Here is a 72,089-nt window from a genome sequence, read left to right as displayed (position 1 = left end):
TATAAAATTGCTGATTCTGGGGCATAAGGATCACATGGGAAATGTACAGAATCCGGCAAAACACACATTACTTCACAGTCGTTCGGGGGCAATGACTTTACTAACGTCAGTAGGAGGACACTAGATGCGCTGATGCCTACTTGCATGAGTCTAACAATCCATAAATTGTTATTTGCACACCCATCGTATCATATTTCATCCTTTTGTCTATTATATTTTTTGGAATGTGTTTAGGACAATCATCATTGGAGTAGTTCAGGAGCTACCTCATAAACAGTAAGCAATTATGTATCTTTAAATGGTTGTATTTCACAAATGTCAAACATCAAATGCGACGTTCCAAGAGGAAGTTTGTTAGGTCCGCTCTTGTTTATTGTTTATGTAATTTTTTTTTTAGATGATCAGATATACTTTCTTTTACTCTCTTTGCGGATGACTCAAATTTATTATTTTTTCGCATGATAATCCTCTTACTCTTGTTAATACAATGAACTCAGAATTAGAAAATGTCGCCCAAAGGATAAAAGCAAATTAATTATCTCTTAATCTTCAGATAAACAAAATACGTGTTTTTTTTTTATATAGAAAACCTACTGAGGCACTACCTGCTGATATTGTTTTTGATGGTAATCCACTGGAAAGTGTTTCCCATGTTAAATTTCTTGGAATAACAGTCAATTATAGGCTTTCATGGAAATTTCACATTGACAGTATATGTAAAACTATTTCACGAAACATTGATGTAATTGATAAGCTTAAATTTTGTCTTCCTTTACCGTCTCTGCTTACATTATATTCACCCCTAATATTGCCGTATTGAAATTATAGTATTCTCGCGTGTAGAAATACACATCAAACATTCTTAGATAAATACTTCTAAGCATATTACAAAAGAAATCACTCTCTATCATGATGTCATACTGCATTCTTGTCTCATACTGACCCGTCATTCTTTGAACACAACATATTGAAAAATCAAAGATTTGTATTTGTTGAATCGGGTACAACTTATGTATAATTATAATAAAAACAATTTTCAAAATATATTTGAAACAATGTTTCGAAGAAATCAATCCATTCACAGTTATCCAACAAGGCGATCGAATGACTTCAGTTTGGCGTTTTTGAGAACTTTGCTAATGGCTCAGAACACACTCATTTACGATCGGTTAAGTGTTGGAACTCACTCCATAATAATATAACAACAGCCATGACAGCTAATTCTTTCACGAACAAATTAAAATTGTTTTTAATGATATCTTATAACGTACAACCGAAATACGTTCGTTTTATCATCTCAGTAAATTCATATATTTCTTTAAACATTAAACAATAATATATTGAGTATTAACTTTTCTTTTTAGAGAAAAATAATGTGTTAAACATAAGTTCTCCTCAGATGTTTCTGTTATTGTACCGTATATACCATTGTGTCTATTCTCTCCTACGTTTATGTCAGTTTTCTGCATTCTTACTGGTAAGTGACATACACAAATCTTTGCAATATATTCAATCTAGGTTGTATTTTATCATCACGCTTATGATCATGAAATCCATTTTGCTTGCGTACACGATGGCACGAGATGTCGGGTTTTTTTTTTCTTCTTTTCCTTCTCTTTTTTTTTCTCCTTCCCAATTAGATTTCATTTCATTTGACATCGGTTCGTTTAATTTTGTTTTGTTTGTGGTTTGTAGCTTCGTTAATTCTTTATTCGCTGTTCTATGTATTTTCTGAGGGTCCCACATCATACAAGCTCTGCTTTTTAGTGGCACCCTCCATTTCCATTCCAATCCTTAATTTGCTTGTACTATATGCATATGTATATATTTGAAGACAAAAAGAAACACAATTGTTTTTTTCCATTGTTACCCATTTTCACATGTATTTTGTCAATTTACGTTTTTGCAATTATTACAAATATGTTCTCCTTGTACATTGCATATAATTTCTCTGATTATTCTATGGAAATGAAAACAAATTTAAATCTTGAATCTTGAATCATGATCTTGGACATCATGAGTCCAAACAAAATCGAACCAGTAAAAGGAGAGTGCCTGTTTTGACACTGTGTGCAAGGATCACAACAAACATTGAGTTCTCAACTAGAAAACACTCAACCTCAGATTGGTCCTCAATATCAAATGGACAAAAGTTTCGTCTAATAGTTCTTCCAACATTTGCTATTTTTTGGTCTTTTTTGTGTGAAATAGTCAATGTATAATCATTCTACGAGGATAAGTGTGTTAAGATTAAGTATAACATATGTTCTTTTAATCGTGTATTTTAAGAATGGTAAAACGAGTTTTCGAGAAAACAGAGTTTACCATGGAGACAGAAAACTTTATCCTGTAATTGCTTCATCAATTCCTTGCCATGAGGGCCAAGGGTAGAAAAATACTACTACTAATACAACAACAACAACAATAACAATAATAATAATAATAACAACAACAACAACAACAACAACAACAGCAACGAACCATGCTTGACATAATTGTCTACCGTGAGAAGACTTCTACACCAGCATTTCTTGCATAAGAAGTCTGAACGTGTCTACAATGACACAGATGCCATATCCGATCATGGTGATTGTGATTTAAAAAAAAAAATCATCTCCGCAAAGAATGGCAAAGCCGTCATTCGGTCTCCGTTGATGTTATTACACTTCTATCCGACAGGAATTACTAGTTCATGCGGCCACTAAGCAAATTACATCGCAAAAGGAACATAACACATTATTCAAGCTGCTTTACATAATGGCATGCGGACACAAATCTTGAGCTCAGGAAAGGGAAATGACTTTTTGATCAAGTGTTATCTTCACAGAGAGAGAAAGAAAGAATAAACGTATAAAAAGGCGTCTGAAGACAACAGGAGAACCCTGCAGACTTTGCGACGTGCTTATCGGTGACTGGCTATTTTTAAACGCTGGACTCTTTGTATCAAAGCACAAATGCACGAAGACAAACATCTCTAATACTGAGGCCGCATATTTGTATATACTCGCAAGGATTATAATTAGGATAACGAACAAAAAGAAAACACATTTATAGTGTTGTATCCCGGTATATCTAGAGAAGGTATAAATAACCACAATGCATAATTCATTGAATTGTAGGAAGGCGTGCTCATAATGCAAGACTTGGAGCAATAATCTTTGTTATAATTTATTTCTGCATTGTTACATAGTAAATACAACGTAACAAACAATATTCCAAAATTAATCATACACTGGACAACATGTGAATTTATGTTTATAACCATGCATTATACCAGTCATGACATATAATATACGTTAATTGTTGTCATACACAAACATGAACAAATGGAAAATCGTTGGTTATTCAATCAAATTATTAAGAACAAAATGCAGAAGACCGCTACAAAATGCAGGAGGTCTTAAAAGCCTTATTAGGGCAATTCATTTTTTTTTTCTGACATCATTTTTGATAATGATTTGCTGTATGAAGCTTGGTTATGCAATATTTCGGTGTACAAATTCAGCGTGTCCAGGATTGATTCTTGGAAGCGTTTTCTTTTCCGGTGGAAAAAAGGATGTTACACAATAAGATATATTCTTTTTTTCTATATTTTACAAAACAATCACAAATTAGATGCATGGACTTTACCACGGTTGGAGTGCCCATTTACAACATGGTTTTTAAAAACGTTGCACACACACACACACACATACACACACACACACACATACACACACATACACACACACACACACAAGCATTTACGCATGCTGTAATTCCAATGTGTAATTTAGTTTGATATAACCAACTAGGAAAGATATGCTGGACCATGATATGCTGGACCGTGACTCACCTTTAATCTTCTTAAACGTCAGCAATAACGTCAAAATAATGATGAAAGTGAATAATAAACTCAAACATGCTCAAAATGCATGGAAACTAACAACGAACAATATTGAAGGTGCACGTTGAAGTTAAATCTTAATGTGTATGTATGCGTGTGAGTGTAACACCGGTTGGTTGACATGTAGTGGATGGGCGGAAGTCTGTGTATATCAGCCGTACTACGTTGCCAGGTGATAATATCTGACCCCCGCTTTTCAAAGTGACGGACCTTGGTCGCAGGATAACAGTGCACCTTCGGCGGAAATGAAAAACTGCGAGCTAAAAACCCGATGGACGGAGTAGAATATCGCACAAAGGGCAATATTTTTTTCCCTGTGACATATCGCTATCCGATGCGAAAGTTCCTGAAAAGACAACAAAAAACCAACAGAGAACGGAAAAAAATATATAACCTTTTGCCTGACTGCTTTTAGCAGCACATGACTATCATTCCCCGCGTATAAGTTATCGACTTAAGTCATGTATTACAGGGCACATGTTTATCTACAATTCACGTCAGTTGCTAAATATATAATAAGAATCTATCTTCGGAAGGCAATATCATATACCGGTAGTTACTCGGAAATATGCCAAAGTTGAGTCCGATATCAGTTTGATGAAACTGCATCTCATCAGCGTCTCCAGACGCGATCGGCTTTTAGCAGCAACTTTCTATCACTTCTTACAGTAGGAGGAATATTGTCCAAACTTGCTTCATGGCGTGTATGTACGAGTGAAGACGTTTCAATGCTTCAATTTGTATCACGTAATCATAATGTATGACAATCTATGAGTGTATATCGGAAGTTTTGTGGTTGTGTTTTGAAATCTCCAGTTTGGCGCGCGGGAATTCTGATCGTTCGGTTTCTCTACTGCAAGCTACTCAATATCCCCTATCTTGTAGGGCACCCTTTCCTCATTAAATACCAATATCAGCAAATTGCAGCGTCCGGCAAGACATGAAAATGTGGAGGTGAACAAAGTGGGTCTTTTATCATTCTATTTTCTCCCGCCAGACTTTCATCAACTCTGCCCTAGTCCAGGAGGGGTGTTTCATAAGGCTGTTTGTAAAGTTACGAACGACTTACGAGCTACTGGTGATCAGTTCTTGTGCTGAACTAGGGAAATTCTGATAAGTTATAGCACATCAGGACTGATCACCAGTCGCTCGTAAGTTGTTCGTAACTTTACGAACAGTTTTATGAAACAGGGCCCTGGGGTGTAATCCCCCACCAATATCACCCATACTGATTCTACTCCGCGTGAGTTCCTGATTACCTTCTCAACAACGCGTTTCTATCATAGAATCGCACTCCTCTCCTCATAGGCCTTGTTGCAAACACTCAAACACAGCGGTGATGGTTGAGAGTGTGCTCCGCTTCTTTTGACGTTGGCAGAAGGTAATGCACTGCCATTCATACTCCCCGATCCATTCACATTTCCAGAATCCTCTTTATTGATCCTGCATTTTAACTGAGAGTGCTGTCATGATTGATATCCTACATTTTCTATCTTATTTTGCTTTGAGGAAGGGAAAGGAGAAGGGGAAGGGAAGGTACCGTTTCCTGAGCGGTCCAAAGACCACTCGTATACCAAACTACAATCTTTTATAAAGCTTCAGTGGAAAATCGTTTGCGGCATGATGTACACAGTTGCATTTCTAAATGTCAACACTAGCCTACCCTAGGTCCCCGTAAGCTCCGGAACGTTTTGAAATTTACAACTTTCTCTAGTCTATTCTGTTTCATTGTCTTGCATTTGTTTTATTTTTCATCGTGATCTTTTCCGCGATATCTTCTGTAGACCCTTCTGTTAAGGACCCTTCTTTTAAGGTCCCTCCCGCAAGAATCAAGTCAATTAGCCTGTGAAATTTCCGCACCGCCAGTCGGCGCATGTCGCTGCGTGGCAGTCACCGTGTTTTCACACCGGTCAAATTTGAACGGCAAGCTGTTATTCCTGCAGGAATACACATGCCTACCTAGCCCAAGGGGGTCACTTTCTTCCTCCGTTTTTTTTTTTATTTTTTATTTGACTGCGTGTGATAAAAGATAATACAACAGAAGTTAGATGACGAAATGCAAATATTTTGCAGGCTAGAGGACGCGAAGATTGGATGACTGTTGGATACGTGACCTTTGCATTTGACAGGTTCTGATACGCTGCTGCAGGTTAAGTATGTGTTAAATATACAGACGGTTAAGCGACAGGTAGAACGAGGTTGGGCGTTAAAGCGCCATACAATCATATATATCTCTAAAGAGAGAAGTTGGGATTTTGCGTAGACTTTTTTGCTTTTGCTCAGTTCTTTTGTCAAAACATTTTTGTACAGTTGACAAAGATGAATCCTCTAACTCAACCTACTTGGCGAAAGAGGACGGACTCTTGACTTTCTTCCTTACTTTCCTTTACTGACTTGTCTTAAGTGTGTTATCATTCTTACTTTGAAAAGTTTCTGTACAAATTATTGCATGTTTATACGTATAATAGATACTGCATATTTGGCAATATTTGACATTTATGAAGAAGTTGAACGGCCCCCCGTTCACTGGCATTTTATGTTCTTGTAATTTCAATATTTTTTTTGTGGGTTGTTGTGGGGTTTCCATGGACAACATAGATAAAACTACATATAAAACTACACATGTACAAAGATAAATAAAAGGAAAAAAGAAAGACAAGTCGATGATTGTAATATGACAATGTCTAAAATCGCAAGAGATGCATATTAACTCCCATCAACCATGCACTGATTTCACTCGAAAAATTAAGAAGTTAAAACACTCAACATGGGAATCATCAATATTTTACAGTTGTGTAGTACATGAGTAGGTACGATCATTTCCCCTCAAACTAGACAGACTATGTATGATAGATTCATATAGATTGAAAGAATCAGCATTTTATGGCACGAAGATTTACCAGATGAACCAAATTTTGATTAGAAAAATAAATAATTCCGATGAAAATACAACTTGATGTGTCAACTGATGTGTGTACAATCGAACAACAAACACGCCCATATTTGTACGCGCCGTCATTCATTTACCCCCATCACGCAGTGTTCATCGCGTTGTAGTTCAGCCGTGATACATTATGTCGTCGAATGGAGGCAAGGAGGGAATTCATTTTCTACCGTGTTCGTGTCTCGTCTATTGTATGGCGCAACCCAGACAGGTGTTTTACATGCCTTTGTCTCTCCCGGCGCCTTCGTAAACATGCCAGGCATCAGGAGTAATACCGTAGGGAGTAATCAAAAGGTAAACACAGCGGCCATCACGGAATGAAGGGTTTAAAAATCAACGCAAACGAAGGTTGACTATCATACTGAAATTCTAGAAGCAAGCTTTCTTGCTCATATTTCCCTCTCCCTGAGTAACGTTAGTAGCTAGTTGTTTGCTTGTTTATTTATTTGCTTGTTTGTTTGTTTGTTTCGTCTTCTCTGAAGCTGGTATATGTTCCTCATTGCTTCTAGACTTGGTAAATTGAGCTAATATTATTTTCCGAACTAGAAAAGGTCATCTTAAATCTTTTCTTTTATTCCTGCCAGTCAATCGAAACGGTTTGTCGAACTACCCTTAATTACATTTTTCCCCTCTGAATACAGAAAACACAAATGAGATACTCCATTCGCTTTCATAGCGCATTCCACAGAATGTGAATACAATTTTATAGTATTCCAAGACTGTCGTCAATTATAGCTAATACTGCATTCTATAAGCTTTCAACAAAATATCTGTGTCACAGTGAAAATTAGGATTAAATGGCCTAGCATCGGCACACGTTTCATGAGAATATAAATGCAGCTTTCAATAATTATCCTTTCCAAGCTAAAGTTCATCCATACGCACCATCACTATCGATCATCAAAATATCTCTAGACGACTAATATGCATTTAAAATGTCATTATTTGCCGTTTCACGCTGTTATCAAATATTAATCTTACTGTTTAAAGTCAAATTCATTATAATTACTGCAGATACTGCAATAGACATGCACATATAATGAAATAGTCTAGATTCAATATATGATACGTAATAGCAAACGGAGGCAGGAGCGTGCGTATAAAGTACACGGAGTCGATGAGCACCAAATAATGGCATTTCAGTATGTCTTTTTACTGTTCATTATATCGCAATGTGATGCAATTTTGTTCTGCATTAATAGGCGAAGATGAAGAGAAACCAGAATGTGATACATGAGAAAGCAACAAACAGAGAAAGAGAAAGAAAGAAGTTGAAGGAGAAGGATAGATAAACTGATAAATAGATAGAGAATAACAGAGTATAAAAGCGATTGAAAGAGAGAGAGGGAGAGAGAGGAAGAGAGCATGTGAGAGAGAGAGATGGAGAGAGAGAGAGAGCGGGTTAGTCTTTTTGGTAGGAATCATGAGTTTTCCCATGTTGAACAAAACAATGCTCTCTCCATGTGCGAATAGATAGTAAATATCTAAAATCACAGAGTATACGTATGAGCTTGTTTAGAATCAGATACAAACGTATTGTACTGAGTGGTGTTCGGAGCAGTAACTACATTAAGGAATATATTATGGATAGCCTTAGTATATGGTATATTGAAATATATGGTATATATCGAAGTAATATGGTATATCTAAATTCACTGTATTTCCGCACACGTCGTGATTCAGTTTACTTGAACATCAAGACAGGGATGAAGGAAAGAAGGTTATGTTTATTAGTTTATTCGTTTATTTTCATTCTTCTTCTTCTTTTTTTCAGCAAAATATATCACAGAATAAATCAGGAATTATAACAAAGGCATGTATTCAACTTTACATAATAGATAATGGTTAACAAATAAAACTATACATGCATATTGGCAAAATACAAAGTTATGTTTAGAGAAAAAAAGAACTGAGAAGTCCACTGAAAAGCATGCTCGTATACTGTGAACCACTCAAAGGATTCTTGTGAAACTGTTTGTTTACAAAAACAGGACGGAACAAGACAGGACAGAACAAGACAGGAGAAACACAACGAAATGACATGACTTGACAGAAGGGTATACAATTGAAAGGAATAAGGCACAACAGAATGATGGAAAGAAGGGAAAGAAAGAAAGGAAAAGCCCACTGCACGCTGAACATCGGAATCAGAAGAGGGAATTGAGGTGCTTCGGACGTAAGAGATGTAAGAGATGTTCGGATGTAAGAGATGATAAGGGAGAGAGGGGCGAGAGGGAGTGAAAACTCATACAGAGGAAATATTGAGCATCAACATTATCAATTTGTAGGATGAGGGAAGGTAGTGAAAGTGAAGGATGAGTATCGTGAGCCTGGAACGATCCGGAGAGTTTGCTCCTGGCCCGTATCGAGTTTAGTCGCCCTGTCGTTATCTTGTTATAGGCCTACTTGCATTCCGTGCGGGGAGCAACTCATCAATCCATCACCAGTTGCACCAGTGCACGTTATGTCTGTATAAGAGACAATACCATTGCAAATTTTGATTTATCTAAAGTTGCACAAAATTTGTCCATGCCGCATGAGAATGGGAAATCGCAAACCGACTAAATCTTCTATGCATAGGTGTATATAATGAGCTCATGGAACATGCATACTGTATGATGAGCTCATGGAACAAAGCATATACTGAACCTTCAAAGAAAGGAATTTCATAATGTACTTTAGTGTATCATGAAGATAATCGCATAATGCGAATATGAAAGCTATGTTTTTCCCATTCCAAATTATTGTAGTGACATGAGGAATGTGCATCAAGCTTCATAGCCAAAACTAAATCCCAGAGATCTTTTCCTGAATCGCGTTCCGGGATAATGTTCGACGGTCTCTTTGTGTGTCATTGCCTTCGGGTGACGCGTTGCTTGGCAACCACTTGTCCTGCTATGGTCAGATTTGGCGAATTTCTGGCGGGGGATCATCGTAAGCTCCCATTTTTCTCTTTGGATTGCTCTATCGGAGTGGGTCACTTTTCCCGGTCCACAGAGGTGCTTGCTCTCCCTCGCGTAGTCAATTGGTCTTTTGTCGACACAATGTCTGCGAGTCGAGAATCGTTTATGGCTGGAATAATGGCAAAATGCGAAACAAATGTATACAGCAAAGCCATAAGAACCAAGGATGTTTGTAAAGAAATCAAAAAAGAACAGCGAGACATTACAACATGTGTACGGAACTCATACTGAAGCTGACGCAAAGTAAGATGAATTAGCTTTTGTTTCTGTTTAAACCAAAGACAGCTCATTTCCCTTTACATAAAAGTCCGAGGATTACTGCAGTCATTTCTCTATCACAGTTTATGTAATGTTGTTACCTTTCCGACAAAAGATAGTTTGACAATGTTCTTCTTTCAAAGAAAAACAACCGAGAAAACATGGACGAAAATGCAATAAAATTTGATCTAAACAGAAACCACTTTATCAAATTGATTCAGTTCAAATTCAAGGTCAAACATTAATGCCGAACAAGACCGTAATACTAACTAATGCTAACACTAACTGTGGCATTCAGTCAAGTGAGCATTGGACCTATATGGGTACATGCGCGTGATCACGATTTCTTCGTTGAACCCTCTCACTACCACGGGCGCTTAAATTTCAACTGTTGACATCAGCGACCTCAGACACGCATCCCATTATCCTCTACTCACATCAACGACAAAACCCTCGACGACGAGCGATGCCCTCGACTCGCGCTGTGATTACCGCTTAATGGTCCGCTTCGTTCAGCGTCGGAACCGATTAGCATCGCCCTCGATCTCTGCGTCATCGGACTCGGCTCGGATTAGAGCATCAAGAGCAGAATGCTGTAACTGTGCCACTTTCTCATTGTGGCGATCTAAGAGGCGGAGGATCAAACGGCGAGTCAGTCATTAGTCTCTCATCCAGTCTCATGACAGAACGAAAAAACAAACAATTACCGAACTTCGTCCAAAGCATTTTTGTTATCAATATTGTGTTATTTGCTACTTCCCGAATAATTCATCAACGTTTATAATGATGCCTAATACGTGAAATAGCAAATCCAAAGCACTTCTTTTATCAATATTATGTTATTTGCCATTTCCCGAATAATTCATCAACGTTAATAATGATGTCTAATACGTGAAATAGCAAGTTTTTAACAGTTCATTTGCATCCGTCTGGGCTGTCAGGCTACAGAATTAAGCAGCTAACTTGATGGTAACGCTGGTCGTAAGACATCCCTCGCCACTCTATGACCATCATGTGAATTAATGTAATGGTTGAAGTACAGTGTTTCGAAGCACAACATAAAATCCCCCAACATGTATACTTAAGAAAAGAGGCAGATGATGAGACGAAATGCTACTCATGACTTATTTACCTCACGCACTCATTCATGGGAGTTAAACACGATGAGAACAAAGAGTAGAAAAGGAAAGATGAGAAGGAAAGGAGGATTTGCTAACCTGTAAACGGGAAATGAGGGACAAGAACCGTTTCTTCTGTGACATGCGCATTGCCAACAAAACTTCACTGCCACAAAGCAACTTATTTTGCAAATGTTTGACATCGACCAATTCAATATACTTTTGAAATCAGCCTAGAGTGTATAGCTCGATGTATTCCTGCCAATATGAAAAAAAAATGACAACGGACTTTACGTGCCCTATTCTCTTGGATAAAGGATAAATTCAACCAAAGAATGCTAGGAGCAGCACTGGAAAAGGGATCACATCTGCTAGCGTAACTTAATTAGTCGAGCAATTATTAGATAATTCAAACACTTTACAGAGGAACTAAATGAAAACAGAGGAATACGTGTACCACTTTGCTGGTGAGAAACCGATATCTGCACTTCCCAGCTTTAAGAAACAAAACAAAACGAAAACAAACCAAACCAAATAAACACCTTATTGAACACTGTAACATACACTGATGGGTGAAACAAATATTATTCATTTCAAGAGTTTAACTCTCATTCACCTATGAATCCTTGATATCGACATTCATAATGCTAATCCACGCCACTTTTAAAAGTAAGTCTACTTTATGTCAATGCATATCAGAATCATATTTGCTTGATTTCGCTTAACAACCATGATATCTACTGATACTCATTCATGTTGTTCATAGCATGTGCTTTTGTGGGTAAACGGTAGATAGATATGCATACTATTAAGTTATCAAAATGTTACCAAACTTCGTGATATGCATATGTTGGCTGGGTCTTGATGTCACTGGGTATCGTTAAAAGACCCCCCCCCCCCCGCCAACAGTATTATATAATAGTAAATATATTTCAATAAAAAAACATTGTTATGAGAGCTCAAGACAGATGCAGTATAAGTTTTTTTTAATGAAATACTATTATGATATAATTATTCATATTTCATTTGATTGAAAAAAACATTTCCAACCTTCTTTTTTTTTTTTTTTTTTGCTTCCGAGACCGCGAAGGAAAGAATGCTTTGAAGCAAGCAATGATGAGACTGACTACTTAAAGTCCTCTCTAAAGAACTATAAGCAATGCAGATAATAAGCCTCGTGTAGGGGCACAATCAATGCAGTCAGGAAATTCGAACCATGGACCTCGTGACTGAGAGTCTGAGGTTTTAACCACTGAACCCCAAGAGCTCCATGTTACCTTCAAACAAGTTAACACTATAGTGTTTTTCTGTTTGAGTAGAATACATATACAAATCATAATCCTGCAAGTTTTCATTCTTGTTTTCTATATTCTTGCAAACAATATTGATGATCATCACAATATTGGTTCGCCCACTTTTGTGTGGAACATTATAATGTATAATATCGTCTGTGCTCGGGCAATAATGCACTAACCATACTTTTTTTTTGAAGTGCCTCCTAATTGCCTAATGCCAATTATTTGCTACTCGGTAGCGTTATGATCATTATTTTTCTCTCGTCTGCTTTCGCACGCTACAAGGTGAGTAGAAATCATGAAAATGTTGTCGCAGACATACTAGGGTAAGGTACGATAGTGACCGCTGAGCGGTTTTCAGTGTAGGAAACTCCGGAGGAGGAGGAGGAGTGGGGGAGGGGGGGGGGGGGGCAATGTTCGTGGGTGGTTTGGGGTCAAGAATCAATGCTCGATCTCTTTCCCCTCCTTTTTGTATGGAAATGATCTCGACACGGACCCCACGAAAAAAACGATTTCTTATGTGTTCGTTCTTTTTTTTTTCATTTTTTCATCGTTTCTTTCTTTTTTTCCTAAAGAGCCCCTAAAGTGTGTGTGTGTGTGGGGGGGGGGGGGGGGGAGGCTGCAGATCCCTCCCCATTGCTTCCACAGCACTTGTATGATATTACTTTATTTGTGTGTTGGTGAACGACAAGTTAGAAAGAGTGTGTGTATGTGTGTGCGATGGGGGGTAGGGGAGGAGACAGATGTATGTATATATATATATATATATATATATATATATATATATATATATATATATGTATATACATATATAAATATATATATACATATATGTATATATATATACATATATACATATATATATATATATCTATATATATATACATATACATATATATACATAGAGAGAGAGAGGGGGGAGGGAGAGAGAGAAAAGGAGAGGGAGGGAGGGGGAGAGATGTGGCAATGAAATTCTCATTGCTAATCTAAACACTTATCTGTTAATCTAAATGTCATTTTCTCCGCTGAGTGCTTCATGAAAATGTCATTGCTGGACGTTACACCGCAGTCGATCGACCAAAAAGAAAAAAGAAAAAAAAAACACGAAATGGCATTACTATAGTCACCATCATTCAAACTCGATCAGTTATTTTCAAAACAACAACAACAACAACGTAAACGACGACAACAACAACAATTAAAGCAATCTAAAGCAATCAAAAATAATTTTCAGCGCTGAGTGCTTCATGACACGGTGGGCAGCCGTTGAATCCTGGACCTTTCGCACACCAGTCGACGAGAAGAAGAAGAAAAAATCGTATTGTTGTAGTCAGCATCATCCACATCCCGTCAGTCATTTTCAAAACAACGACAACAACATCAACAAAAAAAACAGCAGCAACAACAACGATAACAACAATATAACAACACCAACAACAGCATAATCTATGACAATAACAGCAACAATCAAAGCACAGATGAGAGTCGTTGTCGAATCCCTGAAGGGGAAACACAATACACAAGTTCGATATTATTATTTTCAGAACGACCTTCTCCTCACTGGGAGATTGTGGGCATATATGGAGGGTTTAGAAGGAGGAGAGCAATTTGCACGACGGTTTATATTGATCACTTTTCTTACGTGCTCGAGACACTTCATTCGATGGAGTGCAGCTAGGGGAGATCTGTCTTTCCATCTGCCCCCTCTCTCTCTCCTCTTCTTCTTTCTCTCCATCGCTTTACCCCATTTTCCCCTACCCCTCCCCCCCCCCAGCTCTCTAAGAAGGGATGTTTAACGGAGCCCCAGCTATTTATAATCAACCTGGCCCATACCCACGGGTGGGGACTGCGGGGGTAAGTTAATCCACACGTTTCGTGACAATGCATGAAACGAAGGGATTGTAAGCGGGAATAGATACGAAATGATACCCAGCCCCATTCTTTGGGGAAATATTGATCAAGAAGGAGAGAGAGAGGAGGAAAGACTGAGAGGTAGGGAGGAAGATAAAGAGGTAAGGACAGATAAAGAGAAAAAAAGAATCACATTGCATCATTTTGTTCATTCCAATTATAAGTTCTAAATGATATTCAATAGATAAAGGTATACCGATTAGGCCTGCATGGCCCATGAGTTCAACATCTAGCAAAAAAGACCAACGAGTTCCACACTATGTAAAAACGACCCACGAGTTCGGCATCCAAGAGGATTGATGTGTCCGTCTCGTGGGACTTGCTTGCTTAGTGTCGAACTCGTGGGCCTTGTTTGCTTAGTGTCGAACTCACGGGCTGTATGACTCATGGGCTGTATAGTTCGTGGGCCAGGTGGAACTCGTGACGCACCTCTCATAGCAATCTCAAAGCTTCCCGTAGGTTTGCCCGAGACCTGTCTGTCCTCTCAACTGCCGAAGACATAAATTATTATATCAAGCTGTAAGAATAGAATAGACCTAATTACAGTGCTTCCAAATCGCTTGATCTATGGCTCAAAAATAGAATAAATGCAAGCAGTAAATGGGACTAATTTTCTCCTCCTCAAATCAGTCTACGACAAGTGGCCCTCAAACAGGTGCAAGCCATTGGTAGGAACAACTTTACCCACAACGGAATGTACAAAAAGGGGATGTATTCGTGTCTGCGATATCATTTTTTTATCAACTCCTTGTGGAGTGGATTATAGGACCATGCAGAGACAAGTAAATATTAAATGAATGAATTAGATCATAACAGTTTCTCCGGAGTCTGCGAGCTAAGCTCGTCGGACTTCGAAAATACAGGTCATGAATATCGACGCACGAGAAAACCATCGATCATATCAACGGGTTGAGTGTCGCGGCAAAGGTCGGAGGAGGATAGTTTAGAGACCTTTTTCTCTTCTGTCTCTCTCTACCTCCTCTTTTCTTCCTCCCCTTACCCACCCACCCCCCCTCTTTTTCCCTGTACAAGTGGACACATACTACATCTGGTTTTCAAAAAACAAGACGAAGAAGAATGTATCTCACAGACAACGCAACTTTTTGGCGGTGGCTTCTCAGTTTGCAAACACTTCGACATCCATCACGAACGAGCTGCGCAGGCTCGTAGGGAGGAGTGAAATTTAGGAAAACTATTAGGCTTTCGATCTCGTAACACTCACAGGAAAAAGAAAGACACGAGGCCATCCATAGCAATTCTCACTATCGCCAATACGCAAAAAAAGTACCCAGATGTTAATTTAAGCGTCATTTACGGTGCATTATGGGATAGTTGGGGAGCCAAGTCACTTCCGTTCGTACGCGCGCGTGATACGCGAACGCTCTTTACATACAGCTCACAGCTACACAGCCGGCCGACTGTATTCTGGCGTGTACTTACTGTTCCCTCGACTTGAATTTTAGCGTTTTTATGATTTGAAATTTCTCCATTCTAGAGAAATTGCTGTAAATACGACTATGAGTCGCTACTGCGAAGCTGCCATGTGTTGGTCGCTGGACGATAAGCGAAAAAATCTACAGAAATATCCCTGGATGCGAGACGTGACGTGGGTGAAGTTTCCGGGTGACTCCACTGAGTATATACAGCGCGTGCGATTCGAGGTCAGGCTTGCGTTTTCCATGACAAGGAATGCCTCTTTCCGTCAAAAATGCTTTCAGCTGGGGAACGGTCATTCTCTCGAAGTTTTGAGAAGGACCTTCCATGACGATATCCAGGTGGGTGAATATTTTCATGTATTATTTTCAGCGTTGTCGTAGGGTATGCAAAGATGACTGATGTGCAAGTTGATCGCTATGAGCAAGCAGTATGTCTAGCTTGTATGAAAGGCCCAGGGCTACGGCGCTAGGCACGTATAACACGTACACGTACACGCACGCGCGCTAGCGCTGTGCAAAATATGCCCTGCACCGGAAGTGCCCGAGTCCCGGAAGTGCACTAAATCTTGACGAAAAAGCCACATCCGGGTACTTTTTTTGCGTATTGGCGATAGTGACAATTAAAACTATAAAACAATTAAAACTGCCTTTGTTAGCAAAGTGAAATCAAGGAGACAGTATCATAGTAGTTTCTTACAATGCACGTGACACTTTATAGATAGTATGGGTAAAGAGTTAGTGTTTAATGCTCTTACGAGGGAGTGTCATTATTAGTCACTATCTATTATCCACCTGTTATAATGACGATTGACGAGTGATGATGTCATCGGAGCACGAGTTCCACTATAACCTATTTACTGGTCATGCCGTAATCTTCTGTAGATCATATTATTTTTAAGAGAAAAAAAGACAATAGTTATAAATGATAAATTGTATCATTCGCATCAAGATACTGCAGTCATGGAATATATTGTAATAATGACCTTTAATGGGGAGGGGTTATAGATGTCGCATTAGATGATCATTTTACAGTTTTATTATACAAAGCCATGGGAATATAATTGTGACGCCTCATCAAGTTTATATCTCCCTGTGTTATTTTGCTCTTTCAGTTAGAGTTAACAGGAAAATGGAAAAAGAAGTATTTTTCGCCAGAGAACTGTTGAGATATTATTCTTTTTCTCTTCAGTTTACTTGTTTAACTTCCTATACATTCCACATATCTTTTCCAAAAAAACAAACAAACAAACAAACAAAAACCAAATCTTTGTTGAGAGGCTTCTCTGGTGCACTCATGAACATCAGAGATCATAAATGCTAACGAAATGGACAGTTATTCTGAAATTCACGATATCAATTGAAATCAGGTTCATGAGTTCTTCGACTAGTTGAACTCTGCGCTGTGGTAAGGAAACAGAAAAGCTATACACTCTAAGAATTGGAACGAAAATTCAACCTTTTAAATGTTACCTCTCCTCAAACCTTTTGCAAATATTGGATTTATCACTCAAAATGTTAGATTTAACACTAAACAAAAATGTTGGATTTACCAGCTAAAAATAATGAAATAGTAAATCCAACATTTGGAGTGTTAAAACTAACAGTTACAAGAGGTTGAAAGAGTGACATCGTTTCAGTTCTTCAGAGTGTACCACCCCCCCCCCCCCCCATGCTGTAATGTTCCTCAACTCTTAGGGAAAGTTATCTACTTAATTGCATCTTTTTGAGTTTAGCGATGTCTCCATCTTACATCATCAAGTTACTAAGAAACGTCATTTGTACAAATGCCAGACGCCGGCAAAAGAGAGATGAAAATGGCTTAGAACTGAGTAAAGATGTTCGATAACATAACAAGTGAGAAGGGAACATGTCAGTCGTCGTGGCGAGACGGGCAATTTAGTCTTGTGATCAAAAGCTACCCGACACATATCGATTTCAATCTAATACACTAAAACGAATAATCCTCTTTCGAGTCATTGGTGAACTATTATAGGCGTAGGATTAACAAAAGGCGACGAAAGACGCTGAGGTGCAGGGAAAAAAATGGTCGCAGTCATTTTGATATCATATAGAAACAATCAAGCCGACGCGTCTCTTTCTGTTTTTATCATTTCCCCTTCCAGCACAATTCAGCTATTTAGTTGCACGTGAAGATGAAATTAGGTGTATACCTGGTTAAGTATGGAAAGCATTGTCATGTTATGATTGATGCTGAGTGCGATGGAATGGGAAAATGACGAGTGTTTCATGAACAATCATCTGGTTTTTGGATTATTTTGCTCCATCGATGAAATGCCAAACATATTTTTCGTCTTATTTCACATACGCGACGAGCAATTTAGCACTTTGTCATTTCAACTTTATAGATTTCGGAATCTCGATCAAGAGCGAGCGTACCTGTTCCGTAAATATCATTTGTATTTGCTTTTACACTTGAATATGAAGACATCTAGTAAAACAGAGGTGTGATCTGATCATATCTCGGAATTCATATCAGATGAGATTTTAAGGACAGTTCCTTGGTTTACTTTCAATAACTTTTAAGGTGTGTTTGATGTCTGCGAATGTTTTTTTTAAGATTCTCTGCACACTTTTGTGCTCCCCTATTCTTGCATAAAGTAAGCCTTCCGTTATACTCACCATTCTTATAAATTTGTTACAACGCAGTTCACGCATATCACAGTGCACTTTAGAAGTTATGATCAGTTTTATGAGCTTTGAAACAGTATGGGGTGGTCAACCAAAGTTTGTTGGCGTTTTTATTTTTGTTATATAGTTTGTTTGCTTACTTCGCCCATTTCTTTTAGAAATTCAAACAGACATGATCTTATTCGTAAGTTTAAAATCGTATTCTAGTGCGGCATGCGTCTTCAATGTCAGCTTTTTACGTATGGCCGCTTGATAATGCGATCGATTGAGCAATGCATTCGTAAATTTTGAACACGTCGTTTCGCCCGTACTTTGTTTTTAAGCCTGCGCGGCGTAAATGTAAAACAAATTGTACCGGGCTCTATGTGCATATCCTGTGTGAGCTCGAAGAGTAGACTCGGCACTTGTCCTTGATTACCGTTGCGCCCCACATCATCAAAATGGACATCAACTTGTGTCGACAATTGGATAACCGCGGATTCAATTTCACTATATCTTCAAGCTTTCATTATTTTTTTTCAGTTCCTGCTTTGCATTTGTTTTCCTGTCTGTTTCATTTGATCAAGCCGGCAGGGTGTTCGATATATGAAGTGAATAAAATTTGTGTACTAGTTGCTGTGTTTACTTGTGCCTGCGGGACAAAGTGATGTTGGAAGAAATCGGATGAGGAGCGTAGTGGAGCCAAGTGGAACGACAGAAAGACAGAAAAATATATGTAATACAAACAGAGGGGAGAGAAGGAAGAGACATCTTAGGAGACACACACAGACAAACACACGCACATAAAACTATTTATCGTGTTGAATAAACCGAGTTTAAGGCTTTAATAGTGTGAGGGATGATATCATTAATCTTCCGCATAAACCTCAGTGTTATAGGTCTCGTTCGCTGCCATGGGGTGACACACTTTTAAAGAGGCATTCCAGGCGATTTTCATAATTTCACATCGTGTAGTACATAAATCGACAGCTCCATGTGTAGATTTGTGGAATTTATTGTGATCTTTGAGCAGAGAAACCAATACTCTGAAAAGTCTTACACAAATTACACTGAACAGTCTTGATGAAATAGGAGCCTCACGTATTTCAGAAATGTAGCAGTGTAATTCCATTACAATACCGCTTGATTGACAAGTTCACCTGTGTAGAACGTATGCATACCTTCTTCTTTTGTTCTGTTTCCTTGAGCCCCAACTCATGAATTCTTATGGTGAGGCTGCCATGTCATCACCCTTGTTCATTACAGTTTATTATGAATTTTGAAAACATTCTTATTTCTCATCCCAATCACAATACATTCTGAAACTATTATACTCAGTATAAGTAATTTATCGTTGTTCGAAATTGTAAAAATCAGAAAATCATCCGGAGGTCTCCTTTAAAATAAAAATTCTCTTTGCCTGGCTCATTCCAAAATGAATCCCTGATCGTTCAAGAATCGTTTAAGATATTTCTTTTCACAAGACAGAAAGTGTTTATTTCGATCATGGAGCTATTAAACCGCGCAGTTCCACGTTTCAATCGTGAATCCAAGTATGGAGCTACTGATTAGAGTGACGGTGTGTGATATTTGTGCGAGAGTGTGTGCGTGCGCACGCGTAAAGTGTACGTGTGTCTGTGTTGGTTACGGTGTACTTGGGAGGCGGGCGTGTGCGTGTGTGTGTGTGTAAGAATGTTTGTGTTAAGGTAATAGTTTTTGTGATGTGTCTGTGTGTATGTACGTATACGTACAGTATGTGGGATCTATGTAACTACTAGTATGATTGTGCCGTGTGCCTGATGTGTGTGTGAACGGTGTGTGTATTATACGTGTGTGTGTGTGATGGTAAATTGTATTGTGTGCAGGGAGTATTAAAGATGACTTTCTACGTTAGAGGATATCCAAATTAAAACAAAAACAAAAACAAAAACACCGGTCAGTCACAAGGCTCGAGTTTCCACACCTTCTGCAATCACGAGGTTTGTCAAGGTGTAGGAGTGCGGATCGAACGAAACCTGAGCCCGAAAAGCTCCCGACACCCTTGCTGAGACTCCGCGCCCTCCCCGTCCACCCCGTGGTCACGCTGACTTGGCGATTCGAAAATCCGATAGGGAACGGTCGATACGCAAAGGCAACGACCGCCCAGTGCGTCAGATTACCTCTGGTGGCACCTACAAGAGTTAGCGGGGATTAATAACATCATCTTCTGCAAATGGTTAAACCATGCACAATAATGACATCCCTTCAGTTTAGGTTCCTTTTATTTCATTCATCATCAAAAAAAAAAAAAAACAACGACAACAAATGCAGAGAAACTACATGCATACGGAAAATTTCATTTCATGTGAATGGGGCTTAAAAAACAACCCCCCCCCAAAAAAAAACAACAACAACAAGGACAAGCAACTAGAAAGTCTTTATGTGACATGCACGTTAACCTTGGAAGTACAAAATTATCATATTGAGAAGGAATTTTACAGCAGAATAATACACACAGCAAAAAAGAAATAATGAAAATGATAATAATAATAACAATAATAATAATAATAATAATAATAATAATAATAATAATAATGATAATAATAATAAAATATAAAGATAAACACATCTTCATGTTCAAAATTCTTATAAAATGAAAACGTGTTTATGTTCTCTTTATGATGAGCGTACGTTTACACTGATCCGTATTTTGAATAATGGAAGAGTTTCAATCTCGCAAACAATGAATATAGAAATGGTTATTAATAGACCAGTTCGCATTTAGCAATGGTTCAAATGACCCCAGTTACAGTTACAGTTGTAAAGCTAGATATCATTAACTAATGTAACAAATTGTTTTATGTTAACAAGCTTCATTCGATGTTTAGCAATGTTTTCTATGTTGTTCATGTATATTGCTAGAATTTATGCACACTTTATGTGCAGAAATATATAGAATAAAATAGAATGAAATACACTGTACTAAGTAAAATAAAAATGTTCGTTCATTGCAACGTAAAGAAACCATTCAGCCGCTGTATGACATCTCTCACTACAACTCCTTCTGTCTATGACATCACTCATTTGTATTAGTAGGCGCAGTCACACTGGCAAAACTTCGAGATCTCAAAGATCGCGATCTTAAACTTCTCGATCTTTTGCCAGTCTGACCAAGCCTATTATTATGTGGTTTTTCTCGCTAACAGACGACCCTTATCCGCTCACGTGTAGAATGTAAAAAGCTGCCCTGACACTTGCATGCATACCGGCTTGCGCGTGGCTTACCCATCGGCACGCGCCATTTCTTGCCAGTGTGGGAAACATTCGTGATGCCCAACATGCGGGAGGATGCATACCAATAAGGTCAATGCGTGAAATGCGTGACAAAATTGTCGACACGTTCAAAATCTCGGCACGACTAAACTTTTCATATTTTTCAAAAGCAAATTTCGTGAACTATGCACAACGTAAGCTCAAAAAAGAATATCCAGCGCGTGCCATATATCTATGCGGGGGAGTGCAGAATTACATAAACCAGTTGAAACAAGTCACGTGACCTCCCCCCCCCCCCCCCCGAAAAAAACAATGATAATTGCAAGCATGTTAAATGTTATGACACGGAAGAATACACGTGAATGAAGAATGCATACTTTATGCACCTTTAGGCAGTATACTAAGCAAAAGTTACTTACCCTAGAATTCTATTTTAGATGGAATGTGAAACTACAACGTATAGCTCTATAAGGCGAAACAAGAGTTCATTTTGTTTATATAGTTTTACCTGTTAACACAAATCGATTCATGCGTTGTTGTTTTTTTTTTCTCTAGAAGTGCAATTCCATTCCCCCAATGAAGATAACCAGATCTCTAAACCTAGGTCAAATATATGGCACCGGAAAAGTTTGATTTTAACGTTTCTCTCACTCTCTTTATTGTAGGGGAAATGCACTTCTCGAATGCTAAAAGCATTGACTTGACAAATAGTGCATGATTTTGTTGGCAGCATAGTCGCTTTGACTCGTCTCGGCATCAGTACAATCTCTTGGCGTCGGTTTCTCACCCGATGGAAACCCAAACATCAAAGAGGTTGTTTGGATTTAAGAAAGAAATATGATTGATACAGGCAACTCCCGTTATATAAGAAGTCCGCAGGACCGGCACTTTTGTTTTTCGTCATATTGAAATTTTGTTAAAGTCATTCAAAAAAAAGTCTGCAAAGATAATGATATAGATAATAATTTGAGGACCAAAATCTTTACTTCGTTATAGCAATTTACTTGTGCACCCGATTGATGTTTAACATGTACCGACTGCTCTTTTATTTGGCCTGTTTACGTTTTGTTATTATGCACATTATAAAGCAGAAATTGGAAAAAAAAAAACCAAAACAGGCAAAGCATAATTAGTAGGCAGTCGAAAAAGTGCCTGGTTCATCTCCTTCTTTTTGTCCTTTTTTTTTCGTATTCCTCTTCTATCTCATTTTCATTTCTCTTCTTCTTCTTCTTCTTCGTCATCTTCTAATTCTTCCTCAAGTTTCATTCATTTCTATCCTTTTGCTCCTGTTTTGCTTCTCTTTATTTTTCTAGACGGCTCTATTCTCTTTCTGAATTCTTTAACTATCATTTCTTTCCAACAATATAGGGTTGGGTCGGCATCTTCGTTGAAGACCACTTAAAAGTTTTGTTTGGTTATCTTTTTTTTTCTAGAGTAGAACGTAACGGGAAATGATTGAAAATCGATGTTAGTGGTCTTCAGAACTGAAACAGAAGGCGCCATCAGTCGCGATTGATATTCACCATTGGCTCCAGAGAGGCGCAACAAGATTGGTAAAGTAAGCTGTGCATCGTCCCCAACTCAAATACACTTTAGATGCTTGGGTAAATTTGCAGGAAGCCCCCTATTAACGACGTGTGGCGTAATAATTGCTTGATTCAACACATTGGCCGTGTCCTCTCCAGAGAGGGGACTACAAGAGACACTCTTTATCTCAGCGAAAGAAATATTCACCCTCTTTTTTTTTCTTTCTGTTCTCCCTTCAGACAAACAGGAGGAGGAAACTCCCGCTCTCTCGTTTCCTTTCCTCGTGGCACGCAATGCGCACATCAGCTGCGGAGATTGTTCTGCGCAAGTCATACATTCTCCCCAAGACGGTAGAAAACCAGAGATGGGGAGAGCGTGATATTACGAATGCACTGAAACCTCGTCATTCGAGCGTCCGCCATCACCGACGCCACAAGGTTCCCCGCTCGAGCCCGCCGAAGACTTGCTCTTCCACCGGTACACCTCTCAAGTGCAGAGTCAGTATCGTTCTATTTTTAACTCTACCAAGTTGATATTACTCACATTTTTTTTCCAAGGAATGTATTTACCAGGATAATAACTTTGAGTCCGAGAGGAATACTAATCTGCGGAGACATTTAATAAGGAATATGACGCCCTCATTTTCTTCTTCTGATGAGTGGTTTCTTCCGTATAACGTATTTTTTGTTGGGATGTATTCTTCAAATTTGGATTTATTATAAGGATATTTCTGGTACAAGCAAGCCGTGATTAATTGCTATAATCGCTAACATCATTCTGCGAACAGACTTAAATGTTTCAAGTTCGTGGACGTCTGTTTATTTGTTTGTTTGTTTAATTTTCAAGACAGCAAATTTGAATTGTTTTAGAAAAGTCTTGAGGGGGAGACAGCCTATGTCGAGGAGGCGCAAGGAATCTCCTAAAGACTATATCAATCGGAGGTGACCACATTGTGATGGGCATCATCGTTGAGCCAGTGAAAGTGCAGCTCTTTGTGGAGAACCACCTGCTGGCTTGGTGCAAGTTGGCCATCACGGATTACCGCGTCAAGATCGACTCCCAGGCCGTGATCACTCGGCGCGGATACCCGAAACTTTCCCTCCGCTTTGCCCTCTCACTCACGGCGGTGAAAATAAAGCGAAGGCGGTGAAAGGGTGCATACACACCACTGGGAAAAGTTTCTGAGTATACCTGGGTAGGAGAGAAAAGAACTAACTTCTTGTGCGCCGGTGTTGGCGTACAAATGTTTCATTTTCGTTAATTTGCATCAGAACCACAATGGCCTCTCCCGTCTCCTACCAGGCCGACGAAGACCCAATCTCCGTAATGGAGGCGAACCCATTTCTACAGCAGCATGGTAGCGTCCTCAACCCGTACTCCTACTATGACTATGACACCAACGGCACTGAGTATGAGATGATGCAAGCCTACACTGTGAGCATAGGGCAAAGGTCATTCTCATTATCAGCTATACCCTCATGATAGTCATCTGCGGCACCGGCAACTTCCTGCTCTGTTGCGTCATCTACCGCTTCAAGCGGATGCGCACGGTGACGAACCTGCTCATTGGCAACCTGGCGTTGTCGGATTTCCTGGTGGCGGCGGTGGTGGCGCCATTCAACTTTTACTACTATATTCACCAGACGTGGCCTTTCGGCAAGGCCATGTGCGCCATAGTGGCATTCCTGAAGGCCGTGTCGCTGTACGTCTCCGTCAACTCATTGCTAACGATCGCCATTGACAGGTAAATCGAATCAAATACTAATTAACTTAGTAGTTGTTGCGGCGGGAAGCATGTAAATGAATTCGACTTATTGAAATGAGGATTTTAAAAAAAAAAACTAAAATAGTATGTTTTTTATGAACTATCCACTTTGTAAATATACTTTGAGAGGAACATTTCCTGCGCTGTCTAAAAAAGACAAACAAAAGAACAAAAGACACCCCACAATAAAAAATGACAATGAACAAATGAAAACATGGACAGTTTTCATTACAATAAAATGATGAATGGCACATCTTCAGTAATATGTCGTGTCTTGCAAACTACAAACTATAACTATATTACATACCACATTACATACTACATTACATACTACATTACATACTATAATATATATATATATAAGTGTGTATAAAAAGCTGCATCGCTTCGGTGATCCCTCGCATTTATTCCAAAGTTGATTTACGTCCTTAGGGTCTATGTCAGGTTAATGGGCCGAATGCATAAACGCTAGCAATTGCTTGTGCTAGCCTTTTACTCGAATCCGTATGCATAAAAACAAGCAATTGCTTACGAGCAGAAGCTTTTGCTAGCAAGCACAAGCAATTGCTTGCTGACCGCAAGCAATTGCTTTGAGACCAAACATTTGCTTAAAAACGTATGCATAAAACATAGCTTTTGCTTATTCTTGCTAGCAATTGCTTACGATTTTGCAAGCTCTGCAAAATGAGCTTAAGCTTTTGCTTAACTGGGAAGTTCCCTTTTAAGTATCATATTCATATTAATAAAAGAAAGACCACACTTGTGCAAGAGTGGTATAAATCTACGAGAAATTACTCCTAAGTAGTGTAAGAAACTTTTCCGTTTTAGCAACGGGAATGTCCAGTGGTTAGCACGCAAAATGTGATGAAAAACAGGTAGGATGTCTGACTTCGGTGGAGAGCAAGGAGACCTCTCTCCATGTGCGATCTGGCACATCCGGGCTACTATAAGCAGTGATGGGAATCAGCCAGTACGTGTGTGTGTATAATATATAGATGTGTGTGCGTGTGCATTTATGAGTGTCATTTCATAGCTCTTCTGCTATGTCAGGAAATGTTTCCGCACACACACGCCCTTTCAAATATATGCTGTCACACTCGCCTTTGTTCTTGTGTGCGCACAGGCGTGACGTCCCTTTTGTTGAAAACGCAAGCAATGGCTTGTGCGGGACAAGCAAAAGGTATAAGCACAAGCAAAAGGTTATGCATATGGATTTAAGCAATTGCTTGAGCTAGAAATTTTGCTAGACGAGCTTGTGCTTTTGCTTGAAGCAATTGCTTACAAGCAATTGCTTCTTTTATGCATTCGGCCCAGTGTGTGTGTGTGTGTGTGGCACACATACACACACTATAGCTTCTGACCACACGACCAAAGAGAGTTAAGGGTTTGGGACGAACACCGATCTAGGGCTTTCAATAGCTCAGTCGGTAGAGCACCGGTCTAGTAATCCGGAGGTCTCGGGTTCGAATCCCGATGAAAACCCATTTTCTTTGCTCAAAGTTTTCGCCATTTATTATTTGTTTCTGGTCAGTTTTCCCTTTCTTGTTTCCATTTATATTACAAAAAATAAAAAGCTGCATCGCTTCGGTGATCCCATTATTCCCTAGCATTTATTCCAAAGTTGATTTACGTCCTTTGGGTCCTATGTCAGGTTAATGTGTGTGTGTGTGTGTGTGTGTGTGTGTGTGTGCGTGTGTGTGTGTGTGTGTGTGTGTGTGTGTGTGTGTGTGTGTGTGTGTGTGTGTGTGTGTGGCACACATACACACACTATAGCTTCTGACCACACGAGCAAAGAGAGTTAAGGGTTTGGGACAAACACCGATCTAGGGCTTTCAATAGCTCAGTCGGTAGAGCACCGGTCTAGTAATCCGGAGGTCTCGAGTTCGAATCCCGAAGAAAACCCATTTTCTTTGCTCAAAGTTTTCGCCATTTATTATTTGTTTCTGGTCAGTTTTCCCTTTCTTGTTTCAATTCATATTACAAAAAATAAAAAGCTGCATCGCTTCGGTGATCCCTCGCATTTATTCCAAAGTTGATTTACGTCCTTTGGGTCTATGTCAGGTTAATGTGTGTGTGTGTGTGGCACACATACACACACTATAGCTTCTGACCACACGAGCAAAGAGAGTTAAGGGTTTGGGACGAACACCGATCTAGGGCTTTCAATAGCTCAGTCGGTAGAACACCGGTCTAGTAATCCGAAGGTCTCGGGTTCGAATCCCGATGAAAACCCATTGTTTTTTGCTCAAAGTTTTCGCCATTTACTATTTGTTTCTGGTCAGTTTTCCCTTTCTTGTTTCAATTTATATGTGTGTGAATATATATATATATATATATATATATATATATATATATATATATATATTACATACTGTATTACGTACTATATTTCTTACATACTCGCAGAAATGTAAATTTACAACAAAATATTATAATTGATAATCTCCAAAGTAGATCAATAAATCATAGATTTATTACAAAAGTGAGCAGATAGGATTTGCGCAAAACCGTCACGTCTCTATTTTACAATTTTCAAGCCACATCGTTATACTATACAAATAGCTGTTAAATATCATTACAAAATGTTTTACTTAAGTATTTTCTAAATTCTTGTCATACAATAGCAACTTGCATTAATATCTAACACGTACGTATTTGCGGCTATAACCCTAGGATTTTATTGGCACTTAAATCCCTAAGACACCACGAACCTGACACATAGAATTTACTACTGAATTCCTTGAAACAAACATGCATCCTTACTCCTTTTAAAGAATTACTAAAGAAATGTTATTGAATCAATATACAACGGATGGAATATGCATTTTAACCTTTTTATTGTTTATTGATAAGTTGTGACTGCTTTTTTGTACATTCTACGCCTTTATCTAGTGAAATGATTATAAAACACATTTTAAGGGCCAAGCACCCTTCCCCCTGACCCCCATGCACCTGCACCTTTTGTATTAAGAAAAGTAATGGATGATATATTACTTCCGGGGTTGTCATACTTTAAAACTTTTTGTGACAACCCAAGCAATCCTATCAAACATTCCGACACTGTCCGTTAGACACAATTTCTAGTCGCAATTCCAATCAGTGTCGGATAAGTGACGATTAAGTCCGATATGTGTCGAGTCAATCCGATATGTGTTAGACTTGTGTTGTGCGACTATTGGGCGTGTCCATCCGACGTCCTTTGAGAATCTGTTGAGTTTCCGACGATTAAACAGTCATCGGACAGGTTGAGTCTTGGTTCTGGTGTTCGTTTGGAATTGGTTACCACCTTCGGTGAGCCTTGGTGCCAGTCTGTAGAGTTTGTCAGGTCAGATTTTCATCGGAATTCATCGGATCGCCGAAATTGTTGCCTTTGGGGGGTCAGATGAACCTCCGATGGTCAGTGGAATGCCTGTGGGGTATTTACAGACAACGCAATTTTCATTGCTCAATAATTATAATCCCTTAAGTTTTATTCTAATTTGCATAACAAAGTTAAAATATTTACCCTTAGTTTTATCATACGTTGTATATGCACTTTCCCCGTAAAATGTTGTTCATGAAAAAGTTTCAGAAAGAAATGAATGAAATGAAATAAAAATTACATGTAGTGAAATTCATGTGATTGGAATAAAAGAAGTATGTACCTCGTTGCAGGACCTTAGGGGGAAGACAACCTTAAATTGGAAAATCAATTACTATTCAAATGGTTTCTTGCCGGTTAAGTGACAATTCTTGATACTAATCGTATGATGATGAACAACGTCATCACCAGATTGCAAAGGGTGTCTGTTGGAGCTCTGACGGTTACTCAACATAGAAACATATCTGACAACGCATATAGGTAAACCGGGCGTAAGATCTCGATTGTTCGAATTTCTTCATTCTTGTGAATGACATGTGAATACTCAGGAGGCGAGAATCCATTTATTTCAATAGATTAATGCACCAGTTCGAAAATTCAATGTCGGCGCAGATGCCTAAAGATTTTCCAGCATATCCCATACATAGGATAATTCGTACGTAGGCTACTGGTCGCAGGTTGGAAGGCACGCGGAATATTTGAAGTCAGGCATCGCAAATAGTGTCCATTTAACGCTGCCTCTGATTTCACGCCCGAGGCGCTGAAGTACGTCAGCAAAGGTTTAGCGTGTCTGTCACTTTTAAAAAAAAAAAATTATACTGACTAACATAAAGGAAAAGTCAAATGTTGTCTGTTATGTGTTTTGATGTCTTCCTGTCGATGTTGCCTTTCTCCTGCCTTCTTCTTGCATTATCATTCCTTGCGCCACGTTTCAAAACGCCTCCCCTGCACTTCAACCTTAAAGGTACAGTTTACCTTTGGGAGCAGTGATTAAAAAAAGTGTTCGAGATATCACATTTGATGCATATGTGTAGGTCAGTTGTATCACAAAACATCCTACCACGTAAAAATTTTGCAATAAGGCCTAAAATATAAGGAGATATCACTATTTTTCTCAATAGACCATAACTGTAGATGGTTTATTCTAGAAACAATTTTATTATAACTATTGTTCACATTTTATATTTAACATTAATCATAATGATTCAAATTTTTACATTGGTTGTTTCTATTCCTAACTCACATTTTAAAAATATTTTGAAGCACTAAAGCTGGGTTTTTGTTTCATCTGCAAATGGGAGATTACGCCTTTAATATTAAAATAGAAGGTATACGTTCATTGTCAAGGTTTATTGCTGGACTTAAACAAGACCCAATATTAGATTGTATCACGGCTAGTGCTATAGGTTCAGTTTATTTTGAAAGTGTCAAAAAGGGTGTGTATCAAAAACTTTGAGACTTGAGACGAAATAAAAACCTTCTTTAAAAATCTAAAGATTGACCGAGTAGCTTCATACATAATCCCTGGGGCAACTCTGCCAAGAAACTCTCCGCCTGTGATCCGACGTAGTTTGCCACTCTGCCCTCGTTTTGCATCCACACGCTGCCTTTATAGATTTCTCGTTTCTATATACGTTACATCCACATCCCTATTTCACACGTGACCGATTTCTTTTTTTCCCCCTCCGACTGAGAACGAAATGGGCCGGTAAAAGCACGAATCTTCAGCACCCCATGTTAAGTGAGATTCTCATCGAATAGTATCCCTCCAAGTATAGTGTCTTTAGTCAAGGCAGAGGATGGTATCTACGTTTTGATTACAAACAAAAAGAAATGTGACCAGAATGGCGGAAGTGAACGCTACACTACACGTAGTGAACATGTGTCTACCTGACCCACTACTCGCCCGAATTGATCTAAAGTCGATATGAACTAAGGGCACGAACTGGTTAACCCGTGTTTTGACAGCGGTAGCGGCGTTTGTCATTACACAGCTTCGCGTTTGGGTTGTATTCCCGAGGGGGATCCGAACACACAAACCACGCGAGCCGTGGTTAAAACCAGAGCTGAGCGTTCAACAGCAAAGCACAAGATTACGTTGCTGTCATAATTATATAAAGCTTCCTATCCATCCTGGTAAAGCAAGAGCGGAGCGGAAAGTTATTGCCACAAACAAGGGTGAGTTTGGGAGTGTCTTGTATTACTCAAGCGTGTCTACAAGTAAAAATCCATCAAATAGTCTCTTTAAGAATAGGAAACCGGAACATTATGTGCTCCTTACTGAGTCTATGGGACATTTCAATCGCGAGCTTTAGATTTACGACGCGAACGCTACACATTGCGGAGGCGATGGATTAAGATAATGGGAAAGAAAAGAAGGGAGAAAAGGAGGGGAGGAAAATGATGTTTAAAGCTAAAAAGTCTGAACGTGATATAACCCCCTTTTATTTAGTTGACTTCGTTGATTCAACAGTTTGAAAGGTAAATAATATGCATTTATTTCATTCCACGTATAAAATCAGCGAGGGGAATCACATGTGTGTAGCGCTAATACCTTTTCAGAAGAAGCCAATGACGAAGACAATATCTTCGTAGGGCCGGAATATGTTTTTTTGTTTTTTTGTTTTGTTTTGTTTTGTTTTGTTTTTTTTTTTTGGGGGGGGGGCTTACTTTGTTGTTGATCTATATTTTAGTCTTTGTTTTGTTTTGTTTTGTTTTGTTTTGATCAGTGTCAAATGTTCCTAACTCTGACCTACAAAGCTTTGATCTGATTTTGTTTGTTTTGTTATGGTTTTTTTTTCTTCCGAGGCCTGGATATGTGTGAAAGAATAATGCTGTGTCCTCACGGGGAAAACAAATGGGTCAGCAGATGACCTCACCAATACGCTCGATGGTTTGAATCATATATAGCCCTTGTAAATGTCTGTGTCGAAAGCGCGCTATGTGTATCAAGCCGGGGCATCGATTTCGTCTGACCCGTCATTCTCCGGACTCTGGAGTATCCATGAGCGATGACCAGTACCACTCCGGCTCCTTTGGCGAGCGGTCTGTCCAGGCGTATCGATACGTCACTGTCAGCGGCCACGTAACCCATAAAAAAAAATCCGTGCTATCTCCATCATTTTCCAGTTAATAAAAGTATGCCCGCGGGCGCTAAGTTTGGGATAAAAAAGAAAATAATTGTATAGGTGCTCACGAGCGCAACAAATGCGTTGTTCGCGAGGTGTGCAGTTTGGTTCTCGTTATAGGCCTCACGCCTGTAGAGAAAGTGGACTATAGCCGGAGACCCTCACTTTTTTTGTACTACAGATGCTGAAATAAATATGGATTACAAAAAAATATATAAAAAGCAAGCCACACCGCACTGACCTAAATTGATTAGGTGTAGTTGATAAGGGTAAATACCTCTTCGAGATGTGGATAACGGACAGACTTTCCTTTAGAGTTAGGGGGACTACCTTGATTTATTAAAATATGATTTTTTTTTTAAAACTGCAGTCTTACTTGAGGGACCTCTGAACGGAGTTTCATCAGAATCCCCCCTTACAAATTTCAGGACTAGAATGAAATAAGTTTAAAGATTAAACATGAAGGACACTGGATCTTTCCTGAAATTTTTCATATGTTTTTAACATTTCTTATAAAATTCTCAACACGTATCTCTATGGATCCTTATTTTCGAGTGTGAGACCTGTAAAAGTCGCTCAACTTTTTAACTGTTTCAACGCGAACCAGCGACAGCGTGATCTCCATAATTCATCACATCTCCTTTTACGATTAACCACTTCATCATCACAAGGGATGAGTACAAGATGACTTACCTCCCACGGTAGTTGTTTTCAATTCATGATTTTTTTTTCAATTCAGTTATTTCAATTTCTATCAATAAAAAGAAATACGTCTACGTAATGCTAGGTGATGCATTTATCAATTCAACTGTTGAATGATTTGGACGGAAAATCATTGAATTTAGTATATACTCATGTATATACATATATACATATGTATATATATATATACATATATACATATTTATATGTATATATATATATACATGTATATATATGCATATATATATATATATATAGAGAGAGAGAGAGATAGATGTAGATATATATATGTATATATATATATATATATAGATACATCGTATACATCGTACATATTATGTACGATGATATTGTACCGAAAAAAAGAGAACAATACACACTTTGCCATTGTTCGCAGTTTTCACCCCTTCGGTACACTGCTTCTATATCGTCTTTAGATATGAAGTGAGTCTTGAGTAAAACCATGTAGGACGACACAGTGGACTATTTCAAGAAATTTTAACTGAGACCTGCTGCGCTGAATGTGACCAATGAGAAAATCATGGATGTCTTTCTGAGCTCATGAAGGAATGAATAACTTATGTCAAATGGTTAAGAAGAGAAGAGGATATAATTTGTTTTGTTTTGTTTTATGGCATTTGTTTTTTGTTTTTTGATGCTACACTCAGAGTACGCTGCGATGCTACTTTATGTCAGCTGTACTCTTGAAAAAGGAAGGGATCAAATTAAAATATTTGAGTGCCCTAATAGTCATGCACACACACATACAAACATGATTATATACACACGCACTCAAGTGTATAGGGGCCTATATAATATATCGTATACATTTTTTAAAAATCTTACTGCACATTGATGTTTAGGTTTCTTTCAAGTGATTGTATAAATCTATGAACCACCTGTCCTTTTCGACCTATCTTGCGATGAACTATCCTGGCGACGACTTGCAAATTCATCATCCGACCATTAAAGACGGCGTGTTATTCAAATCCCTCCGCCAATCTTTTTAAAAGCGAATTTCCTTTCTTCCCGTAGGACAAGATTTAGCCAGGGGCGGGAAATGAAGACGCTCTACGACAAACAAATGAAAATGTTATACAATCAACCTTGACTAAGCGGCCACCTGCCTGTAGCGGCTACATATCCTGTCTCCTATGGGCAATACATCATTGTGTGTATAAATAGCGACAACAGATCGTAGGTTTTGCTTATAATTATTTCTTCCGCAAGATTCTCTGTGTCTTACATATCGGCCTTTCTCTAAGGCTGACCAATTCCTCATCCGGAGGTTCTCCAAATGAAATGCGAAATACCCTTTCATTGTTTGCTTGTTTAGCTCCCATTTATTTTCGAGAGAAGTAGTAACATCTTTACCAGGAGGTCTTTATCCCGCGTCCTTAAAGTTTAAGGATCAACTGCATTTTCAATGTTTTCCCTTGGTGAATATTGTATTCCATGTTTTGCGAAAAATCAAACTAGCCACTCTTTACACCATTGGGTTTTTATTTTCATTTCCAAATGATACGCATAGATATTGATAACGACAAAAAAGTAGTGTATTCCAGTTAACATAATTTTATAGAAATACATCTTGTTTCATAAAAGACCTCGACAAGGCAAGAAGCAGCTACATCGGTATCCATTACTACAATACATTTTACATATTTGCTGTACACAAAGTTTATTTGGTAGATCAATGCGGGCAGAAACAGTCCAACACATGAGCAAAATAATGGTTCTGGATGACAATAGTGGATGAACTTCTTTTTCCAAACATTTGTTGTGTCTAACAAAAAAGAGAAGGGGAGATTAATGTCCATAATGTTAGAATTTGGGATTACAGAAAGACTAGCACGGAGTAAAAAGAAGAAAGGTTATTTCAAAATACGAATGTATAGCGTCTTCATGATATTAGAAGTAAATCACGAAGAATTGCGCCTACCGACATCGTTGTTTGAGTTATTCGTCGGCTTCTTTTTATTCAAAACCTGTATTCGTGTGCAAATCCTATTTTTTTACTTTTTGATCACATTCTTATCTAATCACTTCATCATCTATGATTACATAGATAGATTGACGTTTGGAACCCTCCGCTCATATATTGCCAAATTTTCCATGAGATTTCAACGCAATTATTGAAGAACAACATTTATCATACCGGTTTAACATACCACTGTTGAACATTGCTTTCCAAGTCTTTCCAGTCACGACTGACAAGTAACATGATACAGAATAAACCTGGAAATCTAGCCAGGTAATATTCAGTGGAAAGAGTTCTACTTTTATTTGCTAAAGAACTATTCGTATTCGGTTATTTTAAAACTTCTATGAGCGAACTTGTGATTCAGTATTGCAGATAAAAATCTTATAAGTTGATCATCTGACAACGCAATTGCATACTGGCAAGAAATTGGAAACTTGAAAATCTCTGTGCACTTTAAAAGAAAAAAAAAATCAAAAGTCACTATAGCTTTGTCCGCACTGTAACGTTTGCACTAAGTATCTGGCATGAACGAATGTTTGAATTAATTTTCATTCCCCCAGAAGAATCGTACCTCAGAGATCTTCTTCACGGCACGTATCTCCACTGTGTCGTCTCTTCGTGAATTTCTTTTCGCTGTTTGAACAACAGCTTTGATTCCTGCCCACCCCTCCCCCCCCCCCCCCGTCCCTCTCTGTCGGCTGTCAATTCAGCTCGTCACGTGCTCTTGCCAGCCAAAGAACCCGTCTCTGGGGGCTCGTGTTTTAAGCACCTGCAGCGCCAGCGGTCTTCAAAATGCCGGCATGACTACGAGAGTCGAAAAATAGGCGCGCCTTTCCCGTATTCGCGTCGCAGTCTTATTCCTCAATGTGACACTAGCACCTTTTCTTCCCCCTTTCCTTTAGCTTTGATGCAGTAGGAAAAAAAAACATAACAAGGAAAAAAAAATCAACCAAGATATCGCAGAACAGCAAGTATGTAGTGTGCCCGACAACTCTTAAACTAATAAAAGGTGGTGTGTTTTTTTTAAACCCTCCATGCAGATGTTCTTGATAGTGACGTCAGTGCTTGAATATGTGTTGTGAAAAAAAAATATGACACAAAAGAAAATCTTGTTATTGCTCGTTTACTGGTTGGTACACTGATGAAGAGCTCAGACTATGAATTGTCGTATGTACCTGAAGGAGTTTGCTGCAGAATGTGACTGCAACCGATATCACACATTTGGTGAAAAACGGTGGTGGTGGTGGTGATGGTGTCTCTGTGTGTGTGTATGCGCGCGCGTGTAAATTTAATGAATCGCTTCGTCGCTCTGTTAGTCTGGACGTATATTCATTTTACCGAAATTAACTTGAACAGTCCGGCAAAGTTTCCTGTCAAAAAAAAACCCAGTAACGTGGGGATTCATGGGTAGCCCGATTGAATCGATCAACATTTTGGTGCCCACAGGGGTACATTCGGAAACTACGAATAGCGCTCGTCAGCAAATTGTGTGCATCGAAGCGTACGCTCTTCGGTAACAGTCGACCCCAGTCGATAATCTTCGGCTGTGTGTGTACAGACATAGAGATCAGTTATAAAGCTGTACACAATACGTTACGGGGATTCTCGAATATATCCGAGCCAGGCTAGCCTTCCCACTCTATGGTATCCTTACGCTACCAGGTCTTGAACACGAAAGATGACTTTGAGATGCCACATAATGATGTGTACTGTTACCTTGGCTACGGACACCTTGCAAAAAACAGGGAAACAAGCATTTCGAAGGGAGAGGGAGAAGTTTGATCCTTTTGGACCTGTCTCAGCTACCACTTGTCTATAACGACTATATACTTGCTCTTTCGGGCCAGTTCAAACTCTCCCTAACATCACTCTATCTCAAAACTCCTCTCTTAATTAAGCGGCAACATCAAAGCAAGTTTGATTGCTTAAAATCTTTTAAATGAACGACATTGTTTTCAATTACCTGTGTCAATCATGGAGAAAATGTTTGATTGAACATTAGTTCAACAAATGAGCTATTCTTCTGCTAAGGGTTTCTTTTTCTACAATTTGTTGCATTAATGTTGCATACCACTTGTTTGTTTCTTTGTTTGTTGGTTTGTTGGTTTGTGTTTGATCTGTTCTGTCTGGAATGTTGAACATCGCCCTGCATGGTATTCCAACAAAAATATATTTGAATTTTTGATGAAACATGTTTATTCACTTTATCTGTCTACTATCGAAATCATTCACTTCTTCATTGGTGTGCTGAAAGAAAAGGAGGTTGAGTTCGAGACAGAGAGAGAGAGAAAAAAAAATAAAGCTCCCTTCTGACATTGGCCTGACGTCATCTCCGAAGGGTGGGGTATGAATGTTGTAACTCGAAGGCGCGAAAATGTTGCAGACGACATTTAACCGCTCCACCGCGGGAAGCTGTTCTGTCAGGAGCCTGTCCCGTGGGAAGTTTCTATTTGTTCTGCTTGTCCATCAATCACACTGGAAATATCTATGTTGCCAGTTACAATCAAGGATTATTATGTTTTCCACCATCGATATAGACCTACATGTTGCTTCATGAATAAGGGAATAAGGCAAGCCGAGGTTGAGAGCAGGAAAGACTTGGCGGCTAAGCTCGTCCCCTTCAAACATCCTCGAGGAAATTGACTATACGCCTTTCTATGGCAAGGCTTTCAGGGTGCCTCTTAAATGGAGCATTGCATTGGTGGTGTCGAAAGCAGGTGAACGAGTTCAGTTGTGGGCAGTTGTGGAACCTCGCCTCGGCATTAATCCCCTTGGGTTTGTCTTCTCGCGGTCTGCTGAAGACTTGCAAACTCCCAACGATCCCTCGACTGAAACCGTCTGCAATTAAAACACTTAAATCAAGACTAAATGCATAAACTGATGTAAAAAGCAAAGGATCTGGCTTGGTTGGCCTCCTTGCTACTCTGCACTACGTGGTCGTGAATTGATTTTGATATTACCTATGCTAAGGATAAAACGTTTGTTTGTTGACTGATCTTGCTCAGTGTTTATGAAAGGGGAGAAGGAGGAAATGAAAGAAAGGAAATGAAATCTTAAAAATGAATGAACTCCTATCACAATAATCAGCCAAATATGCAAACTAATCAAATTGTGGCTCTTTACAAGTAACCAATGTGGTAAAAATTTCGAATGACCTCACTGGTGATGGCACACATTGCGTGGGCACGTAATACTCTACGTTTTGAGATTCTCGCCATATGGCCCCCTGAAGCGGAATAATAAGAGCGTCTTATTTAAAGGCTACAAGAAAACGCATCTTCAAAGGCTTGACATCCTCGTCTTGTTTGGAGAGCAGACGACGAGTTTCTAGGTTTTGTTCAGAAGGCACGTTCGTGCGACGTGCATGAAGCAGCCGTCAGTCTGGTTCGATTATAAAACGATCGCGACCCGCTCTTGCTTTCTTCCACCGACAATCTACAAGTCTAATTATCTGCAAATATCCTTAACAAAATGGAATCGAGGCCAGACATGGTCTCGCACTTTCATCTGGCTGTCATTCTTTCTCTTTTTACCTTCGTTCTTCTTTTCTTTCTTTCCATATCATTTTATCGCTTCTTACTTTAATTGTCAAAACCTTTGGCTCCTTGAACTTCACTCTTTGAACTCCCCCCCCCCCTCTCTCTCTCTGACACGCAAGTTCACACACGCACAACCACACACCCACACATCCACACCCACACACACCCACACACACACACATACATACATTCAATTTTTTTCTCTCTCTCCTACGCTTGCCAATGTCAATCACACACGCACGCATGAGAGAGCTCACGTGCGTGGGCAGATATTCACAAAGGCACTAACAAACAGACAAACGTACACACACACACACACACACACACACACACACACACACACACACACACACACACACACACACAAACACACACATTTTTCGACTTTCTTTTTCTTTCCTGACCCCCCTTTTTTGAGAAATGACCACGAACTCTTGATATTTACCCTTCAACCTGAACTTGTTCGTGTCACCTCCATTTACAAGTCGAAGATATTCGAGATCATTCTCGTCGTGTGCTTAATGGGGCAGGGTAAAGACGTGCTAAAGACCTGTCCCTTTCGTTCTTTCAACACTCGTCCTGCCCTTCTCTATCTCTCTTTATCTATCTATCTCTTCATCTTTATCTCTCTCACGCTTTCATGCTCTCTCTGACTTATGCCAACACTTATGTCGTCTTATACCGTGAATCGAAAGAAATCAGTGTAGCGTTTCAACTGTTCCTAATTATGATCGACAACTTCAGCAGCTACTAAGATTTTAACCTAGCTGTGAACAGTAGTGAATAAAACGAAAGTTGTATGCCTTCTTAACATATTTATTGCTGAATTGATTAAGCAGATATAATCATTAAGTAGTACGTCATTATCATCTCTATCAGCTATCTATTTATCTGTCTATCTGCCAATCCAGCCATCCATCCATCCATCTATCTATCTGTCTATCTATCCATCCATTTATCTTTCTTTGTTTCTTTCTATATAAATATCTATCTATCCATCAATCCATCTCTTTATCTATCTATCTATCTATTTATCTATGTATCTTTCTATCTAAATATATGTTATTATCTATAAATCTATCTATCTATTTATATATCTATATTCCTATCTATCTATCCATCCATGGAGTTAGGAGTTTGACAAGACATAATCATCGTCCGTTGAGGTGCTTTTTTTTCCCTGATTGACAGATTGTTCTAGTACCTTCCCTCTCACTTTTTTTCTCTCCCTCTCTTTCTCTCTATCTCATCTCTCCCTCCCCCACTCTATCTATCTATCTATCTATCTATCTATCTATCTATCTATCTATCTATTTATGTATTTATTTATTCATCTTTCTATCCATCTATCTATACACTTGTCTATCTATTTATCTAACTTTCTATCTATTTTTCTAACTGTCTATATATCTATCTATCTGTCTACCTATTTATTTACGTATATATGTATGCATCTATCAACCTATCTTTCTATCAATCTATCTATCTATCTACCTATCTATCTATCTTCTCCAAGTTTTCCTCTCTCATATCCAGCTCCCATCTGTGTCCCTTGTATCTCTACCTCTGTTTCCTGTCGATCTTCCCTCCTCCTCTGTCTTTCTATAACTTCTTTTGTCTCTCCTCCTTTGCCTTTTTCTGTCATCGTTCTCCTCTAGACTAACGCCCCCTGTTTTTATTTCTCCATCTCCCACCTCGTTCTCTCCTTATCTCCCCCTTTTCCCCTCCCAATCAGCGACGTCATCCTCATCACATATTCCTATCTTGTCTCCACTAGCGGAATACGAGGTGCATACGTAGCAGACGCTTGTGCCCATCGCCGAGTTATATGGGGAATCGGTCAGATCTTTTCTGTCTATTTTTGTTCACTCTCGCAGACTTCCGCCCTTTTTTTGCCTCCCTATGTTCACCCTCATCCTTAGCTCCTCATTTTTCAGTCATGTTGATATGTCTGTATCCAAGATGACATCAAATAAACACTCTGGATGCAATCACTCAGGGAACATGCATGCTATTAAGGGACTTGAGTTTGGCTCCCAGGAGGGGAGGGGAAAACTGCTTCTGACGTCTCTCTTAAGTTACTCTCTGATTGGCAACTCTTAAATCACGAATCCAACATTGAAGACGACACTCTTTATACGGGATTAAAAAGATAATAACATTAACACTCTCATATTTTGGAAAACGTCATGAATTAATGACTCCCGAAGTGCCCGCATATAATTTTTGGATACATACGCCCGGGGGTTGCAAAGGCTTTGCGGGTTGCTTGCCAGAATACAATCATTTCTGATAATCCGAATCGAGCTCTGAATATGCTGAAATCCGGCTATAATTCACACGTTGTCAGGATTGTTGACCTGTCATGTCTTCCAGATAATCTACAATGTGTCTAGCTCTACCGCCTGTTGATTCACAGTCAATACCCAAGGATACGACACTTCCCCCAACTAGAAACTCTGGCAATAAACTGTCAAAAATGTCTGAAGTGTCTACTCCGTTTCCCAACTTTCATTGCTATGGCCTCGACCAATGAACTTAAGGCAAGGTAGAGACAGATAATTATCATCAATAAAGTCTGAAAGAATTGAAACTTATGTAGACTCGTCAAATATCGTAACATAATGAATTGGTATTGAAGAAGGTATTTACCAGAAACAGACACACAAAATAGGAGAAAATAAATAGTATATCATTTACTCATTATTTATCTAGCGATCCACGTCCGACAAGCTTTGCTTTTTAGTGGATCACTATTTTCCATAATCGAATTTATTTTCCGCTCGCCCACGAAGTATTTATACAGTGTTTTTCCTAAATATTGTATATGTTACATGTTGTTCTATAATTTGTCTCGTATATATATTACATGAACCTTTTGCAAACGTTTGAACAATATTATTTCATCACATGTATACTTTGTACTATGTTTCTTGATTTCCGATGATTGGAAATAAACTATGATTGAATTGAAATTGAAATACCCGCGTAACATGCTGGGATGATCGGAACCATTTAACGTGAAAACACCACTTATCGTATCATTTGTATATTACAGCTATTGTTTTAATGGCACAACTAGCTCATAATATTCAGACTCAGCCTATGGGCAGGGAAAACGGCCATTTGATCTACGATTGAATGAATCGTGTTGAGTGTAAGTCAATTGAACGACGGACAATGTGACTTTGAGTTTAGGGTAATCGTAAAACATGCAATTAAGGATTGCGACCCCCCCCCCCCCCCCGCGCAATTCCGTTGGCGCCAGCTATATATATTTTTGCATGCCTGCTGTTCATGAATAATCATAGTCGGACTGTGCTAACATCAAATGATATCGCTATGCTCTATTTGACCTTGGGGCCCCCATCTCTATCTTCTGATGTGCTGCATGTTTCAATGCCAAATTTTGCTCATCAAACATTCATGCTCAAAACAGTAATGATTTAAGTCTATAAAGGAATAATTTCTACGTTGTTGACTTGCGAATATTTGCTTTGGGAGAAATATCTATTTCGATGTTATAGTACCATCTGGTAGACAAAAGGCCAGTTGGTGGACCTTGTGACATCATACATAGAATATCTTTATTTCTCTGCAGGCATCCTCATGCAGAAGCAGTATTGTATTGCAAAAACAAACAAACAAACAGAACAAAACATATTAGAAGAGAAAACTAATATTGTATCATATCACTGCGCAAAAGGGAAAAATGCTGTCTGTGAATGTTTAACTTGCGCATTAAGTTAATGACAATAAGAAAAAATATCTTTATACACACACACACACACACACACACACACACACACACACACACACACACACACACACACACACACACACACACAAACAAGAATTTGTGTAGCGCTTTCACGCAATTGCTAGCTTAGTCACTGCCAGGTGCTCTTGGTAGAGCGTATTTTCTTATGATGATATGAACGTTATAACTATTTAGGATGTAGAGCGCAGACTTCAACAGACAAAAGATTCTGGACAGTGGGTGTCGCCATGAATGCACACGTAAATGCACGGCAATTCCAGTGCCGAATGGTTGTGGCCGTTAATTATTGCTTCTCTATTATCCTTTCTCAATCCATGCCTTACAATGGCACTCTTTAGGCTCTTCATGAACGATGCAACTCTTCCGAATCCCGCCTTGGGAGTCTGTAGTGATAACCATGGCAACGCCACGCCCCTGGATGATGTATGCCTCCCTTTTTGCTCTTAGCGAAAAAACAACAACAACAAACAGACAAACAAAAGTAGTCAGCCTCCGTTTCTATGATTCAGTAACTACATCCAACTTTCACGCACACCATAAATAACTCTTTAAGCATCAGAAACTCTGCAAAAGACGATATTTTCCCCCTTTTCTCTTTCTGTGCTAAGAGTGAGGGGTGACCTGTGACGTCAGCACATTATAAACTTTTAAACTGCGTGGCGTGTTTTCGACCAATATTAATACCTTGAGAAAACCAGAAGAATGTTAAAAATTCAATTGCTTTTAAATCAGCTGTTCCACTTTAGTGAAACTTTCACTCTTCTCCTTGTTTGATTTTAAACCATAATCTTAGAGTTAACTTGGACACGGAGTGGCTTTTTTAACTTTAAATTTTTTACCGCTGAATCCTCTGTCAGAGCTGCAAACGGCTGACCGTTTTTTTCGCACCTTCGTTCTCATTTTCGCACACCTGATGACGCACTCACGTGCCCAATGTACAGGGTTAGTTCTTGCATGGGCACACAAGAGTTTGCTCACACCTTAAATAGCGTACTCGTCGAATCCCATTTCCAGCAACGTGATCTTTCTGCGTTGGCCCGAGCACGAAGCGATCTTCCTCTCTTGTGAAGCAAAATGGCGGTAAAAAGGGTGAAGAAAAAAAGAACCCAGGATGAATAGCAGACAGTCACACTGCTTTCGGCAGAGGGAAGCCAGAATGTGTTGGACGACATCTAATTGGTTGTAGTAACATCAAGAAAAGGGGAGCACGGCGGGTCGTAACAGCAGCCAGAGTTTGATCATTCAATCTTCGGCGGGCCGACCCGAGAACGACACCGCTCTTTTCCAGAGGGTGTTTCACGGTAACTGATGCTTTGAGAGTTATCGGGCGGTGTCAAAATGACATTAGCCATGTAAAGAAGGAAATAAGAATGATCGTACTATGATATCTGCGGGGTAGAAGGCTGCTGCCATCCACGAACATTATCTAATATCCACGATGCCGCCGGGTATCATGCTTTGATTTCTGACATGCCCTTGAGGTAAAGGCTCGCACCTCTACCAGTAGTTGTTCCGTCAAGATCGGGATCAATTTTCCATAGTTGTATTCCCTCGCCGCTTCGCTAAAATAGGTTGTCTCGGACAGTAAATGTCGGAGCATGTTAATAGGCAAGTTCAAAGTCACATTCTGAGCGTGTGCAGATAAAGGTCACGGCGGACCTTTTAAAATTGACTTGTAGCTGAGATATTCAAAAACTGTATAGGTCTTCATGGAAGATGCAATATCAATATTCTCGTATCTCTCAGGTGCGTGATTTATGCGAATATTCAGCTTAATGTTTATTCCTTTCGGTTACAGCTCGTTATTCCGAAGGTTCGTTATTCCGAAGGCTCTTTAGTTCGAAGATTCGTTATTCCGAAGGCTCGTTATTCCGAATTTCATTTTCGGATTAACGAATCTTCGGAATAACGAACCTTCGGAATAACGCCACAAATGTTCGGATTAGCGAACCTCTAGGTATAGGGAATTTGTATGTTTCGGATGAACGAACCTTTGGAATAACGAACCTTCGTAATAACGAACAGCACCCATTCCTTTCCACCACATTAGCAAGAGACAACCATCCAGCACTTAAATACATAATTACAGCTTTCTGCATGGCTATTTCAACTGCGTTTCCTGAAAGATTATTCTATATTTTGTAAAGTCTCTGGCTCCTAGAGGCCATTGCAGACAAGCGCTAACTATGAACTGGGTGATAGCAAAGTGTGAAATAGCCCTGGTAAACTCAGACAGGAGAAATTGCTGCGAGGGTGCACTTGTACGTGTCTTTACCAACATCTTACTAACTGCAGAACTGTAGACCTACGTAACAAAAAGATAAGTGTTCATCTTTTTCTTGCAATACAAAGGAGGTAATTGAAAATACTTTTAACGGTGACGTGTCCACATCCAAATCCAGGCCTACCTCCATGGATCATACTGTGCACTCACTCAATAATTGGATGGTAGGTTTTCATTTAGGTTTTAAAAAAAAGTTATATAAGGACGAAGAAAGGAAGGAGAATATGGGTTTGAAATGAAAGTGAGCATGGAAATACTGAAGGGAATAAAGCTCCGTGAAAAAAAAAGGAAGGACCTTTCAGTATAGTCCGAGGTATAGCATCAGTAATGGCCAGATATTACAAGCTTGCACACAAGTGATGTTCAGTATCAATCTTCTTTAAATTTAAATTGCGCTCATCATACAATATCAGCTATAGGTGGAAAATAAAACATCCGAAAGGACAACTCAAGACGCTTGAAACTAATAACTTTATATCTTGAAGCGAGTATGAGATTATGTAACATTTGATAATAGAGAATAAAAACAAAGTAATTACTTTGACGACTCTGAAACTATCAATATTTGTTGAGATTAACGCTAACAGAGTCACGGAAGTTGTATTACTTTTATTACAGTCAATTTCACTCCCATAAAGTTTTCGGCAAATTTCCTTTGTATTCTTTCTTTATTCTTCGGACATGGGACGGAAGCCAAAGAGGGGAAAAAAGTTGTGAACCAACAAGAAAAGAGACTATAATCGAATGAAATCGTCCATTTTCATAGCGTTAAGAAACAACGCTTGGGGGCGAAGGGAAGGACGCCACGTTCTAGTCGATTACAGACCGACTCTGGCGGTAATCATTCCCTTGTTTAACCCGATCTTCCGCATGACCCTGGCAATGTTTGTAGTGGCTACGATTACAGCGTCTTGTGGCTCGGAGCCGTCGAAGAGTTGTGCCCAAAAGACTCCCCTTTCCGCCAAAGGGAATGGCTTTATCGATTGGGCGCTCGCCCTGCCGCCACGCGCATTCATTCGCACGGGCTGATCCCCCAACATGAGTTTTGAGAGTTATACAGGGGGAGGTAGGGAGGTGATCATCGAATAAAGAATGAGGAGATTATACACTGGTATATAAAGTGAGGTGGAAAGGCAAGGACAGGTGACATTAATCTTTTAAGTAAAATGACACACGTTTAGATAAATGAAAAGGCACAGGGATATATGTATATTCTTCGTATTTTCTATGTATGTAAACGCTCCATCCTCTATGTCCTCCTTAAAACATGCGAAAATAAAGAATTATGGAGCATTTAATGCCATATAGGTTTTCATCCCCCACATGTTTTGATCAATAACCCATTTTTTCTTTCCGGTCCAAGCTGTCCCTGTCAGACAAGTAGGTACCCAGTTTTTCATTTTTGTACTGTTCCATACCCGAAAAGTTATTGGTCAGACAGTGATTTTTACTAGTCTGGACCGTCGGGTCAGTGCCAGTGTGCAGCATTGGATAAACGTGTAATATTACATATTCTCTGTCCATGTAAGATATATATATATATATATATATATATATATATATATATATATATATATATATCTTAAAGTAGTTCTGTGGTTTGCAATAGTTCATTCATTTTGACACGTCTGCATTCGAGTCACATTGGGCGCTGTAATATTGCAGCTCAAATTGCGCAGCTGATGCATTTATTCCAAATACGTTTTCATCTTCATGTATCAGGTGTTCTGAGAAAAAAAAATCATTATCACGATTATAAGGTTGCCTTTATTACAATTATTTTGGGCCCTATAGGCCAGTTTAGAGTAAGCAGTAGTGTGCAATGACCCCTGGAACCACAGACTTTACAAAACATGGAATGAGCTTTTCGAAAAAAAAGCAGTTGAGAACAGCTGAGCAGAAAATGGTTATTTACACGTTAGTGTTGCATGAAAGTCCTTTGTTAATGTCGTTGAAAAGATTACACATTCACCAGTACATAACAAAATACACCTGGTTTAAACATGGATATTTATAACATTTTCTTTTTTCTATGGTAATATTCATGAAGACCTATTCACTTTTTTGGTTCCCCAGTTACAAGTCAATTTCAAGAGAAGGTTTGCAATCACCGTAATCTGCACAAGCTCAGATTGTAATTGAAAAACGTATTATTGAACAATGTTGTACCAAGTTAACATTACTTATTTTGAATTCGTATATCTATTGTTGTACGACAAGTATCGAACGTCATTATGTATCTTCAAGTAAGAATGCAATAAATTTAAGGACACTATGCCGGAAGATGCAGATGGAGAATTACTCAGGTTAAAGGGACATTCCAGACGATTTTCATGATTTCACATCATGTAGTACATAAATCGACAGCTCCATGTATAGACTAAACGCGGTCTTGTGGAATCTATTGTGGTCCTCGAGCAGGGAAACAATACTCTGAAAAATCTTAAACAAATTACACTGAACAGTGTTGATTACATTGGAGCCTCACCTATTTCAGAAATGTGTAATTCCATTACCGTACCACTTGCTTAACAAGTTCACCTTGTGTAGAATGTATGCATCCATCTTCTTTCGTTCTGCTTCCTTGAGCCCCAACTCATGCCTTCTTATGGTGAGGCTGCCATGTCATCATCCTTGTTCATTGCAATTTGTTGTAAATTTTGAAAACATTCTTATTCCTCAACCCAATCACTATAAATTCTGAAACTCTGTACTCGGTATAACTAAGTTATAATTGTTCAAATGTAAAAGTCTGATAATCATCTGGAAGTCTCCTTTAATTGTTCTTCCCTCTGTGGCAAAGAGAGAGAGAGAGAAAAAAAAAAAGAAGATGCCTCAGCGGAGTAGGTTTCTGGTTAATTGCATAAAGAGTGTTTTACCCTGCTAGGTATCGTCTTTAATACGAGTGGTAATTGTGTAAGTGTTGTTAATTTACTTTTGAACATATTGCTGACCAACATCGTTTTAATCAAATTACAAAAATTGCATTTCCTTCTGACAGAAAGCATCAATCAAAATGTGATCACAATCAAACTGAGACATATCGATTTTCTTTTGCTTAACATGAATCAGAATTACGCCTTACAAAGATGTCTTGCATTTTTGCATGAAAGAAATCCATTCTCTCTCATGAAGTTTATAATCATTATTTACTGTTAAAGCTGCAAGTAACCCTTATGAATGCTCTATATGGTTGATTCGCAATTCCCTTTACAGATTAAAACGGCTCCATGTAATCAGATATTTCACTTGACTGATTAGGATCGATTATAATGTTGACGACGGAAACCTTCCCCATGTTTATTACTTCCTGTATACACTGGGAGCAGACAGCCGTAGATGAGATACTTGCTAAATTATCGATCTCCGCAGAGTATCGTTCGACAATGAGACGAGTTCAGTTCATGCAACGGACGTTGGCACTTGGTCCGTCATGCATCTGTGATTGGAAAAGCACCGGCTCCCTGATTTTATGCTTTGCAATAACGCAAGTGTAGAGACTAACTACAACAATGCTTTGTTATACACATTTCTATTTATATACATTATACATACATACGAATATGAGATGTTCAACTAATTTGATCAGTAACTGAGAAAGTCACTGAAAAAAGAAAGACTTTACTTTTGTGTGTGTATTCCCTGTGTTTGTTGATTACATTTTTTTTCGCATACCACGATTTAGCCGTTCATATTTTCCCTCGATATTTCTGCTTCTTAGTTTTTGATGAAACAAAAGTTTCTTAGGATTCCACAAAAAAAAAAAAATGTGTACTAGATCGTTTATATCCAATTCTGAAAATGTGAATGCTCCCTATATAGCTCGTGTAGAAAGGAGATACCCTGACCCCCCCCCCCCCCGCTCGTTCCACCACCACAAACCTGGTACACAGTGAAAGACGCATACGCCGAAATACCACTTTGAATAAGCCGTCGTAACAATTAATGATGTTTGTCACTTAAAAAGAAATAAGCTGGACATTCCCCAAAAGTATGCTCCAGAGGTTGACTTTCACAAGTAAAAATGCCAAAGCTCCTTCGTATGTATGTATGTATGTGTGTGTGCGTATGTGTGTCGGGGGATACCCCGCGAGATTTGATCAATTTGATTGATTTTAATTAACAGTTCTACTCGGAGAAGGAATTTGCCTTGAAATTTTATCTCTTTCCTCCTTTTCCCGTTTTCTTTTCCGTTCCTTTTCCACTACTTTGGGTTCTGTTGCTGTATATCTTCGACGAAATATGTTTCATCTGCATGTTCAAACCCGTCACTTGCCCACGTCATGTAATATGAAGTCATTAGTTAAAATCATGGGGATACGTATATGGGATAGCTGCTTCGTGTGTGGATTGCAACATTCAACCCACGCAGTCAACGAAAGTTATAACTCTTGAAAACGCAATCATACCCAGACAAAGCATCTCTCCCTCACGTATACTCACACACCCATTCCATCCGCACAAACATGCTTGAACTTCTCACGCAGTTATAGGTATAAGGGACAATCTGTTACATTTGTTTTGCTAAGAGTGAAGAGGTTGGCCCACAGTGGGATTTAAATCCGTTGATATGCTCATATATGCAGGCTGGGGAAAATTCCGCCTACGAAAAACCTCACTAATTAGAATTATTGATGACTCTATGGACAGCGAGACTGGACTACACGGTATTCGCGGCGGGTATACACCTGCACAAACACTCCCCCGGCAGTTCACCGTGTTTCTCTCCTCACCACTTACAGTACTCTCTCTCTCTCCGTGCTTTTAGGTAGCTAGTCTGCGCTTTTATTCTCTAATTCTCTTTCTCTATATTTCAGGGGTTGGCACGAGATTGTTTTCACCCGAGTAACATCACAGGTTTTCTATGATATAGCCAGTAGCTGCGTTTTCAATCGATGTCCGTTTTCAGAGGAGCAGCGTACACGTTATATTATGAATACGGAAATTTCCATTTCGATGATGCAATTTCATTACTTTTTTTTCCATCATTGAGATGGTTTTAGTTCCTATGCTTTAATGCGGAACATTTTGTATCTTAGTAAAAACAAAACAAGTAGTAGTTAATTGGAGAGAAATCTGTGTGTATATGAATATAGCGCTTCATGGTGACATTAACTTATGAGAGCAATACTTTACGAAAGGAACTATATGGCACATGATTGTGTAACCTGAATAGGGGAATACGAAACAAAACGAACTATTAAACTACACTATTCAATCTTTTCATTGAATGAAACAGAAGACTTTGTCTTTTACAATCCCATTAATTCCCATCTTATACAACACGCGAAGCTACAGCTTTCAATAAAAACCAACTTTACAGTTTACATCGCATAGTGAATAATATCATGCGAGCTTGATAGGTCAACGGTCAATGAATCGAATATAAGAAAATGAAAACAACATCTAAGCTTCTACCTTAAATGTTTTATTGGAATGAATCAATCTTATTTAGACAAACCAAGTGAGAAATCTCATCTATTGTCCCCTAACCGCGGACGCCAGATCACGTTTCGCGGAGACGAAGCCCTAAGGATGCATTTCAAGTGCACGGCATATTAATATATTAAATTGTCATGAACCGCAGGCTGTCGTCGGGGGTTGATCGGGAGTCGTATTACTATGTGCATGATACGTTTCTTCCTTTGCAACATGCACAATGTAGACCACCAGAACATTATTCCTGCACAGTGCTCATTTGATATTATGTAATCATTCATATGTTTATATAGATAAAAAGAATCCCATACCATATTTTACGTCGGCCTTATATACACTTGTTTTAGTTTTGTTGGAGTATTGTATAACCATATTTATAACCTATTTATGTATGTGTATTATACACACATATATATGTATATATATATATATATATATATATATATATATATATATATATATACATGTATTATGTAATCAGAATCATCAATGATAAAACTGAACTCAGTATCAACACTTGAGAAAGAGCCAATCGCTCGAAAATTTGTGTGCCGAAATAAAGTGTTGGTGAATACAGCATGAACTTGGTTTCAGTTTTATTGAAGTACGTCATGATTAAGATGTTTCTAGTGTTCATGCCATGAACTTCATGGGTCTAGATTTAGACATATCTGCAGCTGTCATTTACCAGTAATTAGATTCCTTCATTTTCGGGATATCTTTGCAGTTCTTGAGAGCCGAACTCAAAATATTTTCCGAGTACAGTCCATTATGCAGTTTCTATGTGAAACAAGATAAACGTTCCTGTATTTGATAATGTGCACAGGATTAAAAAAAAAAAGTCCAGCAAAATTCGTATACGTACAAGCCAAAGCAAAATGTGGTATCGCATATCATTTTTTTCAATAGGTAGGGACATTTATAATGAATAGGTTATCCATATTCAATTTGATTTGCCTTGTAGCACATGCATAATATTTCATTCTTGTTCAATTGCGTTTCTAACTAATACAAATCATAGTAGACTACGCTTTATTCATTTTTTTTTTTTAGATCTGAACAGTGGCGCCACTTGCTACGATGTCTAAAGTTTTTTGTTTTTTTTATAGTGCTTCACAGTGATTTTTTTTTTCTCTCTGAATGTTTGTGCGCATAATTGGCTTTGTGACGTCTTTCGTCCGCTAGCCGTTGGCTGTTCAACTGCAAAGTGTTGGAAGATGACAGCCTTAGATAAACTTACTCGGACAGTCAGTAGTCAGAAGAAGGGTTCTCGGAAGGCTTGGTCCTTGCTTTCTGTCCAAAATTTCGACCTTTTTACTTCCTTCCATATGAAAAGGACGGAAGAAGAAGGGTTTGTCTTAGGTGTGCCCCGGAGCGAGTTTGCATTTCTGACCTTTCGCCGACTATTCAATTTAAACTTCTGCAGCTTTAAGTGGATGTAAACAGCCACGGTTTGTTCTCGAAAGAGGGTGCAGCCGTAAAAAAAGTCGGATCTTATTGGCGACAACATGTCTGTCAGAATTTAAAGGGAAACATCAAGCCGATGTAGAGGCCGAAAGTCTTCCAAGTTACTGTACCATGGCGCAAACCTTTGCAGCAAATTCAAATGATAATTATAAAAGCTTTAGCGTGCAATTTCGAATTGGACGTTTCTTCATGTAGCAGCCCTACCTCTTCACTTTCAACGTGGTTGAAAGACTATAATCTTTATTTATTCATGTATGTATTTGTTCAGTATTTAATAGGATTACTCTTTCAGCTTACTCGGAATTTGCAGACATGTAAAGAACGAGGAAAAACAACTGCAAACCATGCAAAAACAAATACAAAAACTATTCAAGAGAATTCGATTGTACACAAAGAAAAAAAAAGGCGAATCCGGGAAAGATCAAGTACACATTCACCTCCACAAAAATGCAAATCATTAGATCTCGTAAAGAGTACAAAAGGGTACATTTCTCTTTAAAAAAAATATGTATTAAAGAGACTATCTATGTCCCAGGCAATAGAAGGTTTGAAATGTGTGGATCCAGATGCGTGTGTAAAATTTATACATACCTTACGATAGCGTACAGGCCTTATTTCTCTAAGTTCCTCGAGGTTACGTTTTCTGTTCATAAACCTATCACAATCACAAACACACAGTCTCCATCAGTCAGTGTTTTCAAATAAGCCTTGAAAACACATTTTTTTAATAGCAACTAGTTCGTAGCTGTTTATCCAATTACACATACTGTCGTACATGTTTTGAATTGATGGTAAGCGCTTTGGGCCTTGTGGGAAAAGCGCACTTTAAATAATAGTAGTAGTAATAGTAATAGTAATAGTAATATTGTACATTTTTAAAGTGTTTCAGTCAGAAACCGAATATATTTGTTGCACTCTCGTAAATTGCATTCTGTCATTGAATGCTTTGATGTTTATTGGTTTCTTTGTTTATCTTAATCGCGTGGGTGTGGAGGAGTGGGGGTGTATTGAAAGGAAAAATGTATAATTGCAGTATCCCTTGACGTACGGTTTTCAAACGTTTTTGATGGCCCACAATATTTTCATGTGGTATTTCTTCTGTTTATTTGTGTGTGTGTGTGTGTGTGTGTGTGTGTGTGTGTGTGTGTGTGTGTGTGTGTGTGTGTTTGTGTGCCATCGTCTTGATGTACTTGTCGACTAGTCACCAGTCACCATCCTCAAAATATTGACTGGATTCTCATCGTCAACGCGATAGTGAAATTCTGCCATCTGCATTTTGATGGGTTGGCCATTGAGATGGAGTGACAGATTTGTCTATTCTGGGACTAGGGAACATCGATGAAGAGCCGGGTAATGCTCGCGATACCAAAGCCGAAGATGTGGTGGCATCTCTCTCCTTTTTGTACTTGTTATGATCTGCGATCAATGAAACATTTTTGTCTCTCTCTGCCTATCTCCCGCTACCCCCCTCATATCTCCCTCTCCCTCTCTCCCTCCCCCGCTCCCTCTCTCTCTCTCTTTTGCTGTCTTTTTCTCTTCTCATGCTGATACTCACATATGAGACGTGCCTTATTCTCTCGTTTTTATCAATGGGCATCTTGTCTTCATTCTACAGACAGATTGTCACCACGCGAGATGCCCTGGTTAAAGGATGCGATCCTGATAACACCATCGTTTTAAAAAGTAATCGTATCGTCAAAATCTGTTGCCACCCTACACACGTATAATACACGATAAAACTGGGATAACTGATTGCCAGAATCGATAGTGCGAAACGATCCTGATAAAACCGTAGTATACTCTTAAGAGGAGGCGGCTTCGATGATCGCGTGCGTTCGCTCCTCTCTCCCACACGTCATTCATCTATTCCAATTATGCTACGTATAGACCTCACAGCGTTGTTATGGCGTCATTTTACCCTTGGTGCGAATAGTGGGTGCGCGCTGATTAAAATCCCCTCTTACAGCTACACATCGCTGGCTCCCACGTGCGCGGTTCTTGTACGTATCTACTCCCGCTTTTCATCATCTTTTTTTTTTTCATCGTGGTCACTTGACATGTGTTACTTGTGCAGCAGACCCCGTCCCCCTTGAAACTAGAACTCTTAAGCAAAGCCGTTTAAGTGGCAAAAAGGAGAGAAAAAATGAATCCTTGAAAAAAAAAAGAATCCTTTGGGAAATAGTGTCCCCTTTTCATTCCCGTCTGACGTCATGTTCTGTCATCACGGGAGCTCGGAGCAAACTTGAGGTTAGTTTGAGTTTTCTTTTTTCTTTTAGCTGCCTTCGTCGTGATGGAACCTCTCTATACGCGAGTTGTCCAATCATCGCTACAAAGAGTAAACACCTGTCTGGCTCAGGACATACTCTGTGTGATATTGATTTGGGTTTTTCATCTTTTTTTTCTTCTTCTTTTTCTCTCCTTTTTTCTTTTCATTTCTGGGTCGCCGGCGGGTTGGAGATCATACTCGAGGCGGTGGCCAGCCCGTGAGTCCAGAACACAACAGATAGCGTCCCTGCGGGATTTCCGAGTCATGTTTAACATTTCGGATCCGCTTGCTGCTTTCCGAATGAAAAGTACAACCTTTGAAGACACGCCATGCAAAGATACGACAAAAAAAGATTGAAGAAACACAAGATAAATCTAGCTCAGTCAGGTCTCAAGAAGAGAGTAGCGAGGAAGTTTGACCTTTATACGTTTCACTCTCTCTCTAAAGACACACAGTGCATGTTAACCTTGCCCAGTGTACACGATTCCCCATGCAATCTGGTACATGTAGCAACAATTCGAACCGAGAAAGTAAATAAATTGAAAATGATTTGTTGCTGTCTTCATCTTGAGGCTTCTGATGAATAGTTTGTTTCTCCTCGGGGTACTTTCTTTGGTACAAGAGGACAGAGAGTATAGTACGATGAGCGGGCTCTACAGTCTTAAAGGGAGACGTCATTTCACCCCCTGCACATCGGGTCATGGAAAAATCTCGTTAATTTCACTTTAGACTACGCTGCCTGATAGTACTCTTTAGCGGGTTTTTGCGTAGACGTTTCTTGTACACAAATGCGCACTCCCAAGTGAATGTGTCGTACTGTCATAAATATTTACTCCTAGATATTTACTGAAAACCTCTCTTGCCTACCTTGTATGGAGTACCAAAGTGTGATGCCACAGTCCCATTCACCGCCATGGAAACTGGTTCAAATCAACCTCACCTGGCCCGAGTGCTTATGTGCGGACCAGGGGCAGTGGCGTATCTAGGGGGGGGGGCAAGGGGGGCACGTGCCCCGGGCGCCACTCGTTGGGGGTGCAAAAAACGAAAAAAAAACGCAAAAAAAAAGAAGAAGAAAAAGAAAAAAAAACGAAGAAGAAGAAAAAAGAAAAAAGAAAAGAAGAAGAAGAAGAAGAAGAAAAAAAAAACTCGCCAGGAAAGGGGGGGGGGGGAGAATGGTGGGGGGCAGAAAACCAAATCAAACAAGATAAAAACAAAACATGATGATGACGCGGACAAAATGACAATGTTTATTGTGTTCACACAAGAATTCCATGTTCTGTCAGCTGAAATACAAAAATTTTCGGCTCGCTCGCTGCGTTCGCTCGCCAAAATTTATATCAATAAAGAAGGTAAGAACAAAACGTGATGATGACGCGGACAAAATGACAACGTATATTGTGTTCACACATGTCATTTTATATTTAGCAAGCAAAATGTTTCACGGAGCAGCGGCTGCAATTTCTTTCGTTCTGAAGCGATCGCCAATTGGATCAAAAGAATGCGCCAACGGTTTCGAGCATACGGGGGGGGGGGGGGGGGAAGGGGGCGCAAAGAAAATCAAGCAAGATAAGAACAAAATGTAATGATGACGAGGAAATATGCAAATTTCGGCTCACTCGCTCGTACAATTTAGAGTATTTTTTTTTCAAGTCCACAGTTTGTTGGTATAAATCGTTGTCACTAGGCCGTCACTATTATCTTGATTAGGATTGTAAGATTAAATAAGCCAAAAATGACAAGAATTCAATGTTTTGTAAGCTGAAATACAAAAATTTTCGGCTCGCTCGCTGCGCTCGCTCTCCAAAATTTATCAAAAAAAAAGAAAGAAAAGAAGAAGAAGATAAGAACAAAACGTGACGATGACGCGCACAAAATGACAATGTCTATTGTGTTCACACATGTCATTTTATATTAAGCAGGAAAAATGTTACACGGAGCAGCGGCTGCAATTTCATTCGTTCTGAAGCGATCGCCGATTGGATCAAGAGAGGACGCCAACGGTTTCGAACACAATCGGGGGGGGGGGGGGGCGCAAAAAAAATCAAAAAAGATAAGAACAAAACGTAATGATGACCCGGAAATATGCAAATTTCGGCTCACTCGCTCGTACTAATTTAGAGTACTAGTATTGTAAGTCCTCAGTTTGTTGGTATAAATCGTTATCTATAAGGTTGTCACTATATCTTGATTAGAATTGTAAGACTTAATAAGCAAAAAATGACAAGAATTCCATGTTTTGTAAGCTGAAGTACAAAAATTTTCGGCTCGCTCGCTGCGCTTGCTCGCCAAAATTTATAAAAAAAAGAAAGAAAAAAGAGATAAGAACAAAATGTGATGATGACGTGGAAATATACAAATTTCGGCTAACTCGCGCCTACTAATTTAGAGTACTTTTGAAATTCCTCATGCAGTTTGTTGGTATAAATCGTTATCTATAAGGCCGTCACTATATCTTGATTGGAATTGTAAGATTTGGTTAGCAAAAAATGACAAGAATTCCATGTTTTGTAAGCTGAAATGCCAAAATTTTCGGCTCGCTGCGCTCGCTCGCCAAAATTTATCAAAATTCATTACATCTAAATCACCCTCAAAAGACCCCTTTAAAGTGCTTGAAAAAGCATATCATGTGGACTTTGTTTAAAGTCCCTATACCGGGATGGGGTTGGGGTTGAACACTTTTTCAGAAATTAGGGGCGCAATTTTCGCGCTTGCCCCGGGCGCCGTTTTCCCTAGATACGCCACTGACCAGGGGCCCCGTTTCATAAAACTTGTTATCAGTGACAAGTTGTGATAGTTGTTACAAGCTACTGAACTCCTTGCATCTGATTGGCTGAGAGCAAATTTGTCATAGAAATGTGGCAGTTGTCACTGATAACAAGTTTTATGAAACGGGACCCTGGTTTCAACCAATTCCAACGCATGTGTGAACACAATTACACAAACATTTAATTTGCATTGAAAGATATTAAAAATAATAAAAAGGTGTTATACAAAGTCCGAATGATCATCTGCTATAATTTGTTTAGCCCAAAACACAGACAGACACGTTCACAGCTAGCGATAGAGAAACCCATGTTTTTAATACCGACATAAATATTATCCTCATCGAACTTCTACGAGACGCCACAAGAAAGAGTTCTGAAATAAACAACACGTCTCCGGATGCATTCGGATATTTCTGGTTATCGAATCACATGGCGGTTTATTTCAGTCATATTTGCTCCCTTTTTCGAGTACGATTCGGGAGGCTGACGAAATAATTCCGGGGATGGGATCGGGTCCAATTCAGTGAGGCGGAGAGCGAAGCATCGATCGCTTCATGGGGAGCGTGACTAATCTTACACACGCACCCAAGCACGCACGTGGTTTGACATGCATGGCAAAATCCTGACACGACCGTCGTGAGATATACACCGTTAAAGAGGAAATCCACCCTAAAAATTCATTAACTTCAAAAGAAAGAGAAAAATATTCCCTACAGAACGATACAAAAATGATGAAAATCGGATAAGAAGTAAGGAAGATATAACATTCTGAAATTTCAGTTTTGTTGTTGTTGTTGTTTTTTTTTTTTGGGGGGGGAAACATTTCTTGACCAGTCCAAAAATGACAAAAATCTCATACTTCACCAGTATGAATATAAAACTCGCTCATTTGAATATTCGTAAGGATTGGTTAAGAAATATTTTTTTTTAATCAAAATGTCATGTCTTCCTTATTTCTCATTCGATGTTTGTCTTTTTTGTCTCCCTCTGTAGGGAATAACTTTGGCTTTCTTTTGAAGTTTATCTATTTTTAGGTGGATTACCTCTTTAAACCCGTCACGCCCCTCCAAAAAAGTGTGCGCCAATCGCAGCATAGGTAGACCTTCAATGATTAATGCTTTGTGCTCAATGTTTGTGAGGCAGGGCCTTTTGGAAGATCAGTGCCTTGACTCCTGATGAGCTCATTCTAGATAACATGACACACTAACTACTTAACTAAGTGAACTAAATTAAAGAACAAATCAATCAATCAATCAATAGATAGATATTTAGTTAATCAACAAGCAAATCAATAAGAACATGCATACATCTACCAATGAATTTTCACTTAATGAATAAACATTAACAATGTCTGATTTGCCGTGTTAAAAAAAAATGTCTTAAATCATTGTGAGTAAGACAATTTATTGTAACCCTTTCTATCAAAATAATGCAAAATGTTGCACTAGCCGTTTAATTTAATCTCGGAGGAAAGAAGTGAACTTCCTTGGCGAAAAAAATATATATATATACACTGAATCGAGAATCAGGAGAATTTTTCACTACGGATGTGTCAGGTGTCTCGATACAGACACACATAAGATGAGCACTATTACGTTCCATACCTTACAGTTTTGTAGTTTTATGGTATTAATGAAAGTCACAATAGGTTCAGAAGGCAAGTAACTTTTGCTAAAGTGTCGTAAGAAGTGCTTCGATACGGCCAAACTTTCATTCCGCAGAACCTGGAGAATAGTGGGTAACCTTCAACAACAGCGTGAAGATCTTCTTGGAGTCTTTGGTAAATGTCAAATGTATGAAGGAGAGGGTGCTTTCTTCCAAACTTGTTGCTTGTTGGAGCAGATTTCGTCTCGCCCGGGGGAAACACATGACTACACGTTCGACTAATCGATGATATGGTCTGTTCGAGCGAGCTTCTCTTCTCTCCCTCTCTATATATCTCTCCTTTCTCTCCCTCTCTGTATCTCTGTCTGTTTGTCTATCTACCTCTCTCGCTCGTGGTTCGATTGAACAGGCCTGATATAACATGGTTGCGCGAAAGGCAGTCGATTTTGCACATTTCGAATGCAAACTGTTCAACCTGTTGTTAATGTATGGGGTGAATCTCATTGCAGGATCAGCCCGTCATCCTTTTGAGGCAGACCAGTCTAATCTCAAGAATGTCCTCTCTTTTGAAGTCATATTGAGTCATGAGATTCAAACACGTCTTCAGATGAAAGCTCATGATAGTAATTTGTGTTTCCTTATTCATGATGGCATGATATGCTGAACGGAATGGCGTCACGAAACTCTGCATAATTCTTATTCTTTTTTTCCTCCGCTTTCAGGTACTTGACGATTATGAACCCACTACGCCCTCGAATGACGCATTCGACGACGATGACGATCCTGGGTTTCATATGGGTGGTGTCTTCGTTCGTCGTCATCCCAACCACCATCAACACTCAGACGCACCTTGATAAGAAACTCGACGGCAGGCAGATGATCCAGTGCGTCGAGACGGGTTGGAAGAGAAACTCGGCAATGCTAGCCAACACTCTTTTCCTAGTCATCGGCGAGTTCTGCATCCCGCTCACCCTGATGAGCGTCATCTACTTCCTCATCGCTCGTCGACTGTGGTTCCGGCAGGTTCCGTGCGACCACATGACCGAGCAGCAGGAGGCTGCCGCGGAAGCGTCGAAGAGGCGGACGATACGGATGCTTATAATCGTAGTGGCTCTCTTTGCCATATGCTGGGCGCCTTACAATGGCTTCTCGATCGTCCGAGACTTCTATCTACCGAGTAGCGGGGACTCCAGATACAAACTGTTCAACACAGTGTTCTACCTTGTCGAGGCCCTAGCCATGTTGAATAGCATGTTCAACACGCTCATCTACATCTTCTTCAACGTCAACTTTCGCAAGTGTGTGTTCCAGTTATTTACGCCGGCGAACCGGACGTGTACGTCACAGTCCACCGTGAGAGTGCGCTATTCGCGCCCATCCCAGGTCGCCAAGGGATCGTCGAATAATTATGATGCCTGTAACCATGGAAATGGGAGAGGAGATCTGACGCGAGATACCGCCAGGACCTCGGTGTATCAGACATGAGGAAAAATTAAAAACGAAACATGAATACATGTATGACTCAAGACAATACAATTGCCCGGAAATGCACTTGTACGGTATTTCCCTAGAGAGCAATTACCGCTTGACCTCATCGGAAAATTTGTTTGAAAGACAAATGTGCATCCTATGAAACCTGCAATCTAGAACCGATCACAGAAAATTTGTACTCAGCAATTCGTCAAGTTTATAACGAATATGATAAAGAATGCCCTCTGAGTCCTTTATCTTGAAATAACTATTTGGCGCGAGGTGCTGACACTTTTAGTCAAGGCGCAGGGACCCAGAAAAAATGACTTCGTTCAACCCAACCCGCAGAAAAGGTTTGACTGCATGGGGTGGTCGGCTTGACCCTCTGGAACACCCCTAGGTAGTATGTGATTCCAAATTGTGGTATCAATAAAATTTTACAGGCCATTTTAGTTGCGACAAGACCTTATTCTTCGAGAAAGAGTCTGCGCACGCTAAGACTACTACACGTACCACTAGAACTGCTACAGGCGCCAATGCCAGCGGTGCGTATAGTAGTCTTAGCGCATACAGACTTTTTAGGCGACAAACAAGGGTTTTTGCCTGCAAACTAACTTTTCACGCCAAGCTGGGGTCGGTGTAGTGTAGTTTCTAGACGTTTTTATTTCGTCTTTATTTTTCCGAGTTAAAGCAAGCCGAGTGAGAGCGCCTACCCAGTGATTTCGACGCCAGAATCGTTTTTTTTTTGTCGCACAAGACACAAGCTGCAACTCAGAGAAATAAAGACGAAATAAAAACGGCTAGAAATTAAGACTAGGGTCGTTATTGTCGCTACTGGGGCACTGAACTAGTGAAAATGACAAACTTATCACAGTTTTTGCATTTGTTTCGTGAAGAATTCATCAAAACTGCATAAAACTATAAATGCACACGTTGCTAGAGATGTCAGCAATACAGTGGGATTTATTGTAAGTTATAATAATATTGTGCATGCTTACCATTAACATACCGGATGCCTACAGGTGATTGGTAACCCCCCAAAATATCTGGAATTTAGACAGGTTTGTTTCTTTTGCCTTGCGTGCACATCACCCATTCTAGATCGGATCTTAACGTACCTACCTCAACACTGTAATATTAGCCCGGATAAAAGGGGAAAGACGCCCAAGAGTTTTCCCTCATTCTCTCCTAAGCATTAATTCATTACTGCACGTTTTGATACAAATATACATATCATGATTTTTCATTTTATTCTTAATTTTTTTTTTTTTACAAAAGCTAACGAACACAAAAGTATGCTTAATTCTTTGATGGATAATCCAGCGCACGTGTATATTCCTTCTTTAGAAAGGAATTTATCTGCATTCTTGAATAAACTTCCGTTACGAACATGAACAGTTATTGCTTTCCTCTGCTCTTTTCCAGGATTGATTTGAATAACCATCGCTCTGTAAATACTCAAAAGAGCTAACATTAGAATGATTATGATTGGCTTTGCTCTCTGCATTCACCTATATTTTTAAGGGAAATTTGTGTCCATACATTACTAGAAACTACATTTGCCTATATACTTGGAAGTCAAATTTGTGTTGAAAGTACGACGGATGCAACTTTTTCATGCATTTTACTATTCGAAAATGATATCTTTCTTTCAATAGCCGCTTATTATGCCTTTGTTTACAACTTTTTCTGTAACTTGAGAATGCTTTAATAATATTCTTCACATAAGTGGTACGCAATGCAGAAGGAAGGACATGCTTATTGAGCTTTTTGAAATTTTGAGCTTTAGTTTTTGAGTTATTGACAGCTGAACCCTGATTGGATAATACTGGTTGCCTTGGCAACAGAAGAAAACTTTTTTTTAAACAATAAAAAATTAATAAAACGTGTTTTTTTTAAATTGCATCTATAAAATTTAAAAAAAAATCAAAAGTTTTGCAGCAGTAGGAGACATTTGGGGGTTACCAATCACCTGTAGGCATCCGGTTACCATGGTAACCATGCACAATATCATAACTTACAATGAATCCCACTGTATTGCTGACATCTTTAGCAACGTGTACATATATAGTTTTATGCAGTTTTGATGAATTCTTCATGAAATAAATGCAAAAACTGTGATAAGTTTGTCATTTTCAGTGCCCCAATAGCGACAAGCGTCACCGACCCCAGTCTTAATTTCTAGTCGTTTTTATTTCGCCTTTATTTCTCTGAGTTGCAGCTTGTGTATTGTGCGGAAGCCCGCAGTATTGCGCTAAGCCGAGTGAGGGCACATACCAAGTGATTGCGATTCTGGCGTCGCAATCACTGGGTATGCGCTCTCACTCGGCTTGCTTCAACTCGGAGAAATAAAGACGAAATAAAAACGTCTAGAAACTACACCACACCGACCCCAGCTTGGCGTGAAAAGTTAGTTTGCAGGCAAAACCCTTGTTTGTCGAAGAAAAAGTATGTGTGCGCTAAGACTACTAGACGCAGCACTGGCACTGGTGCCTGGAGCTGTGCTAGTGGTACGTGTAATAGTCTTGGCGTGAGCAGACTCTCTTACGTTTGTTCCAACAAACAATGATGAAAAGTGGCCAGTAAAATTCTATTGACACCACAATTTGGAACCACATACTACCTGGGGATGTTCATGGAGGTCCCATCTACCACCCTGTCTGGTCAAACCTTTTCTGCGGGGTGGGTTGAACGAACTCCTTAATTAAGCCTCTTACAGGAATTAGCGCCTTGACTATTTCATCATTTCCCTACCTATTTGACAACCGTGACCTATGTCCCTGCCAAGGAACTGGGGACAAGGTTTTGATATCACACACCCTGGTGTCCGGGTTTGCTTTTTGTTCTTCTAACAGATTCGCTCATGCCAAGGCTGTTCCTGAATAATTATCATGACGTGTATTTTGCACATTGTTACAGTTACGTAACTATGTGTGCTCGTGTGAAGAGGAATCTTGTAAACGATATACAGGTGCCTATCTCGGAATCTTTTAATGTATTAGTAGGCCAGCCAAGACGATTTTTTTTACTTTGGACGGCAAAATTTGTTAATGCTAAGTTTTCCAGCTGAAAGTCTTGCAAAAATACTCAAGTTTAGCGTACGGCCGGATGTCAAGCGCGTTTTTGCCGAAAAATGCCTTTTTTAGCACAAAATTCAGAAGCATGTCAAAAATCACGATTTTTATTTTTTTACCGAAATAAGTAATGGTTGATAAGTACCTTTCAAACTAGAAATGTGTTATCTTCCATTTCAAGTTTAGAACCTGACTAATATGCATTTGAATGTAGAATTTTTACACGCACATATATGGCGCAATGAAACATAAAAACTTGATTTACTCAAAATTGTACTTTGTAAAATCTACCAATATTTCAAAGTTTTTTTAAACTACCTAAATCAATCTATTCAAAAGTTTTTATTTTTCCGATATATAATATATATTCTGATATCTTATGCAGCAAAGAAATTACAAGATAAGGCGAAAGATAACTGTTTTATGTTATCCTAAATGGGACGATGTATTTTTACCGGACGCGCATTTTGAATGAAAAATCGAATGTATAGCGTAAGCCCATATATTGTACATGGTATAGTGCGTGTAGGTGTTTATCTTACATAATTGGCGAAGTCAATGGACAGGTTAGATAGGTGACTGCAAAACCCTTTGTGGCACCTTGATATGACTGAAATGTGCTTCTTCCCCCCCCCCCAAAAAAAAAATAAATAAATAAAATCAGTAGTGTTGTTACCATGGCAACTGATCATTAGGTCACTCCCTGAAAATTTCAAATATTCATGATTGTAAAACGTACGAAAGTGTTGAAACATTTTTTTTTTGTGTGTGAAAAATGTATCAATCTAACTAATCTATGTTTAACAATGAAACCTAAGAGTTATATATAAATTGTTTACTATGTTCGGAAATGGTTGTCATGGAAACCGTGATAACAAATCACGTGTTACTGGGAAAAATTACGATACCAAATCTCCCATCCTGCATACTCACCCCTTCCCCCGAGAATGCTTTGGAATTCATAATGCTATATAGTTTGCATTCTCAGGCCCTGAAACGGAGCCCTGCAAGGGATAGGCACGAAATCACTTTTACTTTTGTAATGTTCTAAGGCGAGGTGTTTGCATTTTATTTAGATTTATTCTCCCGCAGAAGACTTATACTAAATGTTTCTTTTATGATGGTTGATTGTTTACATGAACGTTGTTTGGAACGCACACTTAGTCGGCGACATAAAAATGTTATTATGTATCCCGGATTTGTGTGAAAAAGTAAGGCAAATATCACCCTCAAAAGAGAAAACAAGAAGTAAAAAGGAAGTAGAAGTGAAATGCGTACAATGCAATAACAGCCTCATTTCCCCTTCCCATCATTAAGTCGGTTATATCATCGAGTCTATATTGCAGATTATATTAATCCTTGGCCAAGTTCTATGTCCTTGGAGCAGACATGTATCAACTTGTTTGTTTGCAATTCGATTTTTTTTTCTATATTATCACAAATTTGTGAAAAAAAAAATCATTTCAGTTATCACCAACACTCTAAATTCCCAGTCAACCAACAAAACGTACTACACAATGTGCACACGCCCGCAACCACCGTCTCAAACAGCGTTCACGAATGAAATACAGTAAACAGTAAACGAGGCAATTTCTCTTTTTTAAAGCAATGATTTGCCATTAGCGTACATTTACTAGAATAGCAGCACTTGACATCTATGTTGCTGGTTACCAAAATGCTGATTAGAATACCATACACAGTAAGAACATGCTTGAATCCTGCAAAATATATATAATTATTTCTCTTCAACAGTATTTCGTTTTGAAAGGTAAAGAACCTCAGTCTCCATTTGTGGACATCTAAAAACAAACAAAAAATCCATCTGAAAGCAATCTTCTTAAATGATTAAAAGCATTAGAAAAGAATGAGTCCTCAGTGAAAATGTCTTTCATGAACAAATCTCTGTGACATACATCCAAAGAGTTTGAAAAACAATACAAATTGCGCTGACTACATTAACTGCATTGATAGCCTCAATTTTTTTTAGTGACATATACTATGTGTCCAGCATCACAAACGTTACACCAGTTAGAAAAACAAAATGTTCTCTTTAAGCAATATTTCAATATCTCTATCTTTTTAACAATTTGTGGTTACATATCCTAGCTAATTATGACTGTACGCTGTTGCATTGAACTTTCGTCAATGTACAACTAAATTAGAATGGTGACTGCCAAATTTTTAAAAATCTACTTTTAGTCTGATATTATTTTTGTGTTCTGCAGACCAGTGTGATAAGATATCTGTACTGAATACTCGTCTCTCAGTGAAGAAAAAAAAAATCACCTCTCCAAAATGCATGGGTAATGTTTCCCTCTAATACTTTCCATTATTCCAAGTACCAGAATACATTGCTGGGGCCCTGAATAGCTAACATATATTACAGTATTACCAACAGGAAATAAATAACAGGATCAATTTCCATGAACTACTAGTATGCGGCTTGTAACTCTGAGTCTCAAAGGCATGGTATAGTTTTGGCTGAGATGGAGATTCAGACTTTAACTTTTTGCAAGCAAATAAAAACAACTTATGAAATATGAAAGAGCATCAAATTCTTAAAGTAATTTGAAGTTTGTTTGATTAAAGTTCTTGGTTTTGAAACGGCCGAGAAATTTTTTTAAAAAGTGACACAGAATGATAATAATTAGAAGTGGGTGCCACCTTTATTAGGACCTCTTTGTTTTTGTACATCTCAGCCTTTTCAAAACTAATTTTTAACAAATAAATTTGGAATTCCTCTTGGTATTGTTTTCTCTTTAATATTTCATTACAGGGTTCTCATTATTTTACAAAATCTCCATCTCAGCCCCCATCTCAACCAAAAGTAGACCATCCCTCATCCCTTTAATGCTGCCATCAAAATTGGAAGTAGATCTATATCAAATCATATTGTAAATGCTCTTTGCCAAGTAGTGTTGTGCACATTTTGATATCAGGCCTTGTTTTACTTTATCACTAAGGAAAAAGAAAAAGAAAAAAAAGATTAGAAAAGAAGCATTTAATCTGGATTAGTAGAAATTTCTAATATATACACATGTCTTTTATATATTCAACTTCTATAATAGTCCTGAAAGCACATTGTGATTATATTTGAGAAGTTTAGATGGATGCATTCCACATGTAAGTTCAGGTTCTGATGACATCCTTCATACGGAATCTGGATGCGGACCGGATAGCCTGGCAGGGTTGTTTCTGGAGAGAGACAGAGAGACAGAGAGAGAAAGAATGGTGTATCTGTCTTTACTTGATGAAGAAAGTGACATGGGCATTTTAATCTTTGGTGAAGACACAGTGACATATACGCTAATAAAGACATACGGTTACTTGATTTCCTCTATATGTAGTGTTTCCTTGAAACTGTAAAGTACACTGTATATTATTTTATACGGTAGATCCTAATTGTAGCGATTTAACCGCGAGTACACGATGAAATATAAAATGTAGGAAACTTTCATGATCCAAATATCCAATTCTTTCCATTAAGCTTTTTATTCCATTCAGAAGAATTTCAAGGTAGTGCTTGCCTGATACTGCAACTTGATACATTCAACACTTTCGTGCATATAATGTCCCCGTGACCTTTCACATCAATACCCTCATAACTAATCAAAGTCAAATTGCTTAGAGGTTATGGTAACTTTGCCATCCGAAGGTAAATATAATGTCATGGTAGCAATGCTCTACAGTCAATAAAAATCAGGGTTTCCCTGTAATTTACAATCAGCAGCAAAATCACAACAATAACTAAAATGCTACTTGTACAAGGCTCAGCAGGTAATCATCTCTTTTGTATAAAACCAAAGATGAAGATGATCTGCTGAGTAAATGTTAAGTTATTGCAAGATGAGAATAGGACAGATGTGCGTGTGAATGGATGACTGCAACAACATAAAAACTCCTGCAACCATCTTTGACAGAGGCTAAAAAAAGATAATCAGCGTTAATTCATGTAAATCTTCGTTGTTGGAGTGACTGACTACATGCATATGCAGTACTGCATTCATTTAGCAAAACATGCGTTAATTTTCTGCCCAATGAACGATCGACAGTCAAATATTTGGTCAAAATGTCAAAGGCTTGACAAAATATTCCAACATATTTGGGGTTTACATTTTACATGTATTATTGCTTACCTCCCATATTTCCTTTCGAAATAGAGTACAGGATGCACAGATTAGAAGTTGGTAGTCAGGACATCTGTCTCTTTCTTTTTTCTCTCTCTCTTGTCCGTAGTTGGCTGTGGTTTGCACGGTCCATTTTGTCCACTTTGTGCTAATTCTGGTCGAAAATACAATTAACAAAAACTTAAATAAGTTATCATTTTTATGAGTGAAACAGGATAATCATACTGCAATAAAAAACAAACACATTCATCATGAATTAGAATTAATCATCATGATCTCATGAATCCCTTAGTATAGAGATTTTGGATCTTCAGGTCACTGTCAACATTAATTTGTCTTACATGTAATACATTAATCATGTCATTGTTATTATCATCTTTGATGCTCTAAAGCCATATCTTACTGAAAATGAATTATGTAGGATGGAAGTCATCTTGACACCTGTAATTCCTGTACACAAATATTTGATTGTATCATGCTCTCATTTGTATGTGGATTAGGATATGATTTCCTTGCATAAATCGGTTTGTATTCATGAGATGATATTCCTAATTTCAAATCGTTGACACTTACTTGTGAGCTGGAAAGGGCATTCACATCGCAGTCAAGACATCTTTCTATCTCCCCCTCACTCTAGTGGATGTGATCTCAAACTCAGCATGTCCATTTGTTGCTGACACCTTGATAAAAATAAAGAACAATACATCACAGCATATCACCCTTACGTCATACTTAACGCAACATGATAACAATGGAAAGTTAATTGATTTGTGACTACAGACGTATTTTCATCTGTGCACACATTGAACACTTGTGCCAATTGACATGGTTGAGAAATATTTCATTACATAAAATATCTTACTTGATTACATTTATGTTTGATTTTCATATGATCTCATCTTCAGTAGATAGAATACCGTTCTTTCATATGATCCTCTACAATAGAACATGCAATGAATTTACAAGAAAACAAGAATACACATTTGATCATAGATTTGCTCCCCTTCTTATATAAATGGAGATACACGTGTATAAGATTATTCTTCTCTCTTTGTTTGCAAAGTACTTGTACACTGCATTGTAATGCAACTGTCAAAGTGAAAACATGCTTGTTACAATTTATTCAAATGGAATATCAATATTTGATACTCAACGTATTTAGATTTGGCATTATTTTCAACTGGGCACTGAAGTGATACATGTGAAAATCAACCACTTAGTAAGTTAGTACAGTGCACTCCCGTTATAACGAAATGCTCGGGACCGGCAGTTTTCTTTCGTTATAACGAAATTTCGTTATAACCGAACAAATACAATATATATAACGAAAACAAGGAACCACGTATACTACGTTTGCTGAATACACTGCAAAGCTATGTGAAATGTGATGGGATAACTGTATTACAATAATAAACGCAAATTCCTCTCAGAAACTGTGTGTGACACAAGGAGCGAACACACAGTGGTGTGAAGCGTTCACCCATGCAGAGACGCTATAAATGCTTGTTCCGCTACGTATTTTCGAAAGCAATTCGCATTTCGTTATAACGGAGCACAATTCTTTTGTTTTTCTTTGTCTGTGGTGCTCGGAAAAGACTTCGTTATTACGGAAATTTCGCTATAACCGTGTTCGTTATAAGCGAATTTTGTACCATAGGCTTTAATGGTGATAATTTTGGGACCAGAAGATTTACTTCGTTATAACGAAATTTCGTTATAACCGTGTTCGTTGTAACGGGAGTGCACTGTATTTAAAAGATATTTCAAATTAGACCGCTATTTAAGACATTTACCGTTTCTTACCTTCTGGTTGTTCTGCACTTTGTTGCAGGTAGAAAGAGCTCAGTCTTTACAATTAGATTTTGGCAAGTCAGGATAGGCCTATGTCTCTCTCTTTGGTGAAGTTTGAAGACAAGACTCAGTCTGTCCACTTGTTGGTACATCTAGCTGAAAACAGAAATCAACATGACTCAAATAATTTTTTTTCATCTTTAAAGCAGAGCCTTATAAGCTAACAGTGAACAAAAAATAAAATCAATTTGAAATTTGATTGTTTTGAAAAGGCATCTTGACATTGACATAATTTTCTTTGTTCCCCATGCAAATCAATTATAACTAAAAATATATCTCTTTTATTAAGATGATATTTTTTTTTTTTAGTTTTTTTAAAAGTTAAAAAAGAAGAAGGAAGATATTTAGGTTTCAGTGAGTTGGTATAAATGACCCATTAAAAATGTAATATTTACTTTTTTTTTCAAAGGAACCTTTATTCTTTGAGACATTAACATAATAACTTGGTACTTATGAGTAAAGACATTTCTAAATAGTTCCTCTTTGACTAGATCTATTTGTAAACTAGAAGAGTACATGTAAATGATTCACAGATTAGGAGAGGTTGGCAGTCAGGACTGAACACTTTCTCTCTCTCTCTCTCTTTCGGGCATATTCGAATGGCAAGATCACTTGGTTGTAGACTCGATTATATATAAAACACCTAGGCCTGCTGCCTAAATCCTAGACTCTTTTTCTGAACCCACAGGTCTACAAATACCAGAAAGAGTGGAATCAACCTTAGACCTCTGCTCTAGAGACTAATATTAGTCTAGCTAATTCACGTTAGAGCTAATGTTAGGATCTTCTAATGTTAGATCTAACATGAACTTTTTGATCAAAGTTAGCCTACATATATAGTATAATTATTATGCATAGATTTTAGAACCTCTAGATGTCTAAACTTAGGTCTAGCTAGGCCTAGTAAGCTGGGTCTTTACAACAAAACTGCCTAGATATGAGTAGTAGGTTACTAGAAACCTCTAACGTTAGGTAGAATCAGTGGCCCAGATCTTGACTAAGGTTAGACCTAGATTCTAATTCCAGACGCCAGCTATTTATGCTTCAGACCCCGGCCCTAGATTTTATATTGTAGGTCTAGTATATTAGACTCTAAACGTTGGTAGATCTACATCTACACCTTCTGTATAGACTATACAGCCCCTTGCCCTGGACCTGGCTCTAGCCCTACAAATATATCTAACCAGCGCAGTAACGTTAGTAGTAGTGGGCCTGTACTGTCCACGTCATACAACTGCCAATGTGCTAACGTTAGGTGTTAAGTTCATTGTGATTATACTATCATAGGGCCTAGCCCGATTGAATTGTTTTGGCATAATAACAGGCGTAGCCGTACATTCTAACACTAACGTTAGAGTAACACTACCCCTACTAGCTAGAATGTCTAACACTAACGTTAGTATTAGCAGTTAGAGAGAGTGTAACCGTTAGATAGATTAGACCTAACAGTAGACGAGGATTCAGTCCAACTGCATGTGATGAGGCCATAGATTACAAACCTAGATCGAACGAACAAGACACCTAAATCTAGACGTATACCTAATGTTTGTTAGGCCTCTTTTCGCACCGCGTCAAGACGTGCTTTACGGAATAATCGGTGTTCCACTAACAAGTACCGCCGGCACGGTCGGGTGGCGGCCCGGGGGTTGGTAGGCATGCCCGCGCCCACGGGATCGGTGCGAAATACAGTAATTAAAGACATCGGCCTAACGTAGTTCTAGCGCTTGAACCTTGATATTAACCAAGTCTCAGATCAAAGTTGTATATCTAACTGTTAGATCAAAACAGATTTTAAAGTTTCGTTATGCAGTGCAATAAAGAACTATGTATTTAATTACTAAGTTACTTACATTCGAAGGAAATAGTCCCTTTTCCAGTCACCACGTTTCCAACTCAACGACCAAAACATGCAGCTCTCGCGCGAGAGATTTTACCTGTAGCTAGCTAGCTCGTAGGGGTAGACGTACGCACACGTATTAAGTATTTGCGCGCACACAAGCTGCGCGGGGCTACTGGAAAATGCTCGAAAATGCATTTTCTGAGTTCCTGCAAGTTCAGAGTTTTGATTAAAAGTAAAGATTTCTTCAAGAAAACTAGAAATAATATTGACACATTCAATTAAAGAAGCACTTGTAGTTTTATAAAACATTAGATTACTTTTGGAAGATCATCTAATTAGCTTGGAAAAGCAAACTTTGCAGAACGTTAATTAATCTGTGAATATTATTTCGAGAAAACAACACCCAAACATTTGAGAGCCCCATATATGGCTGTACAAAATGACTTTTTAAATTGCTAAGGAAGCACATTTAAATTGCACTTTCATTAAAAGGGACAATTGAAACTCATGATCTTTTAAATATCAATTGAATGCAAGCAAAAAATAAAAATCGTGATTTTTTACATGCTTCTGAATTTTGTGCTAAAAATGACATTTTTCGGCAAAAACGCGCGTGACATCCGGCCGTACGCTATTCCTTAGTATTTTTGCAAGACTTTCAGTATGAGAACGGAGCATTAACAAAAAATGCCGTCGAATCCTTATCTAGAGCCTTTTTTGAGGTTTGGCTGGTCTACTATATTCTCGCTGTGTATTTCTCTCGGTCTTTTTGCTCTCTTTTCCTTTACGTACCACTCCTCCCTTTCATAGTTTTTTTTATTAGGTTATTTGCTCAGTAAGACCTATACAATACAAGATTTGTTTTGTAGAAGGTCCCCACATTTTATGCTTGTAAAATTGTCTTCTCATTTGACATTTGATCACGACGTTATGTTTTGTCTCATGTTCTATCGATAATATCATGATTTTTGTGTTTGAGATGTGGAACAATCAAATGAAATGAAATCATATCAAATTAAATCCTCGAACACAAACACAAAATGAGCATAGATTTGGGAAAAGTCATTTTCTCGCCCGCGTTTCACTTTCATTGCAACTTTGGAGTCGATACAAGCTCAATTCTCGTTCACACGAACAAGACGTCTTGGAATGAAAAGTAGCTGGATCTGTGCTCGGTCCCGTCTCAACACAAGCGCAAGCAAAAATCCCACACCTTATTTCGCATACACAAATCTTGAGCTATTTTTTTTTCATGTGCTGCTGTATTAATCTCATCATTTTTCTTGTGTGTAATTACGATGCCACATTTTCTCTGAAGTGAACTCATGTAATTCAATTTTCGCTCCCCCCCCCCCCCTCCTTTCGGTCATGGGGTCCATTTTACGAATAGCTGCCTTACCCTCAGCGTACTTCCTACAGTAGCGTGCGAAGAAAATTGTTCCAACGGTTTCACACTTTAGGAAGATTGGTTTGTTTTCTCAAATTATTTGATCACAGTGATACTATGTCGTTCGTGTAGCCACTTAGTGTCGTGTTATTTCATTTATGCAGAAAAATGTTCTTGCATGTTTTTCCATCCAGTCCTGATGTATTAGTTTGAAAATAAGCTGAGTTCGCTTGGAAAAAGTATCGTTGAATATTGTAATCATAAGTGTGCATTGTTAGCTGGGGGAAACCATATTCAATATTTTTGAAATATAGGAGTAGTTTAGGAATATAAACATTTTATTGGAGATCATGCGCTTTTCAATAATGAAATATATATGATATCCAACTAAGGCTGAAACAGTCATTTTGCGTCTTGAGAAAAAGTATTTTTGGCAGAAAGACATAAATTAATGTCTTGAAATGATATAATACAATGGAAGTAGTCACCAATGTAATTGCAAGAGTGTTGAAATGGCGTATCAAGGTCACTGCAGCATTAATGTATAACGACTTTTCTTCTCTGACATTTCCATAAATCTCTAATGCATTATACCTTTTCACGTATTAACAATGAAGAATAAATATCCACTTATAAGGAAATGATTGATTTCCCGTTATTCATTCACAATTAGTTCATTGATTATCAAAACGTCAAACCCAAATTCGTTGTTAATTATCTTAAGTTCGGCAAATAATCAAGACGTGAAAGTAAGTCGAATATTCGTTCAACTTCTTTTTTTTTTCACCTAGATTTGGTAGCTATTCAAACGATCTATATGTTTAAATATTCAAATTCTTGAATATTACTGTAAGTTAGCCATGAGAGTAACCAGGCCTTATACATTTTCTCAGTTTGTTTCACAATGAATATATGCGTGAGAAATATGTACAATGTGATATTTCCTTTCGTAGAGAAGAGATGTCGCAAGATACGACTCAGTTATCCTTTCTGAGAAAACTGCTCGAATGTCCAAAAGTACTCGATTTCTAACATT

At 38.7% G+C, this 72,089-nt stretch overlaps 1 protein-coding gene across 1 annotated transcript; it reads left to right on the top strand.

Annotated features, from left to right (window-relative positions):
* Window positions 1–15,892: 15,892 nt before the first annotated feature.
* LOC139735269 (prokineticin receptor 2-like) lies at window positions 15,893–58,789 on the top strand. The gene is made up of 4 exons (XM_071646027.1): window positions 15,893–15,998; window positions 23,458–23,501; window positions 24,658–24,962; window positions 58,027–58,789. Exons 1-4 carry the CDS (start codon window positions 15,893–15,895, stop codon window positions 58,787–58,789), a joined length of 1,218 nt encoding a protein of 405 aa, XP_071502128.1.
* The last annotated feature ends 13,300 nt before the right edge of the window (window positions 58,790–72,089 follow it).

This window comes from Diadema antillarum, unplaced genomic scaffold, assembly GCF_040938485.1.
Source record: "Diadema antillarum isolate AM-2024a unplaced genomic scaffold, OU_Dant_1.0 scf00000027, whole genome shotgun sequence".
NCBI lineage: Eukaryota > Metazoa > Echinodermata > Echinoidea > Diadematoida > Diadematidae > Diadema > Diadema antillarum.
This window is presented reverse-complemented; position numbering and strand designations above follow the sequence as displayed.

What these genes read in the sequence shown, in the direction of transcription:
- LOC139735269 (XM_071646027.1), top strand. Translation starts at nt 15,893, where the DNA reads ATGAGTCGCTACTGCGAAGCTGCCATGTGTTGGTCGCTGGACGATAAG. An exon ending in CTCTCTCGTTTCCTTTCCTC is followed by an intron (nt 23,502 to 24,657) that starts GTGGCACGCAAT and finishes CTACACTGTGAG; the next exon opens with CATAGGGCAAAGGTCATTCT. An exon ending in CTAACGATCGCCATTGACAG is followed by an intron (nt 24,963 to 58,026) that starts GTAAATCGAATC and finishes CTCCGCTTTCAG; the next exon opens with GTACTTGACGATTATGAACC.